The sequence below is a fragment of the Podarcis vaucheri genome (assembly GCF_965113315.1).
Source record: "Podarcis vaucheri genome assembly, chromosome: 7".
In the NCBI taxonomy this organism is placed as follows: Eukaryota; Metazoa; Chordata; class Lepidosauria; order Squamata; family Lacertidae; genus Podarcis; species Podarcis vaucheri.
In genome coordinates, this window is record NC_138765.1 from 37,904,283 (window position 1) to 37,965,230 (window position 60,948).

Below are 60,948 nucleotides of genomic sequence, written 5' to 3' on the forward strand. Positions count from 1 at the left end.
TTAAATGTTAATGAAAGCATCTCAAAATATATTCAATAAAATTAAATAAACCCCTTATAATGAATAATGTCTTACAACAAAATACAAAAACAGAATCACAAAAGCAGGAAAAAAATAACATACAACCAACATTAAATCTTGGGTCTAACAGAAGCCCATAAAACATTACCACCACTACCACCCCCCACAATTGTCTCCAGGCGTCTTGAGCAGGATGTCTTGCAGCACCCACAGGTCAAGGGTCTCTTGGGTACTTTCTGCTGAAGCAGCTGTGAGTCAGCCGGTCCTCTTGGTGGCCAGATGGAAAAAGACCAGCAGAGATGGAGGAGGAGGAGGAGGGGATGGAGGAAGAAGACAACTCTGGAAGAGTCATTGCTCAGTGTGGCAGTAGACGAGTCCTGGAGGTGCTCTTCCCAGCAGCCACTGAAATTCTCATTCCCTGGTTGCAGACAGCTCCCCTTTGCATGCTTTCAAGTGCACACATGCAGCACACATGTATGTGAGAAATACTGTATAGTTGATTATTTTATTTAAAGATTTTTTAAATCTCACTCTTCGGCAAAAAAGGGCTCCCAGAGTGGCTTACAGATCAACAAACAAACACCAGTTCCTGTCCTTAAGGACACAACATAAGCAAAGGCGGAGGGAGAGAGGGAGAAAAGCAAAGTCAAGCACCAGTTCTCAGTTACGAAGTAGACATGGACCAGCTGGGAGAGGTCAGTTCAGACACAGAAAAGTAGCCAAATCTCTAAGTAGAACCAGTGGAGTGGCCTTGCTTCCCTTCATTCCCTTTCTTCTGCAGCCTGGCAGAATGGCTGCCACTAGGCGATGAGGGAGAGCCAAAGGCAGCTGTTCTCTCAGCAGAGCCAGCAAAGTAGCCCTGCTTCCCATCTCTCACACTGCTGCAACCTGACAGAGTGGATGCTATTGGGTAATGGCTGAGGAAGAGCCAGAGACCTAGTCTCTCAGCAGAGTCAGTGGAGCAGCAGCCCTCTTTCCATTCTCTCCCTCTGCACAACCTAATGAAATGGCATCATTCACCCTTGCAAGTCATCTGCCCCCATTTGTGAGCCAGACTAAAGTTCTTAGTGAAAGGCTTTTGGGATGGGAGAGGTACAGAATTGCAACAGAAGTGGGGAAAGGGGGAATCAGCAGTACTTTATGTGCAGATCCTGGTTTATGCAGCTCTTCTCCCTTGGGGCATTACAGAAGTGATACTAACTCTCCTCTCCCCTCCATCCCCAATGTAAATTTTGATTATCTGGACCCAGAAAGGGGCCAGATCTAAAGAAATACAAACCCGCCTTTTGCAGACCCACAAATGGTTTGTTTTAACAGCTTGGGTTGAATCGCCTTCCCCTTTGGTATCTCCAGTCTGGCAGTAACGGGCTCGCTGAGTGTTTGCCTAATGGTTAACATCCTTTCCTTATTAAGCAAAACATTTGAAGTGATTATAGTTTATTTACAACCAAAGTGGACTTAAATGAGATCTAATTCCTCTCCCTTCTCCGCTGTTGGGCCTTCAGCCAGCCCACATGCAGCTGCCTTTCGGCAAGGAGCAAGACTGCGAAGGAAGGAACAGCCAGGATGTCTCCACCTTGTGGCAGGCTGTGAGAAAGCACCTGTGGGGATGCACAGCATCAGAAATCCTGCACAAACCAAGGCTTCGTTCTCCGTCTCCCCCAATGGCTTTCTGGTGGGACTCAGTCAAACAAGCAGCATCACCTATTTCAGTAGGGTAGGGCTCTCCTGCCATGGAGGAAGGGGGAGAGATGGGCAGAACAGAAAGGAAGCTCAGCTCACCACACAGATGTCCCTGGTCAAAATGGCAACATTCTCCTCTTGCACACCAAGAATGCAAAGGACCTTCCCAGTCTAGAACCAGCAACTGCACTTAAAGAGAATCAATAGCAGGTGCTAGAAAAGGCCTCCCTCTGCCCAAGTCCTTGAGGGTCTGCTGCTGCCGCCACCAGAGTAAAGAAAACTAACCTAGATGGTCTTATTCACAGTAAGGCAGTTTAATCTTCTCATTTATCCAAGAAGGTGGCTTAGAGTGGCTCTTTGGGGTTCCTTTATTTTGAGGCAGGCATCCCCAACCTGCGGCCCTCCAGATGTTTTGGCTCACAACTCCCACAATCCCTAGCTAACAGGACCAGTGGTCAGGGATGATGGGAATTGTAGTCTAAAACATCTGGCGGGTTGAAGGTTAGGGATGGCTGTTCTGAGGGGTCCATTTAAAATCCCATTTCCCAGCTGGCCCTTTCCAACCACATTTTGGCATTTTCAGAAGGACAGAATAGTTGCATCAGCCCACTGCCGCAAAAAGCAACAAAGTGCCTTCTTACGGCATATAGAGGCTTACACCATAATTAATTAGTGAGTCTCTAAGGTGCCACAAGACTCTGTTGTTTTTATAAGATTCCATTTGTCTTTAATAATTTGACCTTCAACATATGTCCCTTGATGGGATAATTCTATTAAGTTCTCTGATGTGAAGGGGTCGTACGAGCGGAACCTGATGGTTCTATTTCAGCGCCACAAGTTGTGTGTTTTGCTCTGTAACGAATTCCAACCGCTTCTCAACGTCCATCTCAGCCTAATGTGTGTGACGGTTTTGGGTTACTGCCTCGGAAAGGCGCACCGCCCTGCCTAATTGGTTTCAGGTCCACAGCTGGGTGCAGTCTGAGACGGGCTTGGCTTTTGCTCTGCTGGGGTGAGTGGCACCTCTCAGGCAACCTCCACTCCCCAAAAGGCCCTCCAGCAGAAATCACAAATGATTCCTTCGGTGACATCGCCCCAGAGCGATTTTGTGGGGTGGGGGTGGGGTACGATCCAGAAATGTCAGCTGTGGGCTTGGCCCCAGAAATGTGACAAGGCTGCCATTTCCATGCACTGCTGGCAAGATGCGATAAACCCTGCCAGATCCACCAAAGCAAATGAGAGCGCAAGCTAAGCATGTTTGCGACTATGACACAGCCATGTTCACAACTGGCCTGAAGGACATATTTCTGCAGGATGCGTGAAGATGGACAGAAAGCATTTGGGGCAGATAGAAAGAGAAGCCCCGTTTCCCAAACTTGGGTCTCCAGCTGTTTTTGGACTACAGTTCCCATCATCCGTGACCACTGGTCCTGCTAGCTAGGAATGATGGGAGTTGTAGTCCAAAAACAGCTGGAGACCTAATTTTGGGAAACTCTGCTCTAGCTTCAGAGTCTGCAGACCCTCCAACTTTAACAGCCACTTCTTGCATTCTTCAGCTTCTTGTGGCCTTTCCTGCAACAGGCTGCTCTTCTGGCTGATTTATTTGGAGGCCACACGGAAAAGAGAAAGTGCAGCCAAGTGTGGACTCAGCCGGTGCGAGATCTGATGCTCTGAGCACAAGAGGCAGAAGCACAGCTTGTCGCTTCAACAGCCGCAACACCAAATGCAGGGAAGCTCCTCTACAACTCCTTGCAGCAGCTGTGCAGGATGCTCTTGGGCTGCCTTACTGTGTGTTGCCTCAAACCCATCCATCACCATTTCCAGCCAGAAACACTACATTAGTAGAGCTGTGCAATGTTGACAGTGACAGGTGTTTTGTGGGTAACAAGCACAAGCACCAGATGACCGTAGGAATGCACAGCTTTGACGCAGATTGCCCAGATGGGGGGGATCAAAGGCACCTGCTGGTCACGTGTCCTGCTGGAGCCCTGCACTGCTCACTCCTGGAGGCAGAAAGGGTGTGTTTGTGCAAGATGGTAAACCTTCTGCTGCCATCACCCACTCCAAGCTGCTTAGTGTATTTTAAGTATTATCACATGTGACGATAAAAATGCATTTGGGCTGTTTAAAATACCAGAGTATGAAATGAGGAACAACCACTGACCTAATATGCCAAGTAAGAGAGGCAAAGGGTTTTGCTTCGCCCCAGCTGCTCCCTCTGTAGGAAGGTCTGCAAGCGCCCTCAAGTGGACACACAGCATGCAGGGAAGCAGTAAGAACTCAATCACATTTTATTATACACTCACAAACACTTTAAAAGCTTAATAGTTTCCTTCCATAGATACAGTGATGCCACAGTATCGAAACGGAAATATTACCAACCTTCTTCACAGGGCTGTTGAGACAGAACACTTTGCAATTTAACAGTATTACTGAAGTAATACATACAAAACTGATTTACAGTAGCTGACTGCTCAAGCCTGCTTCTCAAGGGGAACGGCACTTCCACCAAATGTGGGGGAAAGCTGTGGGAGGGATAAGGCACAACCCTTTTCATCTTTGTTCCTAACAACTCCTGCAAGGCAATTCCTAAAACTCTAAGAGGTCAAAGGGAGTTCATTCAGTCCAGCATCCTGTTCTCACAGTGACCAACCAGATGCCCACAGGAAGCGCCAAAGCAGGACCTGCATTCAATAGCACCCTTCCCACTTGTGATTCTAGCAACTGGTATTCAGAGCAATAGTGCGTCTGACAGTAGAGGTGAAACATAACCATCATGGCTAGGAGACACGGATTGTCTAATTCTCTTTTAAAGCTATCCAATTTGGTGGCCGTTACTACATCTTATGGCAATGAATTCCATAGCTTAACTATGTGCTGTGTGAAGTACTTTCTTTTTCCATCCTGAATCTTCCAACATTCAGCTTTGTTGGATGGTCCCAAGTTCCCCCAGACCCCTTACTTGCCTTTTTTCCAAACTAAAATGCCCCAAATATTGTAACTGTTCCTCATAGGGCAGCTGTTACATCCCCTTGATCATTATGGTTGCCTTTTTCTGAACCTTTTCCATTTATGCATATGGTGCAACTGCACCATAGATTTTTATAACAGCATTGCTATATTGACCTTCTTCCATCTCCTTCTATCTTAGACATTCTTTCCCATCTGTTGAATTTGATAGCACTGTGGTCACTGTTCCAAATCAGTTCACCAACACTTATATTTTACACTCGTTTCTGAGTGCCACTTAAATGATGCACATTACTTCTCCTCTGTTTGGTGCCATGACCAACTGTCATTAGAGTATGTAGAAATGTTGCCTCTTTGTTGTGGCTAAATACAAATTCATCCAGGCTACGTGCAGCTATTCCTGGAAAAAGGGACACCTGGTTGATCTTCTGGAGAAACTACCCCACAGACCCTCACCCAGGCTATGCTTCTTGCAGCTGTTCCACTCTGGACAGCTACAGGCACAACAGGAAAAGGGACATTTTGCACTCCAAGCGTGCAACATCAAGTTTAATTTACAAAGAGACGCCTACCAGAAATGGTGGCATGTGGCTCAATAAGGAACGATCCCCAGCTACTGGTTCACATACTCTTCATTTCAAATCTGAGGGCCAGCACCAGCCCAGGATCCGGAATTGTGCATCTTCTGACTGCGGGGCTGGGGAGCTCCATCCGAAAACAAAAAGCAGCCCTTTTTAAGGTCTGGGCCTCTTCACATGGTGGTGAGCTGTCCCGGGAAAGCTGGCCTCTCTTGGGAAGATGAGCAAGTTCCATGTCCTCACACAGCTTCCAGAAAGAAGGAGACCTTCAGCAACACTTCTGAGAGACAGATCAGAAGAGGACTCTTTGTGAGGAACAGGTCATGGGTAAAACTTCAAAGCAGGGATACTGCAGGTGCAAAGCACTGTTGTTTTCTATAGGCCAATATTGGTTCAGTTGTGCACCTGTTCACAGATGATGGGCCTGTTGGTGGCTATTTGCCAGTGACTAAGACTCTCCCATCAAAATCTTACCTCTGCCATGAAACCTTGCCCTGCATCAGCACTAGCGCACTGCCTTATGTTGCAGGAATGGTGTAAGGATCACAACAAGGCAGTACGTGAAGGTGCACTGAACACTCTCCCAGTATTAACATTTAAGATACCCAAACATGAAGCCTCCATATTCATGGTACTATACCTCTATCCAGCTACTAGAAGCTGAGGGTTTGTCTCTGCTACTGACCCCACCTCATCGCCAAAGACATGTTCCACATTGGTGTCATTACCTTCTGCTGTGTTTTGGAGGCCCTGCTGTAGCACCTGCTCCCAGGCCTTTGGAAGAGCTTGCATCTCCATCAGATTCGTGTAGCTGACCTGAAGGAGGAGAAACTTGAGCCCCAAGTATCTTTTCAGGTGTTAAGGACAGATAAGCAGCCAGCTCAAAGTGGAATGACAGAGACTCATTTCCACTCACCCTGTTCCATGAAAATGGGGAAAGCCCAAAGGGCCTCAGTCAAAGGAGGTGGCACAATAACTTCAAGCTACACAAATCAGAGGGGCAAATGAGAGCAGCCCAGCACAGGATTATTTGGTAAATTTACATCTTGCCAGATGCTCTCAACAGGAGCTTTTCAGGGGCGATGAGAAGAGCTGAACTCCATGGAAGGAAAGGAGAGTGTTTCTGGGGGCAGAGGGCTTGAAACCTGCCTCCTCCACACTTGCACAGCTTGAAAAGTTGTGGGAGAATGGCCTTGGGGCTGGGGCCCTGCAACTCTCACAAGTGACAACTGAATCAACAGTGAGGCATTTTATCCAGAGCTGGAGGCAACAAGGATTCTGGTGTGCTAATGTTGTTTTCTTTTACTGGCTTGTGTTTCAGTGTTTATTGCTAAACTAAACTGTTAGCTATCTTGGGGGCCTTTTCCAAGACAGACATAAAGGCTGCATAGATAAGTATTTTAATAAAGGTCTGTTTCTGGAGAACAGGAGGACCTTGCAGATGCATAACTCTTTCAAAGGATACACACGGTGGTAAAATTCTTCAACATCCAGAAGCCACTCCAGCATGTCTGCCAATGAGGGGCACGATGCAGAGCGCTGGAAGGTTGTCTCCAGGCTTAGGCCATCTCTTGGCTGCTCACAGAGCCGGAAAACGCTGTCCACACGGACCCCAACAGTATCCCTCACTTTCTGGAGCTCCATTCTACACAAAACAAAGACCACTCATGTCACGCTCTGGGGTGGTTTCCATAGAGATCCATCACCCAGAGAAACTACTGGTTCATTTTAAGTGTGCTAATACTGGCTTTCATCATACATTGTTACATTCTCTCTTATTTGCACTTCCGCCATATTGTCTGAAGGGCCTTGCACAAGTTTAAGACGGGGTGAGAATCTGGCTTGCACATCTCTGCTGCCCAAGCTCAGGTTGGAGGTGAGAAATTTTTGGCTGATTCTCTAAAACAGGCATAGGCAAACTTGGCCCTGCAGATGTTTTGGGACTACAACTCCCATCATCCCTAGCTAACAGGACCAGTGCTCAAGGATGATGGGAATTGTAGTCTCAAAAACATCTGGAAGGCCGAGTTTGCCTATGCCTGCTCTAAAAGCTGTGTAGACAATTTAAGCAAAAGACAAACGTTGCTAATTTGAACAAAGGTCTTACCTAAATTCAACCTGTTGCAATGGGAACGGTGAGCTGAGCTTGGGCAGCTCACTAGGAACTGCCACAAAGCTCACTGGGTAGAGCCAAGGGAAGCCAGACTGAGCTACCCCATGTGGGCTGCTGTTATGAAAATAAGTAAAAGCATGAAACTCCTTTTTTTAACTGGGAAAGTGCTACATAAATAACTGACTGGAACCAGACAAAGTCAGCTGAACTTACTTGATTTCAATGGGAATTAAGTTCAATTAACTTAAGATCTGGCTCCAACCCAAATAAATTTAGATGTACTTTTAAGATGCCACAGTTTTAAGTTATAGAGTAATAATAATCTTCTTTCTTGTAGTTTGGATCCATTGCTACGTGTCCGCTTCTCTGGAGCAGCAGAAAACAACCTTTCTCCCTCCTCTATGTAAAAGGATGTCACATAGAGGAGGGAGAAAGGTTGTTTTCTGCTGCTCCAGAGAAGCGGACACGTAGCAATGGATCCAAACTACAAGAAAGAAGATTCCACCTAAACATTAGGAAGAACTTCCTGACAGTAAGAGCTGTTCGACAGTGGAATTTGCTGCCAAGGAGTGTGGTGGAGTCTCCTACTTTGGAGGTCTTTAAGCAGAGGCTTGACAACCATATGTCAGGAGTGCTCTGATGGTGTTTCCTGCTTGGCAGGGGGTTGGACTCGATGGCCCTTGTGGTCTCTTCCAACTCTATGATTCTATGATTCTATGATTCTATGATTCTATGATTCTATGAATATAGAATTGTTCATGCCTGCAAAAAACTGCCTCCTACCAAATAATTTTGACGTGAACTTTTTTCACACTGTGAATGACCCAGAGAGCTGCAATTCCCCCTCCCTTCTGCCCTACCCACAATGCAAAGCAGATGCCCTTACAGGTGGTCCTGCTGCAGCACCTCCAGCAAAGCCTCCACGGCACATTGCTGCTTGTGCCTCAGCCTCTCTGGCAGATCTGGGAAGTCTCGCAGGGGGGTGTTGGCAAAGGAGACCTTCTGGGAGGCCTGCATCTGCTCAGCCAGGTTGGCCAAGGAACTGAGAAGAGGTGTGCAGGCAGCTAGCACTCTCTTCCAAGCCTCGTGTTGCTCCTGGAGAGCACGGAAACACTCCTGCAGGGCACCGTGAATGGTGTGCAGGGAGCTGGAGTCCCCGGAAGCCATCCTGGAAACAAAACACAGAAGTCAGGTCAAGAAGCAGCCCAGGTAACAAGACTCCGGCAACACCAGGCTTGGCTCAACCTGCCCTTCCCCTCACTTGGCTTGTCACACATCTGCATCAAAAACAAAGCAGACATTTCCTTTTGCAGAGCATCAAACATGTTTGCAGGACTCAAAACAAGTTAGTTAAGTCATAGCAGTAGGCTGAATCAAAACTGATTCAAAACCATACACATACAAACACACACACTACTGTGTATCATTTTTTAAAAAGAATACCTGGTTTAAAATGAAATCCTAGTTTAATACCAGGAGGGTGCCAACTATGTCCCTCATCCCACAGAGTTTAGGTAAAGCTTTGAGGAGAACAAACCCATCTTCCCTGCCTTTTTCTAAAAGGGCTGAAGGTTGCTAGCTGGGATTTCCTCATGCTATTAACCAAGTTAACAAGCGGATTCTGATTTTTCATTTTTTTTAATTTCCTTCTCAAGTCCTATAGCTGACTGGATTTCCTAGGTGAACTTCTCAGCCACAGTCTACCATGCCAGTCATTTACAGTGCTTTTTAATACTGTTTTCTGAAGCAATGCTAGCACAGCCTAACTGCTACAAGCAGATAATGCTCCATCACCAAGCTATCCTCATCGGTACTTTTCAGGGCCAGCTCTGGATTTCATGGCCTCCATGGAAAGTCTCACATTGCCATCTGCCCATCCCAACATACTCTTGATTTTAGTGTTTACTCTTAGCAGGGAGAGGGATGGTGAGGATATAGGAAGGATGATGGTAACCTTGTTGTCATGGCCAGAACATATGAACTTTGGGCAGCAGACCCACTCTGCAGGGGTTGCAGAGCAATTCTATGGTCTGCCCCCCAGAGATTAATGGAACCTAGTAGATTCCTGAATGCTCGGCAGGCTGGGACGGTGTGGGTTTCCAGTGGATGGAGTTGGTGATACAGTCAAAGCCTGGGTCTCACCATGGGGTGGTGCAGTGAGATGGGATATTGACACGATTGCTCCCAGGAGTCCCCTCTGATGTCACAGAGTCTGCTCTGCACCTTGTTTACTGAGCTGCAGCGGCTGGTAGATGACCAGAGTGCACGTGGCAGGAAACTTGTACTAAAGCTGACCGAGTGCTTGGTAGTTTACATAATTCTGCCTACCAAGAAGTGCTGAAGGCAGGAAAGAATGACAACTTTGCCACCTCCACTGAAGAGACATCCAGCAGTCACTTTAGGTGTCAGGACGCTGATCATACCAGAAGTGTTGGGTGGGCCTCTAGAGCATTCAGTGTTTGCATGACACTCTAAGAATAAAGTTGATCAGCTTGGTAGCCTTGGATGCTGCAAGTGTGCCCAATGCAGCACACTCCCAAATTTAAGCAATTGATTTCCCTTTATGCTATCCAGCAGAAACAGCAGGACCTTTTCCAGAGTGGCTGCCAAGGCTTGAAACACTCTGCCCCAGAAGCTCCACACGCAGAAGGTCCTCCTTCTTCCACAGGCTGGCAAAACCCCCTCTGATCCCCATTAGGCATTTCGGTGAGCAGCAGAGATGTCAGGCACCGCCCAGAAAGTGTCCAGAGAACTGCATCCTTAATGTTGCTCTGGTTTTATTTATTTTGAATCCCTGGTGCAAGTTCATGAGGCGCTGCTTTTCTATTTTAACCTGTTTGTTCTCCTTTCTCCACCAAGTCGGCAGCAAACTGCCACGTGTTTTCTCCTGCACCCTAAACTGCCTTGAGGGTCTAGTTTTCTCTGCGATCAAGTGGTGTATTAAACTTTTTTTTAAAAAAAATATTTCATATAATTTATAATTTTCAAGACTTCTGGGCATGTTATTCCTCACCAGTACCTGCCTAGAAATTCTTACGAGGCTGATAGGAGGATTTAAATACCGAAAATATTCGGCATTTTGTAGGTGAAGCTGACATGGCTCCCTCCGCCCCAAGATGGCACAGGAAGCGCTTTGCCTTCCTTGGACGGAGGTGGTGGTGGTGAACAGGGACAATACAGCTTTCCTGACCCTGCTTCTCTCCGGCACAAAAGCCTATTGCTGCCAGGCAAGGACCTACCTCAGCCCTTCCTCGCCAGCGCTACGCGAGTGCCGCTCGGGCCTTGGACTCCGCTGGGTGGGGAGTGGGGTTTGCTGGGAAATGTAGTCCCTTCTCTCTTTCAATCTGCGCTTGTGCGCTTTGCCTCCTCCCGCCGAGTTTCCATTGGTCCAACTCACTCTCCCGCGCCTCTGATTGGCTGGTTGCTCCGAAGCTGATGGGAAGGTGCTGGGCTGAACGGGCTTTTCGCGCGGCGCTTTCTTTCTCGGTTGCCATGGCGACACGGCAGCCGCGAGGTGAATATTGCCTGGCGACGCAGACCACACTTCCTTGGAGCATGTGTAGAGCGCTCCTTTCCTCCCTCTTTCAAGGCCAGGTTTGTAAATTGCTCGAAGTGAATAAATGGATCCAGCAGCAGCAGCAGCATCCCAGGCTATGATTCCTGCTTCTGCAATGGGGTCCCCAAAGCAGGCGGCCCAGACTTTGAGATCCGCCCACAGCACCTCCACCCGTTGCCAGGATTCAAAATCTACCTATTGGGCCGCATTCAACCCACTACAAAGCCCAGGCCCTGGGCCAGGTTTTTCTGGGCCACTCCTGACACACAGATGCTACAGAGAAACAGATCTGGGCATCACTAGGGCAGTGTTTCCCAACCGGTGTTCCGCGGCACACTACTGTGCCGTGAGACATTGGCTGGTGTGCCGTGGGAGGGAGGCGGGCGAGTCGGGCGGTGAGAGGCGGCGGCGGCGAGGATCCGCGTCGAGCCGGGGGCGGCTCCGCGGTGGTGGTGCCGAGCGGCGGGGCAGCGCGTGCAAAAGGGAGGAGCGCGAGACAGCGGAGGAGGAGGAGGCCGGCATGTCCGGGCAGCAGCAGCAACAACAGCAGCAGCAACTCCCGGCGACGGCTCCTCAAGCCCCGCCGCCGCCCCCTCCTCCGCCCGCTATCGCCGCCACCACCACAACAGCCGCCGCCGCCTCAGTTGCCGCCGTCCCTCAGTCCCTCGCTCTGCTGCCTCCTCCCACCCCCAAAGCTTGGAGGTTCCCCAGCAAGGGGGAGGGAAAAAACTTTCACTTTCGTGCGTCCCTCCCGGCATGACGCTGCGTGCTGATGTCACGGGGCGGGGCTTTAATGGTGGTGTGCCGCGAGATTTTTTTTCAGTAAACAGGTGTGCCGTTGCCCAAAAAAGTTTGGGAAACACTGCACTAGGGAACTCCTGCCCTTCGTTGTGAACATTCTCCATGTTTCTCGAGACTGATGCAACAACAGAGCATTAGCGGCATCTTTATACTGGACCATCCACATGCCATTCTATGGTATTCTGTGTTTTGCAGTGCGTCCCCAAATGTTGCCACATTATTGACCTCAGAACTGGGACTCTTGCACTATCACCCAACAAAAGTGGAGCATTCATAGTATAAAAAGTAGTAGGATTTCAGCAAGAGATTACAGGACCCGCACTGACTGGGAACGAAGCAGTGCATTCAGGATTCTGTATAGCTGTCAGATACCATCATGAGCATGCCTTTGCTCACATCCTCCTAATATCACAGATCTGCATTCTTGTCAGTAAAGCCAAAGTTACCCTCCTACCTCCCTTCGTTCCACAGGGTGGGGAAGGATGAAATCTCATAGATTCAGAGTTCACATCTTTCTACCCAGATGGATTGTCTCAGGCACATCTAGAATTAGCCTGATCCCCCTACCTTGCAGTCTTGATAACAGTTAGTCTTTGGGAGTCCAAAGAGCTGAATCTGTTGTTCTAGATGTTGGTTCGTGGTGCAAATATAGCTGTGAACCAACTGGCCCACCTAGTTCAGTCTTGTCTACACTACATGGCAGCAGTTTTGACGAGCTCTGTCAGGAAACATTAAGGATTGAGTCTAGAACCTTCTGTATGAAGAGAAGCCAAAAGCCTTCCTTTGGCTCCAGAGTTCGCCTCCCTCTCCATTTCCATAATACTTGCATGTTGATAGCAGAAACAGCAAGAACCTGGAAGCCTAATTCCTGCTGCAAAATAAACAAGCATGTGGGTGAGCAAACTGAGGAGGTGTGACTGTATCTAGACAACAGGAATATGATAATGTTATTAATGGAGGAAAATGCATCCAGCTAAACCCAATCTAGACTGTTTCCTTGCCATTCCAATGTATAAGCAATGCATGCACTTTGCCATATGTCTTTTTGTGGCTCCGGAATTCATGATGGGAACTGAAACACTTCATCTTCCAAACATAATGAGAAAGATAAGGAGCTGTGGCCGACACTGAGCACCAAACAGCCACCTTTGGTAAGATAATGACTTCAATTGTTGCCTCTCTGCAGAGCACCATGATGGATGTGTACATTGGCTGCAGAGCTATTTCGGATATGGCACAAAGTGAGCATTTATCATTGCAAGCAACTGTTGGGGCGGAGCAAGCAGCCTCCTGGAGCTTGTGCCATTAGCACACTCCCAAGCAGCTGTTTCTTGTGAAGTGCTCAGAGCTTCTTCCCTCTGACCTGTTGAGGGGCCTTTGGAAAAGCTAACAAACACAGTTCATGAGAGAATTTAGTTCTGATCTTGTGCCAGGAGGCTGTTTTCCAATGTGAACCGGGCTTCATTGCAAAGAACAGGCTGCTGTCAGTCTAATTAAAGCTAGTCCAGAGCTGGCACTTTCTAGCCAAAATATAAGACACCCAAGGTGGGTTAACATTCAGATCATTTAGTATTCAAGGAAGCAAAGGATATGATAGCAGAAACTTTCCATGAATTATTTTTATCGAGAAAAATACCACAAAGTAGCAATTAACAGTAAGCCAGGGAAGGCTTCCCAGGGAGAGAGAAAGAGGACTTGAGAGTGAGTCCATGGCAGAGTTGCCCAGGATGACTTCACTGTAGCATAAATATTACCAGCTTAAAACTCAGCAGGCTTGTTCTTTTTCTCAATTTGAATCTAAGCTGATTGCATCAAAACACAGTATTTTCTAAGATACAGGATAGCTATGGATTGTGACTAAAGTGTGTACCCCACTTCCCAAACCAACAGTGGGAATGCACTGGATGCAGAGTAAGCAGGAGTGTGTACACAGCCTTAGAAAGGTAAGGAGAGAGGTTCAATGAGAAAGAAGGGAGAATTACTCCTTCTCTCATACATCCTTCCACTCTGTGTCAGGCGCAGCAGAGGAGGTGGTGATTCAAGAGAGCGCAAGGATGGACACCACCTGGGAGTTCAAGAATTCTAGGGGGAGAAAAGATGGGAGAAACTGGGGGCGGGAGTTGAAGCCCAGGGGGGAACTGGCGGAGAGACAGAACTGTTTTTAGGGCATGGGCAGACTCAGGGATTCTAGCATGCGAGGGCATATTAGACTTGGAGGGTGGGGGAGGCTTATTGCACAAAGGGAGGTGTCCTGAGAAAGCAATTTTGAGATATGCCCCCAAGGAGAGGCCTCTGTTTAATAAAAGAAAAAAAGGGTTTAGGCTACAGTGGGGGTTTTACAGGACTTGTTGCATATCACCCTTCTCAGCATTCCCAGTGACCAATCGGTGGGTGAAGATTTGATTAGAACTGGAGGAAGTTGTGCATTTGTGATCTCGGGAGGTCCCAAACAAGCTGACTAGAAGATGGGAGTCACTCCTCTCTCCATGGCAATAGAGAGTTTCCTACGGAAACTTGCAACTTGAGTTGCTCTGTGTAGTTAGATCCTTCCTAGCTCACCTTTACAGGTAAAAAATAAACTATGGAGACAAGGTGCTTGCTAGGGAAGACATAAAATGGTGAAGGATTCTTGCTCTTGGGAAACACCGCCATGCATGTGTCTTTCAGCTAATTCAAGCATACTGTATTTTATTTTATTTTATTATTGCATTTATATCCCACATGTCTTCCAAGGAGCTCAAGGTGGTGTGCAGAGTTCTCCCTCCCATATTATCCTCACAACAGCCCTGTGAGGTAGGTTAGGTTGAGAGACAGTGACTGGCCCAAGGTCACCCAAACTCCCCATCTGGTGAGGTGAACAGGAATCAAGTGATTCAATTTCTTGCTCTAAAATATATTATTCTCTAGATCGAACAAAAAGATTCAAGTTGCACAGTCTCAGAGAGATGGTGCCTCATAAAGGGAAGGTAGTCGTTCCACAGAAGATCTGGACCAACTGGCTGGCAAGGCAAGTGAGAAGCACCCACTTGTCTTTCAAGTCCAGCAGGCACTAATATTTTCAGTAGCCAAGAGTGGAGCCAATGATTAGGGCATGTACTTGGTTGGTTTGCCCAAAAGAGCAGGTCTTCTCCTTCCAAACGTTCATCAGCTCTTCCTGTATTCTTCCAGAACAAGGGACAGCTGTGAGTTTCTGCATTGCTCAGAGTTCTCACCTGCAGCTTCCCTTCAGTCTGAAGCCTCTATAGCTTGTGTGTATTGGGCTGAAGAGGTGGGCATCCTGACGGAAGGAGGCCTCTTCTCCAAAGCACCGCTGGCATGGAAGGACATGGATCTCCACAATCCCCACCACAAAGAAATGTCAGCTGCAGCCCACGTGAGGTGGCGTGGTGCCATTCAGAGCAGCATGTCCACTGTCTGTGGTCCAGAGCTGGGAACACTGATGGGTGGAGCAAGAGAGCCCTCCCCTTTGGACTCCTTTACCTTTCAAATCTGTCTGTCTCCAGTGATTATGGAGTTGTAAAAAACAACAACCATGTACACTGATAAGCATACAGTAAACTGCTGTGGACCCAAACAAAGGAGGATTGCAGAGGCCCACTTAAGTTAGTCTGTCTAAAAGCAAAAGTCTATTTGGCAAATGCCACACTGAGACAAAGAGCAGTGGGCAGTGAAGGGAAAAATCCACCAGTATGGGAGAAGGAAGAAGAGCCTGGCTCACCCAGGTGTCCCTGCCATGGCCTTCAAAATTGCATCAGGATACCTGCCTGGGTGCCCAGTGTGGTCTCTGAAGACTAGCCAGGGGGTTCCATCATGGCTCACACCACCACCTGCTGGACAGCACACACAGATGCTTCTTATCCTGCTACCCACAACGTATATTGTCTCCAACTCATGAACTGGGAAAGAACCCAATGTCCAGCAAGGAAAGGTCCCTGATCTAGGACAGCCTAGAGGCCTGCCTCTGCTTCCACCTCCCATCAGCTCTGTTCATTTGGTCCAGAGTTTAGGGAGACTCCCCCATCACCCAATGCAAGCTCCCAAGCCAATAAAGTGTTAGGAGCTGTTATGGTCCAGGCCTCCAAGAGCGCAAGTAGGTATGCTAACCTGCAGCTTTGCTGTTGACTGAGATCAGGAACGAGGGAGGGACTCCTGAATTCTGCTTGTCCTGCAGAGACCAGCTAAGTCAGCTGAAGCTTGTGATACTTTCTCTGCATCCTACGAAGGCTGTTCTGCTTTGAGGAGTCAGGAACAATGGGAGTCTGAGAGAGAGCTGTCTGTGGCTAATGACTTGTGGAAGTGATGCCATCAGAATTGACTGCTGCAAGCATTTGGCACTCAAGAGCTGAGCGGGCTGGAGCTCAACAGCATGTGAGGCAGGATTCCAGTGCCCACTGAGATGGGATTTCCAGGGCAGGAGCCATCATCCTTCCACCCTTTAACCGATTTTCTTTCTGGCTGTGCACAGATAAGACGCCATATTGGACAAGGTTGGCATCAACACAGTAGCATCAAAGTAGCCCATAGTCTTGCAGTAAACCTGTTCCCAGTTGTGCATCTTCCTGCTCTTGCCCATGTAGCCTTCATTCCGGGTAGAGGTGGAGTGTGCAGTCTTCTCATCTGCCCAAGAAATGATGGAAGGAGGCTGGGAAAGGAGGCTCACTGGAGAAACAGTCACTCTACTGCCCATTGAGGAAATTTCAATAATTGGCAGCTTCTCAGAAGATGCATTGCTCTGAGTTCAGACTCTCAGGGGGCTTAAGGGTCACCAGCAGACCCTCTTTCTCAGTCTCCTCTCCAAGGTGCCATTGGGGTAGATGGGGAAGAAAGAGACCAGCTCTTCAGCTGCTGCAGAGAAGTCGCTCTGGGCCTCCCATGGAAGGGGGCATTTGGTTCCCACCACCTTCGTGCATCTCCGGGACATAGCTGCCAACATCATCTGCTCTCAGGTAAAGTCTCAGAGACGTGGCCTCACCAGGGCCAGCGAGCAGCTCAGGTTGGTTCTGCAGACACACACCGCTGCCCTGCTTTCACACCTGCACTCCGTGGCCATGCATCTGGATCACTTGAGCCCGGAGCGCTTGGATCCCACTTAGGAGGGTCTTTTGGTGTGCCACAGAGGTGATCCCCAAGCTCAGAACATCTCTGGAATAAAAAAAAAGTGAGAAGCCCACTCCATACCAGAATCAGTCTGATCACAGCAGCTCACCTGGTCCCATCAAGTGACTAAGACTGGGAAATGGGGCAGTCAGATAGAGGCTGATGGATGGTGAGGAGTGCCTCAGCAGTACCAGAACCAGCAAGTGGGAACTGGGTGCAAAGCACAGCAGAACACCCCTGAGGAGAGTTCTGAGAGGCCATAAGCCAAGTCAGTTGTTCAGGAGGCCCAGGAAGTGTGCGTCAGACTCCCAGCTGCCACCACTCAAAAGAGAAAGCCGCCCAAGGAGCAGCAGCAGCGTTCTCAGGTTAGCCTGAAGCCACCCCCAAAGCCAGGTTGCCGCCCTGCTCTCTGGACCCTTCTTACAAGGGGCGATAGTTGGGTGTAGCCAAACCTATGTGTGGCTGGCTGGCAGCATCCTTCTAGAGGTGGGGAGGTTCACTTACTGTACTGTCATCCTGGCCACTGAATCCAGGTAGCAATAGCCAGCAGCCACAAAGCTGTCCTTATACCTGCTCATCTCAATGGCTTCCAGCCACTCCCCAACAGAGCTGAAGTACGGGAAGGAAGAAAAAGGGCAGTCGGAGGGAGGGAGGGAGCAGCTGGCAGTCCTGGAAAGAAAGAGAGAGGAGCTATGTGGGGACACCACAGGAAGGAAGGTCTCATGCTCCAGCACCTCCCACCTCCCCCTAAGTGCAGATGTGTGTAAATACAGCCTCTGTCACTGCTGTTTTCTACATGGGCTTCAAGGTGGGAGGGTCAGGGATAATGCGGTCACCTGGCATAGGTGAAGATGCTGTTTCTCGAGAGCTCTGGGGCCTGAAGCATGTTGCCAAGTGTGCTATGGACTTGGGAGAATTTTGGTCTCTCAGTACAGTCCTTCTGCCAGCAATCTAGCATCAGCTGGTGCAGAGCCGGTGGGCAGTTTGCAGGAGCAGGAAGCCGGAAGCCATCTTCAATGGCTGTTATCACCTGGAAGCAATTGTTGGAGATGGAAGCCACACCCAGCAGGAGTGTGGTAGGATGCTCTCGCTTGCAACCTTTACCAAAAGCACAACCACACCCACCACATTCCCTCCCACTGCCAAGCACAGCAGAGTGGTGGAGAGGCAGAGGCCCAGGGAGTCTTGGCCTGCCCATTTTTTGCTCCTCGTCCACACCACCACCTCCAGCACACTGGGGAGCCACTTACGTCCTGGTTCGACATGTCCCAGTAAGGCCTCTCTCCATAGGACATCACCTCCCACATGACAATGCCAAAGCTCCACATGTCACTGGCTGAACTGAAACGGTGGTATTGGGATGCTTCGGGGGCCAACCACAGCACCAAGCTTTTCCCACCCTGGGCGTGCATAAAGAAAAGGCATTGAAGAAAGATCAGAAAATAAGTAACAATAGAAACAAAATTAATTGCAAAAGGGACAAATGTAAGGTTCTACACTTAGGCAGGAATAACCAGATACACAAATATAAGCTGGGAGACACCTGACTTGCTAGCAGTAAAGTACATGTGAAAAGGATCTGGGTCTTAGTAAGCCACAACCTTAACATGAGTCACATGAATCAACTGTGTGATGATGCAGCAAAAAAAGCTAATGCAATCCTAGGCTGCATCGACAGATTTATAGTGTCCAGATCAAGGGACGTTTTAGTACTACTCTATTTTGTTTTAGTTGGACCCCACCTGGAGTTCTGTGTCCAGTTCTGGGCATCATAATTTAAGAAGTATATTGACAAGCTGAAGAATGTGCAGAGAAAGGTGACCAAGAAGATCAAGTTTCTGGAAACCAAGCCCTACGAGGGACAGTTCAAGAGTTGGGTGTGTTTAGCCTGGAGAAGAGAAGACTGAGAAGTGTTATGATAACTAGTTATCTTCAAATATCTAAAGGATGGTTTCAAGGAAGATGGAGCAGGCTTGTTTTCTGCTGCTCCAGACGGGAGGGCCTGAACCAAGAGATTCAAATGAGAAGAAAGGTGATTCCAACTAAACATTAGGAAGAACCTTCTGATGATAAGAGCTGTTTGACAGTGGAACAGACTATCTTGGAAGGTTTTGAACTCTCCTTCTCTGGAGGTTTTTAAGCAGAGGTTGGATGGCCACCTGTCAGGGATTCTTTAGCTCTGTTTCCTGCTTTGCGGAGGGTTGAGCTAGATGACCCTTGGAATCCCTTCCAACTCTACAATTCTGTTGTTCTACAGAAAACACCACACACACACATCTGCCTCGTTATGATTATTATGTATTAAATCTGTATACTGTCCTTCATCCAAAGATCACAGGGTTGTTCACAACATAAAAATACAAAATGAGAAACGAAGTTCAGGTCTTTCCTGCTGACAGATCCCCATTCCATTCTCTCTCTTCCCCACCTGCTACCGGAAGGCTGGCCTTTATACTGCACATGCAGCACAGCTGGATTGCTCAGGGGAAACTCTGTCCCAAATTCATTTAAAATGAGCTAGTTAACGCTCAAAGCAAGGTGTGTGTGTGTGTGTGTGTGTGTGTGTGTGTGTAGGGAAAGGAAGGGAAGTCCTGAAATATTCAGGCAATAGTTAAGTTCTCCTGCTAGATGGTTTACAATTAATATTTCATGAGGCAGCTTGTCACTTGCCCAGCACAACCCATTTAATGTCTTTCATCAAGGAATATCACAGCAGCAGCAGGAAGAGAAAGAACAAGGAAGCCAGGAGGGCTTCCCCATTCAAAGCACAGGAAGCACCAAGGGGTGATTCCAATGCCCCTTGCAGTGCTCCCCTTATGCCTCTGCACATACAGCATACTGTATATCCGCTGCCTGCCTTCTCTTCTGCTTTCATCAAAATGCTCCAAAAATGCTCATCCTGGTGGCATCTGGAAGGTGTCATTCAAAGGCTTTGGTGTGTATTTTGATACTTAAAATGTTCACAGAATCATAAAGTTGGAAGGAACCCCAAAGGTCATACAGTCCAACTCCCTGCAATGCAGGAATCACAGCTGAAGCTTCCCTGACAGGTGGAAAACCACCACCATTGGCAGTGGAACAGACTACTTCAGAAGGCGGTCTTCCAAGACTCTCCCTTCCTTGCAGGTTTTTAAACAGATATTGGATTGCCATCTGTCAGAGATTCTTCAGCTGTGCTTCCTGCATTGCAAGGAGTTGGACTAAATGATCCTTAGTGTCCCTTCCAAGGATCTATTATTCTTCCTGCCCCCTCCCAAATACATACCAGTGTGCTGAAAACCGTCTCCATCTTCTCCTCCTGGCCTACCCTGAAGCCAGATATTTTGCAGACCAGCTCCCCATTCACTAGGACGTTATGTGCTGCCAGTTTCTTGTGGACGTAGCCCATCTCGGTCAGGTATTTCATCCCGGAGGCAATCCCCTGCAGCATGCCAATCAGCTGGGAAGCCATGAGCTGCCCCTCATGCCGCTATGGGTGGGAGGAGAAAGATCCGTGAGGCTGGCTGCGTGCGCATCAGCAGAGGACTCTGCCAGGCAAGTGGCTGGCATATAGCTCATCCCACTATCGGGGAATGGTCTCACTCACCCGCAGAAAGGAGTCCAGCACCCCATTCTCCATGTACTCCATCACAGTCATCATCGGGTTCCCTACACAGAGAAACAAGAATCTAGTCTCTGTGTCTGACTGTCTGAAAACCAGCTAGATGAGACAGAGGGCTCTATCTGTGACATTAGGTCAGAAAGATGTTAATCATGCACCGGTAGCAACATCACACGCATGTTCACACAGAGGCAGTGTTGTAGTGCTGTACTTCCTGCACTAGTAACAAATTGCAGTAGATTACCTTTGAAGCGCCCTTGTGGGAGGAAGCAATTGCTTGGTCCCAGTAAGGCAGTTCCATGGAGCGATGCCACGCAAGGAGCAATTGCCCACCTGCTTATGCTGTTGCCCTAAAACTCTCCTCTCTCTGGATTAGCCTGATGAATGAAGACCAGCTGCTCAATGAACCCTTTGCAGTGAGATTGGCTTCCCAGCTTATTAAATTAGCTACAGAATCCCTAAGCATCTTAATGTTGTGGGCTGGAACTGACACATAAATGAACCTTTGGCCTCCAGAGTGTGTAGTCCCAGCATTTCTGGATAATCGTCTTTCTAAACCACATTAACCACCACAGACTCCACTGCAAGCAATTAAGAAAACCATCAGTATTCTCTCCCTGTCTTCACACAGGACAGTCACTTTCCTGAGATGGCTTTTAAATCACCCAGGCAATTAGGCAGAACTGCAGCTACACACACAAAAAAAAAAAAAAAACCCCAAGCCAGGCAGCGGCTGCTTTCATTTTTGCTGGCCACAAGTAAGTGCGTAATTATTCCAGTCCCTTAATGACTGTTAAGGAGAGGAAGGGCATTGGGGCATTTGCCTGCCTGATCACACTTTTCCCTGGTGTAAACTGTTCACAGAACCACCTGAACTGCCTCACAGTGTGAAGCCAGCATGCCCTTAAACACCAAACCTGGTGGCTCCTGCTGCTTTTCATGCATAGGACACCATGTTCCTAGAAGGAGCGCCATGTGCAGGAGGATCAGCAACCGCTGCCTCAATGCAAAGCCATCTTTCCTAAGAACATAAGTAGAGCCTGCTAGATCAGACCAATGGTCCATCTAGTAGGCCTCGATATTCCTTCAGTTTCATTGAATGTCCATGAGTTCTAGTGATATGGAAGAAAGAAAAATGTGTTCTTCGCTCCCCATGGGTGGGGGGCACAGGAGAAAAAAGACAGCAGGCTCTCTCACTTGTAGGGCTGCATTCCCTCCTAAGTCTTGGGGCTGCACACTAGCAATGGGCACAGCAATGAATGTGACCCTTATCCTTGTGCAGTAGGCGTGGGCGTAGTCTAGGGGTGGCAGGGAGGGGCAGCTGCTCCCCTTAATCAATTACATAGCTAAAAGGTTCTGCCCCCCAAAACAAAAGGCCTGCCCCCCCAAAAAAAATGCTGGCTACGCCCATGGCAGTAGGATACATTCTATCCACACAAAAGGCAAACTTTTTTTACGCAAACACACCACACCTCCATTTTAGCAAGGAAGACGCATCACCACAGCAAGGAGATTCCCAGTGCCCTCAAGCAGGAACAGTTAGGGGCACTTCCTGGAAAGAATCCTAAATCAGCCTGGGGTTCCAGAATACAAACGCAGAGGTGAAATCAAACTTGGGCATCTTCTCAACATACGCTTGGCAAGGCAGCAGAGGTCAGTGCCTTATACACAGTCTTGGACCTCCCTTGAAGGTGTGCAACACAGGCGCTTCAAGGGGCTATGCAAGGAATGACTGCCTGGCGTTCTGAAGGAAGCACCATCTTCTGGCGTGCAAATGGGCAGAATCCATAAATGCTTCTTACCTCTGGTAACAACTCCCTCCAAGCGGACAATGTTGGAGTGGTCAAACTGGCCCATGATGCTGGCCTCAGTGAGGAAGGTGTGGACCTGCTTTTCGGAGCAGCTGGCTTGCAGGGTCCGGATGGCCACAGGCAGTTCCCGCTTACTGGGGAGCTTCAGGCACCCCTGGCAGATGTCTCCAAATTCTCCTGCCCAGAAGAAGGACCCGGAGTTATAACCAAACTCCCTCTCTTGCGTAAGCAAGAAATCCACAGGCAACAGCACCCTCCCTCCAGACTCTGAAAGTGGAAAGGGAGCCACTGCCAAAATATGAGGCCCCTTCAGTCCCTCATGGCTTCCTACAGAGGGTTTTTTATTGGAAAAGGTCTAGCGGAGAGGAATGGCAGAGAAAGACAAAAGCTGGCATGTGCCAGTTGAGAAAGGGAGAAAAGGGGTGGGGGTGAGGGTGGGGTAACGCTGCAGCTCTGGGAGAAGACCCAATGCCATTGTTGTTGTTTCTCTTAAATTTCATCTAGTTTGTGCTATTGTGCTGTTTTGGATTATCTCTCGCCTTTTATGATTCAGGGCCCATAACTGTTCTAACACAGTGATTCCTGAACTTTTGGGGGCCACTGCCCCCTTGGTTCCATAAATTCATCCCCAGTAAAAAGTGTTATTCGGAGTAGCAGTTTGCATGACCCACTAAGGAAGATAATAAATAACACAATAAGATTGAAAACACTAACAATTAATTTCACATTTACTCAAAATCTAATTAACACTGTTTAATTAATTCAACAAACCTGATTAACTTGATCCAGTGATACCAGCTTTTCAAAGTCTAATTTAACTTGATTCAGTGATATGAGCTTTTCAAAGTCAAATTCACACTCCAGTGCTCCCCTGCTGCCACCTTGTCTCCTAGTTCTACCCCCTGCCCAAGGTAATCCTACTGCCCCTATTTGGGAATCATTGTTTTAATTCCTAAGCATATGCAATCAGTTCCTACAGTTTATCCTCAGGTTCCCTGGAGGCTTCCCCTGCTTGAACAGTTACCGTATTTTTTGCTCTATAAGACTCACTTTTTCCCTCCTAAAAAGTAAGGGGAAGTGTGTGTGCGTCTTATGGAGCGAATGCAGGCTGCGCAGCTATCCCAGAAGCCAGAACAGCAAGAGGGATCGCTGCTTTCACTGCACAGCAATCCCTCTTGCTGTTCTGGCTTCTGAGATTCAGAATATTTTTTTTCTTGTTTTCCTCCTCCAAAAACTAGGTACGTCTTGTGGTCTGGTGTGTCTTATAGACCGAAAAATACAGTACCTTGTTCAACCCACATTTTACCAGCTTCCTCGCAAGAATATTGTGAGGGACTTTGTCAAAAGCCTTACTGAAATCAAGATACACTGTGTCCACAGCACTCCCCTGATCCACCAAGCTTGTAACTCCATAAAAAAAGAAAAAAAAAGAAACGAGATTTGTCTGACCTGACTTATTTTTGAGAAACTCATGCTGGGTCTTACGCAATCACAACATCCTTTTTCTCAGTGCTCACAATTATCATTGTAGACAGTACTGAGCTAGAAGGACTGATGACCTAACTCAGTACAAGGTAGCTTCCTAGGTTCTTTAAGAAGAGAGGAGGGCATGCAACATATGGGGAAGACAGCAGCAGGGCTGTGGCCTCTCCAGGTCAAGGGGCTCCCACATAGGTGCACAGCTGCCTCCCCAGCACAATGAAGCATGGAAGGAAGGGACCGTCGGGCAGCTTGCCCCCCAGGCCCACTGAAAAGCAAAGGGCCTGGATCCACAACACTCACCTGTCCCAAGCAGCTTTTCCATTTTGATGCTGGAGCTATCGAGTTCCTTGGCAAAGAGAGAGACAGCCTGTAGGGGGTCTTCACAGGTCTTGGGGTCAACGTACATCCTCCGGGTTGGTATCTTGACTACAATGGGGCAGCAGAGATGGTGTTAAGGCCTTTTGCCAACATTGAGGTGCTGCAAATTTCCCCAACCTGGCAGAATCGAGCTAAGAAACAAATATTTTCCCCTGCTCCTGCCATCTGCCCCCTTCCTATGTCTTCTCCCTCGTGGAAATCTGCCTTCCATGTCCAGCCCTTTTTGTCACTCATCCAGAATAAAGCTACTTTTGAGGCTGGACCTCAAAGAAACCCACTAATGTGGCAGTTTAGACAAGAAGCCAGGATCTCTCTCCTTACTGGAGAGAAAAAGGAAAACCAGTCTCATTTAACATCTTTCTAGGGAGTTAATATATAGCAACAGTTCCTTCCTGGTTGGAACACAGACATCTCTGCACAGACCAGGTAGATATGTGTGTGAGCAATGCTGTAGTTTAACACTTACCGAAAGTATCCTGTAAGTGACTGTATTAAAACTTGCAAGTTCATGAAGGAAATCAGTTTATATTTGATGCCTTGGTGAACTTAAATATTTAACTTGCATTGGACACACTTTGAAGGAAGGTTTGGAACTGGTGAGAAAAGGTACCATTAGTCTCACCCACTGGCCTTGGTTGCCTTTGGCCTCGACCCTCCGAGGGGGTCTAAAATTCCTGAGCCCCACTGTTTGGTCTCTTGCTTTTCTATACAACCAAGAAATCAGATGCTTTTGCTACTCAACTGTTGATGGCCTCTGTTCAATCTGCCTTGGAGTCCTCTGCAGGACCAAGCTGTAGCTTAACATCAGACCATAAGAAGAGTGTGCTGGATCATGCCAATGGCCCCTATGGGAAACATGCAAGCAGGACCTGCACACAAGAGCCCTTTCTTCTCCTGTGGTTTCCAGAAATTGGCATTCAGAAGCATTTGCTGCCTTCAGCCATGGAGACAGAGCATAGCCACCATGATTAGTAGCCATCAATAGCTCTCTCCTCCATGAATCTGTCCAATCTTCTGTTAAAGGCATCCATTACTGCCTCCTGGGGGAGTTCTCTAGCTTAACTATATGCTGCATGAAGAAGTGCCTTATTTTATCTGCCCTGAGCTTTAGTATTGAATCCAGCATGCGTTTCTGGTGCCTTCCTTCTACCACTCCAGTGCCAGTGTTTGTGGAGCTCAGAGCAGTTGCTGAAGCCTAACCCAGAGCAGGATGTGCCCACTTGGGGACCTGCAGCCATCTGCGAGTACATGAAAACGAGACCCTCACGAGGGCCTCATAAGGCCCTGGAGGCTTCCTTGCAGGAGCAGTTCCTTGGGGCATCTGCCTGGGCAGAATGAAGAGGGGCCCCTGCAAATGCACACTTCAGAGTCAGTCTAGAGAGGAGAGGAGGGAAGCCCAGGATGGCAGTCATGTTTGGAGTCTAAAACGGCACCACTGTAGTTCATCTCTGAAGCTGGACTCCAGGAGAGCCTCTTGCCACCCCTACATCATTAGTATCAGGAAACCTCCTGCCCTTTCTCCTCCCTCTGCCTTCAACTCACAGTGGAAGTACAGCTCCTCTTCTCCATCCCGGTAGGCCTTGCTGTAGTCACACTGCCTGCAAGGGGGAGAAGCAAAAGCCACATTATACCTTCTCAGCCAGGACCTGCCTCAAAAGTGGCCTCAAGCAAAGCCCCAATATAAGCTGTGAAGAAAGGCGTCAAGTCCCAAAAAGAGCTGTGTCCTCAGCCCGACTCACTTGTCTTTTTTTAAGCTAGTATGATCATGCTCCAGCTGCCCTACTCAGAAACCTCTTAGCAGAGGAGTGGGAGGGAGTGGGCAACATGGGATGGTCATGTGCTCACCTCCTCCAGGTCAGGATGCCCAGGATCACAGAGACCAACACAATCAGCCCAGCAATCGCCACAATGACCACAAGGACTATGGGGCTCTGCTCATGGAAAGCGACAGCAGTGGCTGCAGGAAGAAGTTGGGGTGGAGAAATAGAAGGAAATGGGAGTTAGACCCACAGAAGCCAAGAGCAGCAGGGCCTGGCTCATCTTGAGCAACTGCCTGTTCAAGGGCCAAAGACAACCGCACTAGGACATTTGCTTTAATTGTGTGGTTGACTGGCAAGCAGCAAAGCTGGGATACTTTAACAATACAGTCGTACCTTGGTTCTCAAACTTAATCCGTTCCAAAAGTCCGTTCGACTTTCGAAAATGTTTGAAAACAAAGGCACGGCTTCCGATTGGCTGCAGGAGCTTCCTGCACTCAATTGGAAGCCACAGAAGCAGTGTTGGACGTTCAGGTTCCAAAAAATGTTCGCAAACTGGAACACTCACTTCCAGGATTGCAGCGTTCGGGAGCCAAAATGTTTGAGTTGCAAGGTGTTCAAGAACCAAGGTACGACCGTACAATTCTAGGCCTAGGGCCACAGTTCTGCTTTTCTGTCCCTCTCCACTTGTAATCCTGATGGAAATACCCCGTGCCCTAGTTAGCTTTATGGTGAAAAGTTCCCATTGCCAAAGAGGCCATTTTTGTCAGGATCACAGCTGGGGCTGGAGGTGATAAAACGCCCCTCCCTGCATGCTGCAGCCTTAACATAATTTTTTTAATCTCCCAATGCTACTGCTAGTCCTGCAACAGAAGCCATATCTAGCCTGGTCCTAAGTCCCAAGAGGATGGAGATGCAGAAACGGTGCTGAGCTTTCAGCTCCCACTCCTTGTTGCAAGCTGTGACTGTTGGAAGTGTTGGAATACATGGGAGAAATCAGAGAATAAGAGGAACCTCCAGACTTCCCAGACTGCCCTTTAACCTGTGCTGACCTTCCCCTGGGTGCTAGACTGATATCTCATACTTTCTTTCCTCATTGCCTTCTTCTTGCTTACCTTGGGAGAGGAGACATCTTTGTATGTCTCTCCTGCTGAGAACTTTCCTATTCTGCCAAGCCTATGCAGGCAGTTAAGAATACATCCTTTCATAATGGTTAGTTGATGTCTGCTTATAACTTTTTATAGTTTTTATTGTATGGTTTTGTTGCTGTGAACAGCTTTGATATATATTTTTATGGCACAAATATTTTTTATAAATAAAGATCAGGCATGTTCCCTGGAAACCAAGACCACTTTGCTGTAGTTGGTGGTTCAAGAAACAGAAGTTTCTTAGCAAGGGGCTTTTATGGCATTTAAAGGAGTGGGAAAGGAATCCAGTTGCCATCAAGGACTGACTTCTGGGCAAACTCACAGTGGGCAAAAGTCACTGGATACATCAAGAAATCCAAGTCAGAGCCTTTTAGGACTTTTGGATTTAATTCTCCTACCCGCTTCTTTTTGATCCAGGCAGACTTATTTCCCTCTACTTCTGGAAACTCTCTTTGGCATAAACTAGTTACGGTACTTATTGCTTCCTCTGCTATTTTCATTTAATTTCAAGAGTAAGTGACTTCATGAATGGGTCAAAGGGCAGTGCGAAAGCATTGTGGGCGAGCAGCCAGGAGCTTGTTTTCATCCTCCCACCCCCTGCCTCATGGTCTGTTAGGCAGCATTAACGAAATATTCTTTAGAAGAGAGGCATTAAAATGTATGGCTTACAAAGTGGTTTTCCTTCAACACTTTAAGACTTGGCTTTCTGGCTTCTGCAAATGGCTACGTTCTATGAGAAATTTTTTATTCAATTCAGTTTGTTCCAAAAGCATCTTGTGTGGCAAATGGATGCAATTTAAAGCCCCATTAAACACAGCCTGTAGAATTCCTACTGGGTGCATTACCCCAGTGCTTTCATTTCCAGCTAGGAAGAGTTATTAAGCTGAAACCTGGCCTTCTCGGCACCCCCCTCCCTGTTCACTGGGGGACTGAGGGGCTGCTAGGCCAGGTAAGAGCTGTAAAGGGTAAGCCAGTTGGAGTCACAGAGGGTGCAAGCCTCCCAAGTGGTTTTGTTGCAGCCTCTCCAGAGACACTTGCACACTCACTCTCCCCCAGCGTTTCCACCTCAATGCTGTGGCTGCAGTTCCCGTGGTCCTGGAAAGTGGAAGACGTCTTCTGGACTTGGAACACATAGAGTGTGCTGGGTTTCAGGTTGTCCACTGTCACGGCTGGGAAGGTGGTCTTCAGGGATGAGTAGCTCTGCTCTTTCTGACCCTGTGGGACACCAGAGTTTCAGATTAGGGGTGAGACGCTGCTCCCCAGATCTGAGAAGAGACTAGTTCATTCTTCTAGGATTGGTATATTGCTCCACTCTAGGTTGTTAAGAAGGGAGAAGGCACTTGGGACGGGCTTTGCTAGAAGCCAAATGTAAATCAAATCAGCAAGGAAAAGACACAGATGTCTGGCTTTGTTAAATTAAGGTCTAACACTCTCAGCCAAGAGGCTGTATGTGGAGACCCCATCCAAGGCAGGCCAAAAAATGAAAGGGCTCTGTGTTCTGCCCTCCTACAGCTGCATTTTATTCTCTATATAGTTGTGAGTTTGGGGGGGTCAGTCTGGATGATGCCCTGAGTCCCTTCCAGTTCTTGGAGTCCTGTATCAAATGAGGGTTAAAATCTAATAGAAGATTCTATAGCTGAACTGGTCAGAAAAGTCTCTTTGGCCACAAGTGTCCTCATCAACATCCTGAAAGAATCAGCTAGGTTGTGAGAGCTACAACTAAGTGATGGTGCCCTCCAGGCTAATGGGTGAGCCTTTTCTCCACCCGCCCACCCCAATCCAGCTGCTAGGTAGGGAAACAATAGCCAGAGGTTGTGTATGAGCTGAGCCGGAAGCAAGGTGGAATCTGGAGACACAGTGAAATATTTGCTCTGTGCTGGATCCAAAGCTATGACTAATGGAGAAGCAAGATCTGTTGGGGTGTTGATGCTGAAAGCCCCTCCATCTTATGCTCAGGTTGTATATATGTGTAAATAAAACCACATATCCTAAAGACATTGTCTCTGCCAACCTTCATTCCAATAAAATTGAACCTGGGTAAGAGCCTGGAACTCCCAGGGTCTCTCTCTGCTTGGAAATTGGGGTGGCGCACAGTGTATATTGCTGTGTCTTTTAATATGTACACAGCCTCAAGAATTTGGTGAAGAGCCGGTACAGAAATGCTGTAAATAAACAAGAAACAAACCAGGAACTAGCTTAAGTCAAGCAGAGATGGAGGTGCTGTCCCTCTCCACCCTGCTGGTGTGTGGATTCCATATTCTTTCTCACCATCCCTGAACTCTTATAAGCAGCAATGGTGGAAGTGCTGGGTGGTGGGGTGGGGGTGCGGGGAGAGACTATGCCCCAAAGAGCAGCTCCAGTGCAGAAAATGAGGGGATCTGCCTTTCAGAGTCGAAGACAACAGCACCCCTCCTGAAACAGTTACCTTTTCATAGAAGCTAATGTCATATTCTGTGTCATTGGCGCTCAGGGCGCTGGCCTCTTGCCAGGACAAGGAGATGCTCTTCTGCTCAATTCTCTCAGCGCGGATGTCAGTGACGAGCCTCTGGGCTAAGAAAGCCAAAGAGAAGAAAGGCAGGTGGGTTGCCAGCAGCTTTGCCTGGGCATGACTGGCCCACAAGATCTTAGGCAGCCCCTGTAGGGCTCCTTATTTTTCCCATGAAGAGAAGCTGTAGGACAGTTGTTCCCAAACTTTTTCACTGCACCCTTACATCCATAAACTCCTCCCCCTATTCAACCCCATAAAAACCATTATTCAGAATGGCAATTTGCATAACCCACAAGCCTAGTCCGGTTTGCTATTCCTATAAATAAATCAAGTTTAGTGCCAGTCAAAGTTATTTGGGCCAGGATTGGGAGCAAAGTGCTGGAAGGCTCCAAAAGTCCAGTCTGAAAAGGAACAGAATTTTCTGAAGAGAATCTAGAAAGCTTGGGGTGGGGTGGGGGGTATTAGGGGAGGGGTAGTATCTCTGGTGGGGGACACATTGTGCTCCTTCTGGGGTAGTTTGTCCTCCTTTGGTCCCCACTCTGCACTCAGCTCTCAGCTGTGGCTCCTGGAAGTTGTCAGTATGTGACAGTGGCCAAACCCAAGGAATGGTTTTGGCTGGCCGGCTAAACCAGGTGAGGGTAGATGATGGGTTTCAAACCCTCGGTAAGTTAGGGACTTCCCCTGCATGAGAGGACAAGCTGTGAAGGATTGAGGAAACAAGACCAATAGTAGCCCAATAGTCAAGAAGGCTGTTTCTGCACATGCTGTAGAAGGAAGTGAGGGGGTGAGGGAGCCCAGCAACCTGGGAAGATAGCCCTTCCAAGGGAAAAACTCTGGTCCTAAACCTCCATTGCCTTGTGGGACATCTTTGGGACAAGAAAGGCTAAGCAGTAAACCCTACACAAATCCATAGTGGAGTCCCTAAGACACTTCATATGCCTCTGACAGCTCCTGCAGCCAAGCCGGTTCCAAATATATTGCTCTGCTTTCCTTTGAACTACGTCAGCATGGCCAAGAGGGGAGTCTTGTCGTCTGGGCAGCCCAGAGCCTCCATACACACTGCCCAGGCTTGCGCCCCAGAGAGGTCACTTTGGGGCTGCTAACGCATCGGGTTTGACTTCACCCACAGAGGTGCACTCCACTATCTCTTGAGACAGACGTACACCAACAAGCTGCAAAGCAGAAAGCATGCAAGCTCTTTTAAAGAGGCTAAAACCACCACACAAGCTTTCATGCTGTGAACTACTGCTGTAAATACACTCTGTGCTCATTCATATTTCAGACACACACACCTCCCCCTCCCCACAACCACCACATTGCCCATATCCCGGAAAAGCAAACATTAAATTATTCACTACCCCATGGCTTGATTTGATCACTTCGGCTCCCTGGGACACCAATGCTCTCCTTAATTAAGAAGCCAACCAAGAGGGAGGAAAAGGACAGCACAGGAGCATGGATGGGAAAGGAAACAAACTGAGCAAGTGAGCCTAGCTTTGAGGGGTGGCAGAGGAAAATGATGATAAAATTTATTTTTTGTACCCTGCCCATCTGACTGGGTTGCCACAGCCACTCTGGGCAGCTTGGGCAGCTGCAGCCTTCAGGGTGGGCAAAGGACAGCTTATTTCAGCTTCTCCTTCTTTCTCCACATGTCTACATCAGTTTGCAATTTATTAATGTCAAGCCTGAGCGTTTGTCAGCATTTCATTTCCCCAAGCAGAGGCACACTAGTGAAAGGAATCTCTTCCAATGTGTATTTGCATAACGCTTTCACTAATATTGGATTTGAAATAGGTTTTGTAGCTATGCCGTTTTTAAATATATGTTTTTATTGTGTTGTGAAATCAGTTTGAGATGCTTCGCAGGAAGCGAGTCCAGCCTTTCTGTTGAAGATCGGCATAGCAAATTTTGAAAGGGAGCTGCATTTCAGTTCACATATTGTTCCAGGAAGTGCAAACCAAATCTCTCCCCTCACCACCCCCACTGCTATCTAACAGGCTGAGAAAGCAGAGGTTATGCCATAGGCTCTTTCAACTCTGATCTTGAACAGCTCCCCGCTGCTTTCTCATCCACTTTCCAATGAAGACTCTGATCTCTTGCTCTGCAGAGACCTGAAGAAATGTTTCATAAGGAGTTTGACCCTGCCTGTGAACTGGTTTCACATAGGCCATAGGAGGATTCTGGCTCAGCAGTGGGGTGAGCCTCAGGGATGGGCCCCACTAAGCTGAGAAGAGGGCAGTGAGCTCCCCCCCAACCTGCCCAACCTGGTCTATTAATAATCTATTATGACCTTGTTTTCCTGGCAGAGAGGAACTCAAGGCAACTCTGAACAGTTTCTTTCTCCCTCTCTCTTTGCTGCCCTGTTGTGGCCCTGCAAATAGGTACTGAGTGTAGGGTAAAAGTGGTGAGGGCCCTGCAGAGGCCAGGTAGGTAAATCCAGGTTCAACCTCTGATTTCCCTCCCCCACCCTCCACAAGATCAGTATTTAGTTTCTCAAGATAACTTGCAGCTACTTCTGAGGCCATCTCTCTCCCCTCCACCCACAAGCCGTCTTGAAAACCAGTGTGGCGCAGTGTTTCGAGTGTCGAACGAGGACCTGGGAGAGACCAGGGTTCGAATCATCACTCAGACATGAAGCTCACTGGGAGACCTTGGGGGCCAGGCACTGCTTCTCAGCCTCACCTACTTCACAAGACTGTTGTGGGGAATAATGAGGAAGGGGGAAGAACCACGTGTGTCCCCTTAGGCTTCTCAAGGGAAATATATAAATGCATTAAATAAATAGACCATAAAATCTTTCGTAAGCAGTAGGCTGAAAGGCAGGCACATCAAGCAGGGAGAATACCTCCCCCCACAAAACACCCCACCTGCTTTCCTACCTGTCACCCCGGTAAAGATGGTCAATTCTGCGTATGGCTGCTCAGATGAGCTACCCAAGCCTGAGACACCATTGACAGCCTCCACGCGAATGGTGTAGTTTGCCTGGGGCAGCAAGTTCATGAGGGTGGCTGTCCTGCTCACCAAGCCCCTCTGCTGGGGCACGAAGCTCACCCCATGGCCGCAGGGTGTGCACTGAGAAGAGGGGGAGCAGTGAAGGCACAGGAGGTTGTAGGAGATGTCGCTGCGCCCTCCCAAGTCCACCGGGGGACTCCACTCAAGGACTAGGGTGGACTGCTTCAAGCGGTAGACGAGGTTCACAGGTGCCGATGGGGATCCTGCAAACAAGACAGTGGTTAGGTATATCAGTGGCAAGGTGTGGGGATGTTGCATGGCAGCTTAACTTCAAAGGGCATTTAAAATGGTAGAGCCCTGTTTTTAAATAAGCAAAACAGGTGGCCATTCTGCCACTAGTTTTCTTGCTATTCCGCCTCTGGAGCTGTCATGCAATGCAATGTCATCATGGCACGCTGCAACTCCAGGCCCAAGATTCGGAAAAGCCACACCCCCATTGGTCACGCCCACCCACCCACCCACCCACACACCTGCTTGCAAAGGTGCTTGTGTGATTGAGGATGCCTCTTAGCACCCGTCACTGATGGATGAGCCAACCTTGCAATCTCTACTACCAGAAAGAAAAGGATGCCTTACGGGTGCAGGGTGCAGACGGCAAGTCTGAAGGGGCCCGGGTGTAGGTCGCCTGGCAGAAGCAAAAGGTGGAACCTTCCTGCTGTGTGAAACTGTGTGGAGGGCAGGGAGAGCAGCGCAGAATCCGAGCAGACCTCTTGTAATATCCAGGGGAGCAGGCTGAAAGGAAACAGCAAGAGGCAACAGAGCTGAGGGCAAGGGCAAGGGCAAAGCCATTTCTAGGGGAGGACCCAGCACAAAACAGGGGCAACGAGTTGCAAAGAGGGGGATATATTTAAAAGGTGTATTGAGGAAAGTGTTGCTGCACCCAGAGGAATACATGAAGCTCATTGGTTCATCTCGCTCAGGACTGCCTACCCTGGCTGGCAGCAGCTCTCATGGGTTCCAGGCAGAAGACTTTTCCAGCCCTGCATGAAGACTGAACCCCATGGAGCAGTAGGTTATGGGAGAAATCAGGCAACCCTAACATAGACACATCACTCTCCACAGAGTTCTCAGCAAAATGTCAGGAGAGGAAGATCACACACAAAACCCAACTTCTCCTTCTGCCTCTTCAAGTCATTGCATGCAATATGTAGCATGGCAGAGAAAATAGCAAGCTCTTGGCGTGGATAGGTCTAATCCCCCAAAGAAAATAACCTAACAATTTTGTTCTCACTTGGTACCCATTACATTTACTCCCTGCGCTTGTGTAACAAATGGGTACCCCCCAGGGCAGCCAAAGATTCCATTCGCTTGACAAGGATTGCACAAAACAAGTAGCAATGCTTGTAATTTTCAGAGTTGTCTCCTTGAAAATTAAGTGTCAGGGGAGAAATTGTGTGAGCCTCTGCTGTGATTTCCATACCCGTAATTATTTCAGACAGGCAATGTAATATGTGGCTCAGCACAATAATGAATCAGGAGGCTTGAGGGACTCTATGAGAGGGAGGATGCGCCAAGGAGACAAAGAGGGAGAAAGTGGCAGGATCAGTGAGATGCTGCAAAAGTGAGCAGCAGGTCCCCGATTCCTCTGTTCTGGTATTACAGAGTTCTCGGGTGGCAGACGTCACTCATGCAATTCTGAGATGAGAAGTGGCTCTTTCAGCTGCTCTAAGTCCACAGTCTAGCTGCATGAGGCCTGAGCTGCAGCTCCTGTTGATCTTCCAGTGAACGACACAGTTGAAACATCAGGCTAGGCTTGACATTGTCTGGACATGCAAGAAACTCCTCCATAAGAGACAGGCCACTGGACTTTTGCAGGATCAGAGCAGCTATGGTTACAAGCAGAGTTGTGGTTCACACAAACTGGCTGGGCCAATTCATGCATTGCCAAGTCCAGGAGGGAAAACGGGAAAGCTCCACAGTCGAGAGAGCCAGTGTGGTGTAGTGGTTAAGAGCGGTAGTCACGTAATCTGGGAAACCGGGTTCGTGTCTCCACTCCTCCACATGCAGCTGCTGGGTGACCTTGGGCCAGTCACACTTCTGTGAAGTCTCTCAGCCCCACTCACCTCACAGAGTGTTTGTTGTGGGGGAGGAAGGGAAAGGGGAATGTTAGCCGCTTTGAGACTCCTTAAAGGGAGTGAAAGGCGGGATATCAAATCCAAACTCTTCTTCTTCTTCTTCTTCGAAGGGGTGCCTTTCTTGCAACCATCTGGCAGACACAGAGAAAGCAGACAGCTCTTCTTCCACTGTCTAATCTGCACACATGCACAATTGTGAAGACAGGGCCTAAGAGGAAGCAGGTGCTTTGAATGGCTTTTTCTCCTAGAAGACAAGCTTCATGAACCTGACCAGGAAATCTGACCAGGAGAGCTGAGAGAAAGAGAGGAGATGGGCAGGAAATGGAATGATAGACAAATCACCACGGATTAGCTCCAGATTCTGCCTTGAGCTTGAAAGTGGAAGGAATGACACAATGGGGGTCTTGTAGCCCAGAATAAATAGGGAGATTGTTAGAGAAACCAGACTACTATAAATTACATGGTTTTTGTTGTTATACTATGCTCTGCTTTTTTTTGCCCTGCAAACTGCCTCGATAGTCCTTTGAAAGACAAGGTAGTATACTGATAATTTTAACAAATGATTTTTAAGTCTACATGGCCAGATGAATTGCACCCTCAGTTGCAAAAGCAGATTGTGGCTATTACGGTATTTCAGAACCACTGACTGTAGCCTTTGAGAATTGCCTGAGAAGTGGAGATGGGTGAATGTCCTCTACTCCCTAACTGCAAAAAAGAGAAAAGTGCAGAAACTACAGACTAGAGAGTTCAATACTGATACCAGGCAAACTTCTAGAGCAGACGAAGCCTGGTTTGCCCCAGCAGGGCCTTTCAGCTACACCGGCCTCTGCAAGAAAGGATTATGCAGATTCCAGACTGCTATCAGTTACTGAAGGTCAAGTTTGAGAGAGAAACAGAAGGGCCCAGACAGCCATTCACTCCATCTTGCCTAATTATTATTAACCCCAATTACACCATGCAGCTTAATTATGTTCCTGGACACTTCTGTAGAATCCATCAGCCAATTAAAGTTGTCCCCTGGTTTAATGGACACAGGAGCCATTAAGAGGCAGGATCCTTCCTCCTCCTTCTCCCCCCTCCTTCAACTGTCTAGTGCCAAATTTAACAGCAGGCAGAACAAGAGGAAGTCCTTCCTTTGTGAGGAGCAAGTCAACTTCTGTCTGTAACGTCACAGGAGGGGCAAATCCTGCAAGCGCTTCTCACAGAGAAGGTGGACTTGATAGGCAGAACTCCTTTCCCTAACCCAAAGGAAAGAAATTAATTTCTGAGCCTCTTTCCAAGTCCACCCTGAAATGAGTTCAGGCTCTTCCACTACGTTTGCTCAGAAGATTTTCAGAGGCCTGAGGCACTGCCAACAAATTATCTCTTCATTTCTTGGCACAGGGCTGGCAATTGCCTCTGCAACAGAGGCTCCCTGCAAAGCGGCCACTTTCCTCAGCCACGCCTGCCTGCCACAAAGCCAGCAGAATATTAACACAGCACAGCCTCCCACCACTGCTGTCAAAGCCAGAGAGGAACATGCTGTAATAGAAATTCTCCTGCAGCACCAATTTATGCCTCTGTCAAGGAGAAGTGGCTGACAGTTATTTTTGGAACTGGATCTCCATCATATTAATTTGATGGCTGGTTGAAGTTGTCTCATTTGCAAGAAACCCAGCTGATAAATATTAACCTTGGACTTCGCTGGAAGTCTCCTTGCTGCTGCTGAGCGAAGGGTGTGAGAAAGATGGGCAGCGTTTGCAGGAGTTGTCAGCTGCTTCTTGTGCTGGAGGGCTCCAGATTCACAAAAGTACGTGCCCAGCAGGATGCGAAAACATTTCTCGCCTTCTTCCTATAGCCAATGATGGAAGGCCCAGTGGGCTAGCTTGCTAACCATAGTTTAGCATGAGAATGACCCTATCCTATTCTGGGGCTTGTGTGCCCCCCCTCCAGCACAGCTGCAACAAGACCAGAAGACTTTGCTTCTGTTTTATATTAACAGCAGCTTAACAAATCATCCAGAGCCATGGTTAGTCTTAACCATGGCTAGTGTAAACCATGTATGATATGATCTTGGCTCCTTTGCACTAGCCATTGTTAAAACTATAATTAAGATTAACCACAGTTTATCAACTTCAGATGACATGCTAAACCATGGGTAATCAATAAGCGAAATTGAATCTTTCAGCTTCCTTGTGACTGCATCAGAGTCAGAGGGGAGTTCAGAACTCAAAAGGGAGGGGAGGCTTCTCCTTCATCTACAGTGGTACCTCGGGTTAAGAACTTAATTTGTTCTGGAGGTCCGTTCTTAACATGAAACTGTTCTTAACCTGAGGTACCACTTTAGCTAACAGGGCCTCCCGCTGCAGCCGCGCTGCTGGAGCATGATTTCTGTTCTCATCCTGAAGCAAAGTACTTAACCGCAGGTACTATTTCTGGGTTAGCGCAGTCTGTAACCTGAAGCATCTGTAACCCGAGGTACCACTGTACTTCATCATAAAGCTCCACTCACTGGAGTAACATCCAAACACAGCCAGTGACTTCAGCAGAGAGAGAGAGACAAGCAGATGAGCAGCCACAAAGCTGGGCAGGCTCATCGCCCCCTGCATTCCAAGAGAACCAGGGTGAGGTTTGAGACCCAAATAAGCACAGAGGAGCGTTTGACTGCAAACACACAGTCACAGAGTTCCTCTTAACTTTTTTTGGGGGGGTGGGTGGGAGATAAACTTGCCACATCCCTAAGGTGGCTGCTTTGGCCAACAGAGACAAGTTTTAAAACAGTAAACAGCTGAACCAATATCATGCAAACATTTCCACAAAAGGTTCCATATGCCATTCTTTATAGAGAACTGTGAAAATAGATGGACTGCAGGAATTTGTTTGATCTGCTGAGCTAGTGGAGGAGCTGTCACCATCAGGGCACCTAATGCCTGCTTTGCCAGTGTCCTCAGGATATGGACTTCATTTCATGATCATGGGAACAGAACCACAGAATTGTACATTTGGAAGGGATCACAATAATTATTTAGTCCAGCCCCCTGTAAAGCAAGTATCATAGCTAAATAAGCCCTGACAGATGGCCATCTAAATTCTGCTTTAAACCTCCAATGGAGAGTCCACTACCTTCCAAGGGAACCCACTTCTCACCAAATAGTTCATGCCATCAGAAACTTCTTCCTGATGCTTAGTTGGAATCTTATTTCTTGTCATTTGATTCTATTGGTTTAAGTCCTACCCTCTGCAGCAGCTGAAAAAAAGCTTGCTTCATCTTCTATGGGACAGCCCTTCAGATATTTGAAGATGTCAAGTGTATCCCCTCTCCAGTCTTTTCTTCTCTGGGCTGAATATGCCTCAACTGTTCCTCACAAGGCTTGATTTTCAGACCCTTGATTGGCTTGGCCACCCTCTTCTGCATACATTCTAGCTTGTCAATATGCAGAATAATAATAATAATAATAATAATAATAATAATAATAATAATAATAGAACTGGACACCTCCTAGATATAGCCTCCAAAAAAAGTGGAAGGAATAATGGGCCTCTCTTTCAGGGCTATTTTCATTCATTCATATTCAAATATATGCAGTTTTAATCAGTTAATCAACTTTCTTTAATCAGGAAATTGCCCTAGTTAGCATACATGTGTCAGGGGTGTTTGATCATGTCATTAGGGGGGAACTGCTGCATGGAGCAGGGGAGGCGAGCGGGGGGGGGGGGGGAGAGACACCTATCATCTCCACAAGGTCAAAGCAGGGCATGAAAACCCACCAGGAGACGGTCAATACTGCTGGTGCTTTGGGTTTTGCAAGCAGACTCCCAAACTGGAAGAAGTCAAAATAAAAAGAAAGAGAGAAGAAAACTAAATGAGGAGTGTCTTCCCCCCAAGTAGCCAAATATGCAAAACTGAAAAATGCTTATTAAACACTTTTTCTGCAGACAAATCCAGGCCAGTCATGGAAAGAAATGAGGGGAGTGGGGTGGGCTGGCCAAGCCATTTTTAATTAAAATATACAAAAGTCATATTCCACTGGGAAAAAAAAGGATTGCTGCCAATTTGAGGGGCTGGGAAGACTGTGTGCTTTTCTCAAGCCTTCCTGGCAACCCGTAAGTGTTGTGTCAAAGTTGTGTGTTAGAACTGGCTGTTGCCCAGCACCTGCCAAGGACTTGGGGAGGGGGGCCCTGAGGCCAGAATCACCACTTTGCCCTGGGATAATTTAAGCTTCTCCAAAGATCTCATTGGAGTTAATGCCTCATCTACAGTTGACCAGTGATAAGCCTTGTGGAAACTCTCAACCAATTAGAATAACTTTGAGGGACAACACCCCGTTTGCCCCTTTCCGACTCTACCCCCCTTAGCAAATGCTGCAAGTCTCCTAAATGCCCTGCATTCCATGCCTCCACCTTCATTCTAGGCCAGATGTTGCTGGACTACAACTCCCATCATTGCCGATCACTGGCTGGGGCTGAATGGAGCTCAGCAGAAATCTGAGTCCAACCAACCACATCTGGAAGGGCAGAGTTGTCTCCCTGCCTAGGTTCTGGACCCACTTCCAAATGAAGTAAAGCAAGGCGAGCATCAAGGCAGAAGCAAAGCAAAGCAGCCTACAAGCCTGGAGCACTGAGATCAACTGTGAGAAGCAAGGACACCAGGCAGGGGTAAAAACCACCTTGCAAACCCTTCAGGTTTCTGGTCACCCTGACAGGAGGAGCTGGGCAGTTGATGGACGATGTGTCAGCCTCACATGGTGGACCTAGGGCAGTTGCCCTCAGAGCGTGTGGGTAAATCAACAAAGAGAGCAAAGACTGGAAGAAATCCACGTCCACTTCCTCCCTCTCTCTCAAAAAAAAAGTGTTTCTAAATTATTGTGATTTTAACTTAACCAAGCCCCTTGACAAGACTCTCCTGCTTTTGCTGATCCTGAAAATGATTACATCTGCAGGCTCATTAAGACTGCAGCGCATGAGATCATGTCCAGTCTCGTAATATTTTTAAGGATGGCTGTTAAATGATTCAGGGATTCCACAACTCAAGAGAGAAAAATCCAACAATGGGAGTATTGCTGTTGGCACGGAGAGGAGGGGAGAGACTCCACAATCTCAGGTGCCTTTGGACGCCATCATATCTTAGCCCAAAGGCCCTGGGTGCACATATGCAGTAAGGGCTTGTTACAGCAAATGGCGAGTTCTACAAAACACATGATTTGCCCGTTAGAACCAGGTGACAGGGTGGGTGGACGACACAGGCATAAGGGAAAGGGTACAGACAGCCGTTCCTTTTACCTTGACACCTGCTGCCCTTTTCTTCAAAGCCAGCCCTGCAGGTGCACTTCCCAATGGGGACCAGCCACTCCCCCTCTGCGCTGCAGTGCATCCTGGGAGGGCCGTCTGCCTCCACCTCGGAGTGGTTGACGCAGGCCCCCTTCACTTCCACCAGGGTGGCAAAGGCAGCTTCCGCCACCGTGTCGGGGAAGGTGGCCAAGTTCCGGACCGTGGAGAGGCACTTTTTGTAATAGACCCGCACGGACACCAGTGCCACGCAGGCGCCCACATCCTGGAAGCCCAGGTGGAAGCCCTTCTTGCTGAGGTGCCCGATCTCCCTCAGCTCCACGTTGAGCTTCATCTTCCGCTCGCCCAGATCCCCCTGGGTGAAGCTCTCGTCAGCAGCAATGGTGTCTATCTTGGCGTACTTCTGCTCGCTGACGTTGGGACCCAGGCTGGAGTCGGACTCTGCGTAGTAGAGGTTGAAGGTCTCCTTGCAGGTGCCCCCCACCCCTGGGATGCTGTTGCAGTCCCTGAGGGTGAATTTCACCTCCACAAAGATCCTCTGGCCACCCTGCCGAGAAATCCACCTGGTCTGCAGCCAGTTGTTCTGGTTCGGCTCCATGACGTTACAGATCTGGTATGTGCGGATTGGCCGGTCCTTTTCGTCCACCCCACTGATCTCTTCCCACTGCAGAGGATATGAAAGGAGACACACCTGTTATTCCGTGGAAATGGCTACTTCGCAATGCTTGGGGTCCTCCCTGCAAAGCAGCCTGTCTGTCATTGGTGCCAATCAGGGCTTTTTTTTCTGCAGGAACTCAGTTCTGGTACCTCTCAGGTAGGCTCCATTGCCATTATAAGAGAACAAGGGAGGCGTTCATGGTGAATTCCAGCACCTCTTTTTTCTAGAAAAGTAGGACTGGTGCCCTGGTGTTTCATAGTCCATGAGAATTGGCAGAAAAAAGGAAGATATGTGATTAAATGAAGCGGATTATATACACATCTTTTGGAGCTGTTCTCAAATACCAATATTCTAGAAATCTATTTAGGCCAATATCCATGATATGCTAGGGTATCGTATACCCTTAGAACCTCAAAGATTTCTACTTGGTTATCTATAAGATGTTATTCCACAAAATGATTGAGGAATTGTGTTTAATCTTATAACTGCTGTTAGGATTATGGTAGCTAAAAATGGGGGTGGGGGTGGACATATTTCCTGCTATATTCAAATGGATTGCTAAAATTTGGGCTATAGTAACTAAAGCTAACTTATTACAAAAGAATACATATAAACCAGCCTAACAGATTTATGGGGGAGAAAAGAGTATATTATGTAATGTTTTGGAGCAATAAATTTAACTATAATGATTCTATGCTTTCACCCTGCTGTAATATTACGAGTACGTCTTCACACAATTTTTCTTTGGTTTATTTTACTTACTAATAACAAACTTTAAAAGATTGAAAATTAAAAAGAAAAAGCCTAGCAGGCTTCTGAGGCCACCTGGGGTTTCTCAAACCAGATTTCAACAGTTAAAGCCAATGGGGAGCCATCCTCTTGCAACTGCCTGGCCATTAGTAGAGCGAAACAGCTTGCCTACCCTGGGAGACCAGGAGTGCCCTTCTCTCTGCCACCAAAGTGACTTCAGGCAGCAGGCAGGGTCCTTGCTGAGGGAGACACAAAGCAGCCATTCTCTTAATCAGTAGACTAAACTAACCTGGGGGGAAAGATCACCAGCTGGCCAAAGAGAAGAGATTGGGCCTGGGTGTCCTCAGTGGCTTTGCTGGTGGCAGCACCACCACCACTCCCAAGCCAGCCTACCAGGCCAGGCTCAGCAAGTGTGTTGCAGAACCACAAATGCACCAGAACAGCCACTCACCCCATTGGAAGGGTGTGATGTCCAGCCCAGTTCAGCTTGCGATTCCTGAGAATCCAACAAAATGACTGAAAGAGAAAGAGAGAAACGTTAGAAGGAGACTATGCAGGGGAGCCTGTCCCTGAACTCTCCCTTACAGGCCCTCTTGGTTCACTCTGGTTGATCTTTAGGGAAGGAATCCAAAAGGAAACTAGCAAATCTATGGCCTGACTGCTGCCTACCAGAGCTGGGCTTGAGGGCTCAGCTGCTTCCTGCCGGAGCTTTTGAGAACTGCTGGCTCCCAGTAGGCCTGTTCCTAATATCTGAAAGGTCCCCTCAGAGCTGGGAAGTACTTGAGGGAAGGCCCAGAACTTGGAAGGACTAGGCCACCCAGAGTTGGTTCTGTGGTGAAGCCCCAAACGGCTTAAGTCTGCCTTTCTGCCAATTGCTCATTGCCCTGAAGCCCTGACTGCCTTACATGCCCAGAGGTGCCAGTCATGTGATTTAACTGCTTCTGCTCTGTGACCCTGAACATGGACGCTCCCACTTTGAACCAAGGCTCCTTTTCTCAATTCCCTCCGTCCCCTGGGAGTAGTTTTGCAGGGCAGAGACTGGTGGAGAGAGGAGAAGAGTCATCTCAATCCAACGACAGCTTCATTATCCTGCCCAGGCATCTCACAGAAGAAGCTGTTTGACCAAGAGATTCAGGGCACATCCTCCCCTTGACAAGCAAAGCAGCAGCTGCTGCCACAGTACCTATAATAAAGATTTCATAGGACGCTCCTGCCAATCCAAGCCAGTTCGTTCCCACAAGACCAAAGCAGTGCAATGTTCAAGCAGTGAATGCTTTCGTCTGCCAGGGACACTGCTCTTTGCAAGCCAGACGGCAGCTAGTGCAGGAACAGAAGCAGTGTGCTCTGGTTATTTCATTCCCTATTTGTAACACACTTTTTTCTTTAAATAATAATAATAATAAACCATTTCAACCAGGCCTTTGGCTGGTTAATATTCCACAGTCTTTTAAATTTCTCTGTGGAAAGGGGGGGGGGGGAGAGGTTATTGTTTTAGTTTTAATTATTTACTTGTGTTTTTATCTTGTGTTTTATTCTGCAAACCGCCCTGTGATCTTGTGACGGAAGGGTGGGATATAAATTTGATAAATAAAATTATCAGGGCAAAAAACAAAAGGAAACAAAACACCAGCCCATTTTATCAAAAGCAGTTCTAGAGCCAAACCGAACAGATGATAGCCATAGCAGGCAGCATATTTGCAGTCAAAAGCTCATCTGGAGGCAGCAGCAAAACCCACAGCTGACAGCAGGCAACAAAGGAGGAAAGGGTTTACCTGGCAGGAGGAACATCCTCCTCCCCAGCAGGACTCAAGGGAGGCTCCATCCTCTCACTTCTTGAAGGAAACCTTACTGGACCCTCTTGCTAGGAGCTGCACACTGAAACCGCCCTGAGTTGAGGGCCGGCATCTCTGGAAGCGGCCTCTCTTGGGCATGGGAGGTTCAGCTCTATGCAGCATCCAGGACTGTCCCTGCCCGCCGGCAAAGACTGGGATTGGGGAGAGGGGGGTGTCGGAGGCAGCAGGAACAAGGAGCAAGCGAGAGCTGCCTGCCTGAGCCCGGGAGCTGTCGGCAGGGAAGCTTTCTAAACACCTGCGGGAGTGTGACAAGCCTAGCCCACCGACAATCAGTCCATCAGAAAGCCGTCGAGGTCGAGCCCCGTTGGCGCCGCACGGTCGCGTGCCCCCCCCCCCCCCGCCGCCGAGCGACGTTGGGCAGCGGCGTCCCTGCCAGGGCCACTGGGCGAGAAGGGGCGCGCCGAGCCCACTGAAGAGAGATGGCGCTCCTCCGCAACCACTTTCCTGCCAGGGCCCGGAAGAGGGTTCCCGAAGCAAGCGAGCGACCTTAAGGATCCCCGACGATCGGTGGGTCTCCCGACGGGCTCCCCGTTCTCAAACTCCCCCCACCGCCCCCCAAACTCCTTTCAGAGGCGCTGGCGGCAACGTTCCCCAAAGGAGACGGGCTTTCCGGCGGCGTAGCGCTCGGAGCACAGAGTCAAAGGGAGCCTCCATGTGCCGCCGCAGTCTACCCCTCCGTTCCGTCCGGGCTCGCTCCCTGCAAGCACTAGGCCGGCCCACGAAAACACCAAGAAAGGGTTGCGGGAGGAGAGGAAAGGAAGAGGATGAGGTTTTTCTTGGTTGCTCAGCCCCCTGGGGTACCCTGGCGGGGGGTGCGCTTTTGGAAAGCCTCGCCCGCCCACCCTACCAGTGGCGTAGTGTGGGGGGTGCAGGGGGGGTCGGCCGCAACATCTGGGGGTTAGGGTTAGGGGGCGCAAATCCACGGGTTAGGGGGCGCAAATTACTTGCCTTGCCCCGGGTGCTGACAACCCACGCTACGGCACTGCACCCTACCCCTCCATTGGTGGAAAAGGGGGCTGATGACCCAGCAGAGCATCCATGCTCGTGGGCACTCTACCTCCGAGAGGTGGCTCTCCTCCAATGGGACTGCCTGGCCCTGGCGGAGGGCGGCACCCCCTCGGTGGAGCCTCCCTGGCTAAGCGAAGTCCTCCCCCCTACCTTGCTCCGCGGAGGCAGCGCGCACGACCAGCCCGAGGAGGACGAGGCGCGGCAGTGCCATGGCCCCGCGCGCCGGCCAGGCTCCTCATGCTGCCGCGCGCTCCAGCCGCCCGCTGCTGCCAGGCAACTGCCTCCGCGCGCCGCCACGCCCACCGGCCAATAGGGGTTGGCGGGCGAAGGAGAGAGGCGGGACGGGCGGGCGGGGTTGCCCGGGGGCGTGGTCAGTAGTTGGTCTACGTCAGTGTTTCCCCCTTTTAGCTAGCATAAAAATCCTATGCCGCCGCCCCACCTCGAAACCCTTTATGTTAAATGACTGCAATACCGGGAGTTTTAATCACAAATAATAGAATTGCACAGTTGGAAGGGACCCGCCCCCGGGTCATCTAGCCCAGCCGCGCCACCTGCAATGCAGGAATCGTAACGAAAGAATCCGTGACAGAGGGTCATCCAGCCTCTGTTGAAAAACCTCCAAGAGAGGAGAATCCGCCGCCTTCCAATGTTTTGGGGTTTTAAAAATAACAATGAGTCAAAGTGCTTACAATTTTTTAAAAAATCAAAAACTTCACATGAACTTTTAATTTTCAGAGTCTGTTTTAATTATTATAAATCTGTGCACAGATGTTGCACGCTTGTCAAATGCCTTTGTTTTGATAGCCATAACAGCAGGAAGAACAGCTTCACAAAGACATTTGGATCAAAACGTCTTTGACAGCTGAATCACACTTGATTCCCCAAAACTCCTCTTGGAGATGCTCTAGCAAGGACTGAAGGGTAGTGATGAAAGGCTTCCTCACAGGGTGCTGTGCAATTGGCAGGATGATCTGCTCAGTTCCCTCTACCAGAACCATACAGCTGGAAGGGATCTAGGGGGTCATCTAGTCCAACCCCCTGCAATGCAGGAATATGCAGCTGTCCCGTATGGAGATCAAACCTGCAACCTTGGTGTTATCAGCGCCACACTCTAACCAACTGAGCTATCCATCGTGTGCAGAATCAAGTTGCCAACCTAGGCTGCTTTCCCCGAGGGTTTCTAGATGGTCTCACTCCAGGTCTGGTGACTCTGAGAGGCCTGACTAGGAGATGGAGGCATTTGGTGAGCGAAGCCAAAAGGGATTGATAAATTAGTATGAGTTTCCTGGATTGGCTTGCTAATGGAGCTCCTCTGTCTCTCATGCCCAGCTGAAGTGGCAGGGGAGGGAATTGTGAGTGTAGTACTCTTCTAAGAAAACAAAAACAAAAAATAGTTTAGTTCAGGGCCCAACTACCTGTAGAAACAGAAAACTTATTAACTTTACATCTATAATAATAGGCCACCATTGGCTGAGAAGAACCCTAGAGTAGACCAGCTCTGTTTTGCATTGTCTGCAGAAGAAGGAACATGGTGTGCTAGACAGGGCAACAGTGCAAAAACAGGAGGACTTGAAAAGTATTGAGAAGGATATGAGGGGAAAATGCCTGCCTTAAGGTGTAAGTGAAGCAGAGGCTGTTTTTCTGGCCCCAAAGAAAAAGGGCGCATATTAGCATGGCTTCAGCAGTTTAACTCAGCGGAAACTAAGTTGATTTAATCATCTATAGCAGGCATGTCCAACAGGTCAATCGCGATCTATCGGTTGATTTCGGGTATGTTTGTGGTCGATCACGGTACAACTTATACTAGTGATCTCCTAGGTGATCGTTATTGGTCACCCAGTAAAGCTCAACAACTCTGGTCAATCCTTCCCCCCAAAAAAGCTCACTGCCAGTTTTTCTATACTGGGAGTAGATCACAGTCTCTTGGGAGCTGGACGTGCCTGATCTATAGAACCATAGAATCATGGAGTTGGAAGTTGCCCAAAGGATCGTCTAGTCCAACCCCTGAAATGCCAGAATCACAGCTGCTGCCAGTCATTGAAGTGCTTCCTAACTACATCCACCTGGTGTGTGTAATTTCCTCCCCACTTTTCCAGCTGCACAATTGTTTTAACCACACACTAAAAATATCTCCCTTAAATCAAAGATAATTTTATAGGTAATAGCAATGGCATATATAGTATGTGCGAAATTCTCACAATTCACTGCAGCCTGCGTGATGCGCTACTGTGCTGTATATATTGCACATCACACCAACCAAGAGGTAATGCTGAACTCCTGTGCACCCACGATGGTATGCTGATCACGTAATAAGCGGCACATGATCTTCACATACCACTTCACACTTTCATATTTTAATTTGGATGGGGTTTTTTTGTTTTACTTATATTGTGCATATTTTTTGGAAGCACTCATCCTCCCCTGCCAGTCTTCATACATACACTCCCCTGGTTGAGAAACACTGGTCTTGGTACTCAGATACTGTCAATTGAATAAACTCATCCATATATTTTTTTTAAAAAACAAACCACACAATGATTATTTGATGAGGAGGATTAACAAATCTCTTAATAAAGAGACCCTGCCAAGGAGGGTTTTGAACTGTGCTGGATCCAGGAGTGAGCAGGAAACCAGTGGCAGGATGCATTAAGCTTATGTGGTCAGAGTGACAAGAGAGGTGAATCGTTCAGTGGGTTTTGCAGGCTGAAGCTGTACTGAGATAACATCACAAATAGGATGAAGCTTTGGAAAAGTTGCCGTTTAATCCATCCACCCTTGAAGTCATCACATACAAATTGATCCGTCTTTTTCCACTGCAGTAAACTCACATGACCTGCTCTTTGGGGATCTGGTCTTCACATCCACCATCTGCATAATTGTGTGTGCAAGTACAGAGTGCATTTCCATCTGAGTGAGATAACACTTTCCACACATCCAGGGGATTTTGTGGAAGGACTCCCAGATCAGCAGGGAGGGGAAAGAAGGAAAGCAGCCCATCTGCCTCCAGGGGCTGAAGCTGGGGTGGGAGGGGTCGGTGTGGAGGCGAGCATTGGGAGATCATGAGGGTCCAAGCCTTCCTCTCCATCTGTTCTCTGCTGGCCTTTGAAAGCATATCTTTTAAAACAAACATTTGATTCTGCTGCATCTTAATTTCATTTGAATCTATTTGTGGTTCGTTCTGCCTCTCTGGATAGCTTTGTTTTATTAATGCTGTTTTAGTCTTGTGGGGGGTTTTTTGTCTAACTTCATTAAATTATGAGATAATGGTGTTTGTTTTTAGGCTTCCTTTGTCTCTTTGAGCAACTTCTTTTTTGAGGAGGCAGGAATAATGATTATATATATTTCTATAAAATAAGCAACCCTGGTGCTGCTACTCTCACTTCAGGATCAAAAATGTAGTCCTCCTGCTGTGATGAACTGCCACTTCCAGATTAAATGACTTACATGCCTCCTTTCATTGGGGCCCCATTTGATTAAACATTGAGTACCTGAGGGATACTTGCCTAGAAACCCATGCAGATGTCTGTGCCATGCTGTGGTTTGGACAGAAACCTCATTTTTGGATGGGCAAAAAAGATGCCCTTGGGTTAACACAGCAACCGCATGGCAGGGATGGATTTTTGTATCTCTCAGTTGCTCTGATATTCTCTAAGGTCAGTTCTTTGCATGAGAACAAAAGGGGCCTGCTGGGATAAGTCCCATCTAGTCCAGCATCCTGTTCTTATGGTAGCCGACCAGGTGCCTGTGGGAAATCAGAGAGCAGGACCCAAGCCCATGAGCACTATCTCCTACTGTAATTTCCAGCATTGCTGCCTCTGAACATGGAGGGGGAGCATAGCCATCATATATTGTTTATGATTACTTTGGTTATGTTTGTAATTATGTTGGTTTTTTCATGTTGTAATGTGCCTTGAGCAGGGTTTTTAATATGGAAAGGTGGCATACAGATAAAATGATGTATGTATGTATCAATCAATCACGATAAGAAGCTGTCAATAGTTATAGCCTTATAAGATGGAGGCAGCAATGTTTCTGAATACCAGCTTCTGGAAATTCACAAGAGTGGAGAGGGCTCTTGTATTTGAATCCTCCTTGAGGGTTTTCCGCAGGCATCTGGTCGGCCGTGATGAGAAGAGGATGCTGGACTAGGATGGGTCATTGGCTGGATCCAGGACATTCTTCATAATGTTCCTGTGTTCTTAAGAGGGTGGCAAGGAGACCCAAGAGACCAAGAGCAGCTCCTTTGCTCCCCACCCCCACCATAGGCACAGATTTTCTGAGTTGCTTCTGAAAGAGTGTTTGAAACAACTGTGAAAATAACACTCAGAAATCAATACCAACCCCTAGGAGACTTTGAGGACATAAATTCCACAGACAGGAGCTGAAAGCCTCCATGGGAGAAGGGGGAAATTGAAGCCACGGGAGTACAGAACTAAACTGACTAGTTTTGCTGACAGATGAGTTTTCCCCTAACAAGTGTAAGAGCTGCAAAATGAGTTAGCCAGGTAAAGCAGCTGTAGTGGCCCGTCTTGAAGGGAGGAAGGGTACAAAGTGAGCTTGGTGATGGTGGGGCTGTGGAGGAGCAGAAAATGGGGCTCAGACAGCCTGACACCCCCCAAATCTCCTCTAGGCTACATCATCATAGAGGCAGGTGAGCACCTGCCTTTCCCTAGGGAGTAATGCAATAATAATAATAATAATAATAATAATAATAATAATAATAATAATACCCCACCCATCTGGCTGGGTTTCCCCAGCCACTGTGGGTGGCTTCCGACAAAATATTAAAAATACAATAAAACACCAGACATTAAAAACTTCCCTAAACAGAGCTGCCTTCAGATGTCTTCTAAAAGTCAGATAGTTGTTTCTTTCCTTGACATTTGATGGGAGGGCATTCCACAGGGTGGTCTTCACAACCGAGAAGGCCCTCTGCCTGGTTCCCTGTAACTTCACTTCTTGCAGTGAGGGAACCGCCAGAAGGCCCTCGGAGCTGGACCTCAATGTCCGTGCTGAATGATGGGGGTAGAGACGCTCCTTTAGGTATAAGACCAAGAGTTGAAGCAGGGGAGGGAAGCCCCATTTCTAAGGCTCAGAGAGATCCCCCCCCCATCAATCCCAGGAGGCAGGATTTGACAGGCTTAATCCACTCTGGGGGTTCCTTGCCTGCAAATTTCACCCGCATATCTGAAAAGAAAAAAGGATGCAGGCATTTTTAGATCCCCTGTTACAATAAACAGGGGCAAAACAGAGCCTCAGATCTAACAGAACAAATTCAGACCAGAATAATGAATTAAATTGGGACAAGGCAGAGAGCATCCAAAACATATTGGGAGGCCTCTCAGTGCAAGGTGAATATGGAGTCTGGATTAAGCTTCCAGAGAGATCCAGATTTTTCTAGGAATTTGTGGTGTTTGTGCCCCATTTTCACTTGCTAGGGAGTTGCCTCCTGTTCTCTACCTGTTGTAGCTGCATCCATCCCAAAATAAGACTCAGACTTTTTTCTCCCTGGGCAAATGACTGACTGGTGCTGCTTCTGTTGAATCAGCGCCCAGGGAAATGAAGAGAATGAACCTCTCTAGGGAGCTCTTTGTTCTAAGAGACATGAGACAATGCAATCCCCAGACAGGTAATTGATATCTGAGAGACCATTGACAGGGATTAGGGGTAAACAAAGGGAATCAATTATCTGATAAGAGGGTTTAGGTGCTGACACACAATGGAATCAAAATTATCTGTGTCATGGATCAAAGAGAGAATTCCATCCTTACCTGAGACAGCTCCTGCCCACCCACTATTGCAGAAGGCAAGAGGAGGGAGTAATCTGTCAGAAACTGGTACCCTGACTGCTGCCATTTGGGACTATAATCAGGACAGACAAAATACAGTAAAGTCCTTCTTCGTGGTGTGTGTGTGTGTAGTTAAACTATGGAACTCCCTCCCACAGGAGGTAGTGGTGGGCACCAACCAAGATGGCTTGAAAAGAGAATTAGACAAATTCATGGAAGAGAGGGCTATCAATGGAGGGCTATCAATGGCTCCACAGTGGGAGGCAGCAATGTTTCTGAATACCAGTTGCTGGAAAGCACAGGAGGGGAGAGGGCTCTTGTGCGTGGGTGCTGCTTGTGGGTTTCCCATTAGGGCATCGGATTGGCCACTGTGAGAAGAGGGTGCTGGACTAGATGGACCATAGGCTTGAACCTACAAGGCTCGTCTTGTGTTCTTAGGACTAACACAATTTAGACAGGAGCTGGAGTTCTGGGCTACTGAAATCTCTCATTATCTCTCTCTTTCTCTCTCTCTCTCTCTCTCTCTCTCTCTCTCTCTCTCTCTGCCAGCCTATACAAGACACCTGTGGGGACCATAGCTTAAGAGGAACCTGCCCCATGTCCCTACAGCTAGTGACCTTAAGGGCCCCCCAGAAGCAACTTACAGTATTACAGTTCTACATCTTATTGGCATAACAATTTTAAGGGGCAAGGGAGATCACGAAGCACAATTGCAACTGCTTTCTGGAGTTACAAATTGATGGTTGTAAGGATTCTTCCCCCCCCCCCCAAAAAAAATTATCTTTCCAAAGTTCAGGTGAACCTAACCTGTTGATGTAATATGTGATGGGCATTCCCCACTGAACACTGGGGGTGCAGACAGTGACTTAAACTGAACCAGGCCACCAGTCCATCCAGTGTAGTAATGTCTATTCTCACTGCCAGCATATCTGCAGGATTTCAGATGCAGCCATTCCCAGTCATACCTGGGGATGCCAGGGATTAAACGAGGGACCTTCTGCATACAGAACAGGTGAGATACGACAACCCTTCCCCATTTAAGCTTTCTCAGCATCTGAAAAGTCAGCCTGCGGCAGGCATTGCAACCTAGAGGGATGGGAGCGGGTCCCTAAGCAGCAGACAGCCCCAGTGGCTGCCTAATGAAGAGAAATAATTAGCAGCCGCACTTCCTAGGTCTGATGGCCCTTCCTCCCTTCCCTTCCAAGAGGCTGTATTTACATTGCCTTTGCATTCCTTTGAATCTTCCTTCCTGTATGTCTGTGAGTTAGGAAGCCTATGGCAGGTTCTAATGGTGGTTTTGCAAATATAATGCTAATTGCTAGATTTTGCAATGAGAAGTACAGTGCGCAGCAGTACTTCTGTGCCCAGCTGAGCTCCCTTCTACAGGACTCCCTTGCTGAAGCTGTAAACACTTGGAGCCTGAATGGTGTTTACTGGCACAAAAAGACCCAGGAGAGGGGTGCTGAGCACCATTGGCTTTGATAGTATCAGACAGAGCACAGCCTAGGCTGAAATAAAAGTCAGTGTTGGGGCAAATGAATGGGAGCAGCCTAGGGGGGTGGGCCAGGGGGGCATTTGATGTGTGCATATAAAACACATAAAGCATCAAAGACATCACGGCAAGAGCAGTAATGCCAGAATTTATCCCAAGGTGAAGGCAAATGACAACAGCAGACCTAGAATGAAGGGAGGGCTCTGATTCCTCATGTCCTCATCCAGGTATCTCTCCAGGAATCAGCAGAGGGACCTTGGCAGGTCAGCAAGTGAGCCTGTTCCTGGGCAAGGACTTGCTTCTTTGCTATGGCTACAATTCCACCAGAAACAGTAGAAGGGTGACTTTAGGGAGATACAGTTTTCCTCCACCACCTATAGGCCTGGACCACATCCACCTGCAGCTGAAGCATGGGGCATCTGCCTGGAGTGACAACAGGGCACGGGGCACGCAAGCAAACAGGCTTTTCTCTCTCTGAAACCTTCATAAGAACGCAAGGAGAGCTTGCTGGATCAGGCCAATGACCCATCTAGTCCAGCATTCTCTCCTCACATTGGCCAACCAGATGCCCATTATGGAAAACCCACTAGTGGGATCTGAACATAAGAGCAACTCTCCCCTCCTGTAGTTTCCAGCAACTGGCATTCAGAAGCACTGCTGCTTCCAGCTGTGGAGACAAAGAATAGCCATCATGGCTAGCAGCCATCAATATCCCTCTCCTCCATGAATTCATCAAATCCTCTTTTAAAGCCATCTGAGCTTAGGGCTGTCATTGCCTCCTGCGGGAGCAAGCTCCACACTCTCTGTTAACTCTCTGTTGCATGAAGAAGTCCTTTCTTTTATGTGTCCTGAATCTTCCAACATCCAGTTCACTGGATGTTCATGAGTTCTAGTGTTATGAGAAAGGGGGGGGGGGACTTTTCTCTTTCCGCTTTCTCCATGTCATGACTAATTGTATAAACGTCTATCATGCTACTTCTTAGTCACCTTTTCTCTAAATGTCTCCCATGCTGCAACCTTTCTTCATAGGGGAGTGGTTCCACCCCCTTAATCGTTTTGGTCGCCCCTTTCTGAATCTTCTCCAACTCTACAATATCCTTCTTGAGGTGAGGGGACCAGAACTGTACACACTATTCCAAATACAGTCACACCCCATAGATTTGTAGAATGGCATTATGGCATTGGCAGTTTTATTTCCAATTCCTTCCCTAATGATCCCTAGCATGGAATTTGCTTTTTTCACATTCACTGCACACTGCGTTGACATCTTCACTGAACTACCCACAATGACCCGAAGGTCTCCAGCTCCTTCATCCCCAGCTCCTGACTTTCACCGGAGAATAGCTGCTGCTGCTGCCTCCTCCTTTCTTCTCACCCGCAGCCACCTTTAGGCCGATGAAACCCTCAGGAGGGCAAAATCCGGTGAGGCGCTTAGGCAGCTCTCTTCCTGCAAAAGTGACATGATCTAAGAGCTGAGCTTTTTTCTTTCTTCCTGCTTTGCCAGCTGGGAGATGATCCAGTTTTTTAAGCCTGCAAAAGAGATAGTAATTAACAAGTCTCTTTCTTCACTTGCAAAGGATGTCAAGGAGGCTGGAGGAAAAGCAGGCGTATCGGTGATGTTCTCCGCAGGAAGGCAAAGGTCAGGAGATGGGGCCAGGGAGCTGAGCTCTTCCTCCCCAAGAGGAACCATTTGCTCAGCTCTCTCCTTCAGAGATGAGAGGCTGAGTTTGACTTTCAACATCTGAAAGCCAAGCCAAGGGAGATGCTCCACATTAATGGATTAAATCCAGAGAAAGTTTTGCTGATCTGTGCACACTCCGGAGTTGAGCAACGTTGCTGTGGAGCCACAAGTCTGGGAGCCGATTTCTTTATTTAAACATTCATGGCCCTACCTTTCCTCAATGAACCCAAGGTGACTAGCTGCATACCTTAAAACAATCACTTTATCTTTCTAGCAACATGCTTCTCATTTTTTTAAAAAAGCATTCCTTACTATTTGTTTGCATGTGGGGTTTTTATGAGGGGGGTTGCCTGTTTGTGTGCATTTTTGTTTTCCTGTTTGGGCCAGACTCCTATTTGTTTTTGGAAGGAAGCAGTGGCGTAGCATGGGGGGTGCCAGGGGGGCCGGCCGCACCAGGCGCAACATCTGGGGGGCGCGCTCGCTGCCTCTGGCGCAGGCTGTAGCAGAGCCCAATGTCTCGCGGAACCGACGAGCTGTGCGCGCGCCCGGGCTGAAGGCGTCCGGCAGGCAGCGGCTCTCAGCCCCGCGCGTCAGGGCCGTGGAGGACGCGCCAGGCAGCCCCTCCTCACAGCCCACCTCCGCCGCTGCTGCTGCAGCTGCTGGGCCATGTTGCATTTTCCTCGCCTCTCTGCCCCCCTCCTCCACCGGGCAAGTGGCGTGGTTTGGGCGGCAGCGCCAGCGGCAACTCGCCTCAGATCGGCAGGTTAGGGGTTAGGGGGGGCGCAAATTACTTGCCTTGCCCCGGGTGCTGACAACTCACGCTACGCCGCTTGCCTTCTTGCCTCTAATGACTTCTTTGACTGGTATCCTCATGGCTCTGGTTGTCCCCTTCCTGATCTGAGGTTTACATTCCAGCTGAGATTGTAATATTGTGTGTGTGTGTGTGTGTGTGTGTGTGTGTGTGTGTATTTTTAAAAAACCAACTCCCAAGCGCTTTTGAGTGATTTGACCCTCTTGGCCTTTCAGCTTCCTTTTCAGGAATCCACTCAGTTCTGAGAAACTTAGTTGTTTACAGCAGTGAATTGGAAAGCAATGCCTGAGTTATTTATTCTTACTATAAAAAGAGGTCCTGTAACATTTATTTATTTATTTATTTAGTTAGTAACAGTATTTATGGCCCACTCTTAATTGTATGTTTTCAATCCCAGGGTGGGGAGGAAAATAAAAAGATAAACAAACAAACAAACAGAGAATGTACAAAAATTACAAAATTGTATAAACAGGATTAAGAAACAGCAAAATGATTCTATCATATGCTAGGCAAGCAAAACTACTGCAGCAAAAAATAATATTTCCAATTTAACCAAATACCCAGGTAACAACAAAAAGGATTGCACGAATTGAAATAGATTAAACAACCCCATGGGTTTGGCAACTGTTCCTACTGGAGGATGTATTATTACTAGAGCAGTCAAGTACATAATTTTCCTGTTGCCTAGAATGGAGACACAGGGGTATGTGGCTCCAGACAGGGAGGACTTCCTGTCATACCTGCTCTGGAGCTTCCTCCCCTTTTGGGGACCAGGTAGATGGGCATGACCCTAGCTGACCAAATAAAAGGACTAGCCATGCAACCATCTCTCTCCTGGTCTTCGACTCTTCCTCTCCTGGCTTTTAGCCAGCACATGACTCAACCTTCACATAGGATGTAGCCCACAAGCAGAAAGTCTGAGATGTAGCTCAGACTTCTTTTCACTGTAACCACAAGATAAAGCCTGCCTTCAGATTACTGCTGTGAACTGAATGCGAGTAAAATTTTTATAACTTTATTCTTACTTTTAAAGAAGACTGTGATGTGCTGTTACAGTGGTACCTCGGGTTACATACGCTTCAGGTTACAGACTCTGCTAACCCAGAAATAGTACCTCAGGTTAAGAACTTTGCTTCCGGATGAATACAGAAATCGTGCTCTGGCGGCGCAGCGGCAGCTGGAGGCCCCATTAGCTAAAGTGGTGCTTCAGGTTAAGAACAGTTTCAGGTTAAGAACGGACCTCCGGAACGAATTAAGTACTTAACCCGAGGTACCACTGTATTATTTTCAGAGGGAAATAAAGGGGAAACTTACCAGGAACAAGCCAGACTGGACAAGCCAGACTGGATTGCTTTAATTACAAATCATCAACTTGCTTCCAATAAGTTGCAAAGGGAATGTGCTCTGCTGTTTACTCACTGGCATGAGTGAGGAGGGATAATATCAAACCAATATATCCTCTCCTACCTTCCTTAACATTCCCACACCTAGCCCATATTTCACTTATGGCAGACAAAGTTCCTCCCTCTCAGTAGCAACAGAGCAAAAAACATATGCAAAGGAAAAGAGGGGTTGTCACGGGAAAGACCAAACTGAAAGCCTTGCACTTAGCTCCTTCTCTGTCTCTTTCTCTCGCCATAACACGGAACATTATTTTGTGGTGCCAAAAAAAAAAGAGCATCATCAATCTCCTCCCCCAATTGAGAAAACAAATAAGAAGGAATGGCTTTGTTCCAGGCAGCCTTTGGGGTGCCAGAACACCCCAAATTAATGCCAAAATGTGGGTTTAACTAATTTGTCCTGCGACCCTTCTCCATTCATTGCCTTGACCCAGGGGGCTCTTTCTTCTTGGCGCAGGGCAATAGGACCAGGTTGTGGCATGGGGTGGGGACATGTTAATCCATTTTCCTCTGCTCCCTTTCCTTTCCTTTGCTAAGCTCTTAATCCCTTCCCTGGCTCTGCTACCTCTGATAGTTGCTCAAGATGCCAAGATGATGGAAAGTCACTCCCCACTTGGGATCCCTGCCTAAGCCAGCACTGGTTGCTTTGCCCTTTGAATCTCCTGCCACTTGGAGGGGATTAGATGCAATGGCTCGCCAGGCCCTTTGGATATCCTTCCAGACTGAAGCTGGCAAACCCAGCAGCACCAGCCCGGAGAGGGAGAGTCCACCAGTCCTTTCCCTTCTGCTGAAGGAGACATCAGGCAGCCTCTGCCTCGTGATCCCCACTTCAGAGCAGCTGCCAGATAGGGGAGCTGAAGCAAAAGGGAGAGAGAGAGAGAGGGAGAGAGAGAGGGAGAGAGAGAGAGAGGGAGGGAAGGCCCTTCATAGCCAGCTTTTGCAGGGGACCCGGGAGGGGGACATCATCAGAAGCAGAATATAGCCAAATCCAGTGAGGAAAGCTTTTCCACACATGCCAATATGATATGAGAGCCATCATACTGGACACTGAGATCCAGCGCTGAGGGCCTTCTGGCAGTTCCCTCATTGCGAGAATGGAGGTTTTTAAGCAGTGTTTGAATGGCTATTGGCCAGGGATTCTTCAGCTGCAATTCCTGTACTGCAAGGAATTGGGCTAGATGAATCTTGAAGGTCCTTTCCAACTATACAATTCTATGATTTTATGAGATGCAGAAAGAGGAGGAAACAGCCACTGTGGAATTCCTGCTTCTCTTTTTATTATCATCACTCAGATTTTTTTAAAAATTATTTTTTCACACTGCGTTTTCAACCCAGAGGACTATTCTGACAGGTTACCATTAAAACACACATACTCGCACACACCTGCAACAACATCTAGTCATTATAGAAAACAACTCAGCCTAATAAAACATTACATAGACCCATTTCAGTTTGGGTTCAGATGTAGTTTGTGGACTAAATCAGCCTTTGGGGGATCTTTATTGGGAGAGGGACAGGGGGAGGGGTGACTTTGCTGCTTCTGCTTGATCTCTCCATAGTCAGGAAGTCCTCCAGGAATGGCTCATTTTCAGATGTCGGGTCCTGTTTTACAGTGGTTCCAGTCCTACCTGTAGCGTCAGTTCCAGACCGTAGCATTTGGAGATGTTCCTTGTCTCCCTGGCATTTCTGCCTAAATCTGCAGCTATACTATTTTATTCAGCATATGCAAATGTTATGTAAATTTATGTCCTCTTTTTTTGGCAATGCATGGGAAGAAGCCAACCTGATCTCAGGAGGTGCTAGGCCCAGCATTCAAGGCCCTGATCCTGATTCCTGTGCTCCAGATCATGACAGCTCAGAGCTCAAACGCCCTCTACCCAAAGGCATGAAGGCTCAGCAGAATTGGTCCCTTGCTGCTTCATACATCCTCTTCCTTCACCCCTCTAATGCCTGTCTTGTGTTACTAATGAATTGACTTCCCTTCTGCAATAATCCATTAACAGGCAACAGCTAAAAGTGAGGCTGGCAAGAATTATTGTTGTATAAGAACAGCTCTGAAAGGGGCTTTGGGGAGCAGGAATTTTAATGGGGTATTGACTGACAATATCCCACCTGATATGCCAAACTGGATCTGGAATGCCTCCATGATGACACACTCTCTCTCTCTCTCTCTCTCTCTCTCTCTCTCTCTCACACACACACACACGCACACACACTTGTTCCACCTTTATTAAAGAGAGCTGCAATTAACTGCTCAGCTGATCGCTTTAGATTTCAATTAATTTCCATTAGGGGATATAATTGCTTCCCAGAGACAATAATGCTGCACAGTACATTCTGCTTTTCTGTTACATTTAAACAGAAATGCTGCAGCCAATTGGAAGAGCCATCTCTTCCTTAGAATCACAGAATTGGAAGGGACCCCAAGTCCAACCTTCCCCACTCAATTTGAAACCCTAGCTAGCTTAAACATGCTAGCAGTTTTATTGCTGCACCACAAAGATCTTACTGTTTTGAACCCAATACATTAATGAATGTCATAATCTAGCTAATATTTGGGATATATTCAGAGTGGTAAACACAAAAGGAGATTGTGAGGAACTCCAGAAGGAACTCTTCAAACTATGTAACTTCTTTACTTATAGTTGATATATTATAATCCCACCTGGTGGTCACTCAAGTAGAACTTCTGTGGCTTATCTTAGCGCTTGGGCAGGCTCATAAGGTGATGTGGTTGCTCTGTGCTTCTGCAAAAAGTGCTATTGCTCGCACACACTCATGTGATAATTCTGATAGCAACAGGAAGCCCTGGAAATGTGCTGAGCTGGTAATTTGGACAACCAGGTCAGTCAGATGTAGACCTTTGAAGATCTTCGCTGAGGACTTCATGATTCATTCATTAAGTTATGCAAAACCTGCTTCGTCCATTCAGCAACTGTTGCCATTTTGCTGCATGTCTCTTCTGGAAGTCTGAATAATCCACTTGCCAGCACAATGCCTGCCCTATGTCTTCACCACCCAGACTTAAGAGACACAGTCGCAACCTACACAGTGCATTACATAAGAACAGAGGAAGAGTCTGCTGGGACAGGCCAATGACCCATCTAGACCAGCATCCTGCTCCCGCCACAAGATCCCCCAAAGGGATGTCCACCAGCAGGATTTCCATCAACTGGTATTCAGAAGCATTGCTGCTTCTAACTGTCAAGGCAGAGCACCACCATAATGGCTAGCAGCCATCGATAGCCCTCTTCTCCATGAATTTGAGCACGGCCTCCTGTGAGGGCTCACCCACCCTTCTGTTGCCCCATCACTTTCACCTAAGAAAACACACTGTTTTTCACTGAATCAGAGCAGACGTCAGTTGGATTTTCTCTGGATTTATGTTTGCTCCTATTTAGTACTAAATAATGGCTTTTCCAGAGGAAAGCATTGAGAGCAAATGCAAAACTGCTCAGACCCATGCCTAGAAAACATGGGGCAAGCATGCAATCACTCACACCCATACGTAGGACAAGAGCCTTCAGTTTTCAGGGGCTCCATAAGAGAGAAGGAGAAGCCCCCTTACCCTCCTTTAGACTCCTCATCTCTCCTGACTGGTTGGGAGTATTATATGAATCGTTAATTCCTAATAACTTGAAAACTGTGCAACGGGCTTGGGATAAGAACAGCTTGATGTTTCAGAAGCAATTCATGATCTAAATTACCAAGTATAAATCACATCTCTGCGATGCTGACAGACTTTTAACAATGATCAACAGCCCTCAGAGGATTGCAGCAGACTTCTGGATTCATATGGAGGCTGGGGAAACTAGGCAGAGTGCAGAGCACAGAGACAAATGGTGGGCTCGCAGCCCACCTCCCAGCACCAGCAGACCCCACTACCTGCCACCTCAAAAGGACACAACAGCTGCCAGGCTGGGCAATTTACTACCACCAGCAAACTTGGCTGCCTCATTGCTCATTCCTTACTCCAAATGGTTTATGAACAAGCTGAAAATCCCTGGTCCCAATACTGACCCTCCACCTCCAGGTTGCTTTTAGAGGTGTCCAAGGCTTTGGAGCAGAGCTTAACAGCCCTCTGACTTACTGTCCAACTGTATCTGGAACTCCAGGGTTATAGTGAGGGCATAAAGCATGCCTTCCTGCTGCATTAAACTGAGTCCTTTGTACCTTGGTACCTTGATTCTCAAACGTCTTGGTACTCAAACCCAAACACTGCAAACCTGGAAGTAAGTGTTCTGGTTTGCGAATTTTTTTTGGAAACTGAACATGCTCCATTTTGAGTGTTACACTGAGGTCTGTCTATTTTTGCTATTTATCTTGCGTTTTTGTTTTTGCGGTTTTTTTGTTTTGTTTTTGTCACTGTGTGGAACCCAGTTCAGCTACTGATTGACTGATTGTATGGGCAGGTGGCAGGCTTTAAATTGAATAAGTTAAAAACCAAGGTTTTGGAGAAAAATTTAATGCCGATAGAGAGAGAGAGGTTTCAGAAAGAGAGAGATTTAACATTAGTAAAGAAGGTAAAATACCTGGGGGTGAATATGACTTCTAAGAATGTGAATTTATTTAAAGATAATTATGAGAAATGTTGGTCAGAAGTGAAAAAAGATTTAGAAATTTGGTTGAATTTGAAGCTTTCCTTGCTGGGTCGAATTGTTGTTATCAAGATGAATGTATTGCCGAGAATGTTATTTCTATTCCAATCATTGCAAATTATTGACAAGATGGATTGTTTCAAGAAGTGGCAAAGAGATATATCTAGATTTGTCTAGAAGCCCCGAATAAAATTTAAGATACTTACTGATGCTAAAGACAGAGGGGGGTTTGCCCTGCCAGACTTGAAACTTTATTATGAGGCAGCAGCTTTTTGCTAGCTGAAGGAATGGCTGCTTCTTGAAAATACAGATGTTCTGGATCTTGAAGGGTATGATAACATATTTGGGTGGCATGCATATCTGTGGTATGACAAGGTAAAAGGACATAAGGCATTTAAAAACCATATTGTCAGGAAAGTATTGTTTAATGTCTGGATAAGGTATAAAGACTTTCTGGAGAGTAAAACCCCAAGGTGGCTATCACCTATGGAAGCGAAAGCTTTGAAAAAACTTAATATGGAGGCCAAATGGCCAAAATACTGGGAAATTTTAGAACAGGAAGGTGACAAATTGAAATTGCAGAGTTATGACAAGCTTAAAGAGAAGGTGCGAGACTGGTTACATTATTTTCAAATAAGAGAGGTTTACAACTTGGATAAAAAAAATGGTTTCCAGGTGGAAAAATCAAAGTTAGAAACAGAACTGTTAGAACCCAATGCTAAGATATTATCAAGAATGTACAATCTGCTGTTGAAATGGAATACCGAGGAAGAAACGGTAAAATCTGCTATGATAAAATGGGCACAAGATATAGGATATAATATTATGTTTGCTGACTGGGAGAAGTTGTGGACCACCGGGATTAAATTCACAGCATGTAATGCTTTAAGAGAGAATATTATGAAAATGATGTATAGGTGGTACATGACTCCAGTCAAGCTTGCAAAAATCTATCATTTGCCCGATAATAAATGTTGGAAATGTAAAGAAATTGAAGGTACATTCTTTCACCTTTGGTGGATGTGCCCAAAGATTAAGGCTTTCTGGGAAATGATCTATAATGAAATGAAAAAGG

General features: G+C 47.7%; 2 protein-coding genes across 4 annotated transcripts; both read right to left on the reverse strand.

Annotated features, from left to right (window-relative positions):
* Window positions 1–3,973: 3,973 nt before the first annotated feature.
* Window positions 3,974–11,207, reverse strand: AIRIM (AFG2 interacting ribosome maturation factor). Its single transcript, XM_082233231.1, has 5 exons — window positions 10,602–11,207; window positions 8,249–8,530; window positions 6,715–6,894; window positions 5,978–6,096; window positions 3,974–5,529 (listed from the first exon to the last, which is right to left on the reverse strand). The coding sequence occupies exons 2-5, from the start codon at window positions 8,527–8,529 to the stop codon at window positions 5,489–5,491; spliced, it is 621 nt and encodes a 206-aa protein (XP_082089357.1). The 5' UTR covers window position 8,530; window positions 10,602–11,207; the 3' UTR covers window positions 3,974–5,488.
* An 866-nt stretch (window positions 11,208–12,073) lies between these two features.
* On the reverse strand, window positions 12,074–52,870 carry EPHA10 (EPH receptor A10). 3 transcript variants are annotated; one of them, XM_082233234.1, is made up of 17 exons: window positions 52,759–52,870; window positions 41,693–41,757; window positions 39,828–40,497; window positions 33,070–33,225; window positions 32,361–32,696; window positions 29,419–29,543; window positions 28,040–28,208; window positions 25,934–26,045; window positions 25,631–25,686; window positions 24,011–24,136; window positions 22,220–22,405; window positions 20,403–20,464; window positions 20,082–20,285; window positions 18,067–18,216; window positions 17,653–17,846; window positions 17,321–17,485; window positions 12,074–16,861 (listed from the first exon to the last, which is right to left on the reverse strand). In XM_082233234.1, the coding sequence occupies exons 3-17, from the start codon at window positions 40,429–40,431 to the stop codon at window positions 16,747–16,749; spliced, it is 2,760 nt and encodes a 919-aa protein (XP_082089360.1). In that variant the 5' UTR covers window positions 40,432–40,497; window positions 41,693–41,757; window positions 52,759–52,870; the 3' UTR covers window positions 12,074–16,746. The 3 variants fall into 3 exon arrangements, with proteins under 3 accessions (XP_082089360.1, XP_082089358.1, XP_082089359.1); XM_082233232.1 differs by lacking the exon at window positions 52,759–52,870 and adding an exon at window positions 44,253–44,347; XM_082233233.1 differs by lacking the exon at window positions 52,759–52,870 and adding an exon at window positions 43,014–43,285.
* Window positions 52,871–60,948: the final 8,078 nt, after the last annotated feature.

Coding starts and splice junctions, on each gene's coding strand:
- EPHA10 (XM_082233232.1), bottom strand. CDS start 44,313: ATGGCACTGCCGCGCCTCGTCCTCCTCGGGCTGGTCGTGCGCGCTGCC. Junction 29,544..32,360: donor CATCTTTACCGGGGTGACAG/GTAGGAAAGCAG, acceptor TGGCTTTCTTAG/CCCAGAGGCTCGTCACTGAC. Junction 17,847..18,066: donor GGGACATGTCGAACCAGGAC/GTAAGTGGCTCC, acceptor AATTGCTTCCAG/GTGATAACAGCCATTGAAGA.
- AIRIM (XM_082233231.1), bottom strand. CDS start 8,529: ATGGCTTCCGGGGACTCCAGCTCCCTGCACACCATTCACGGTGCCCTG. Junction 6,895..8,248: donor GTGCTGCAGCAGGACCACCT/GTAAGGGCATCT, acceptor TGTTTTGTGTAG/AATGGAGCTCCAGAAAGTGA. Junction 5,530..5,977: donor CCTCCAAAACACAGCAGAAG/GTAATGACACCA, acceptor TCTGTCTCTCAG/AAGTGTTGCTGAAGGTCTCC.